This window comes from Rhyacophila brunnea, unplaced genomic scaffold (assembly GCF_057557595.1).
Source record: "Rhyacophila brunnea isolate RB1 unplaced genomic scaffold, BYU_Rbru_1.0 scaffold_18, whole genome shotgun sequence".
Lineage (NCBI taxonomy): Eukaryota > Metazoa > Arthropoda > Insecta > Trichoptera > Rhyacophilidae > Rhyacophila > Rhyacophila brunnea.
Window position 1 is genome coordinate 30,300,715 of NW_028232837.1, and position 72,089 is coordinate 30,372,803.

At 31.1% G+C, this 72,089-nt stretch overlaps 1 protein-coding gene across 1 annotated transcript; it reads left to right on the forward strand.

Moving 5' to 3' along the window:
* The first annotated feature begins 4,543 nt into the window (after positions 1–4,543).
* Positions 4,544–15,108, forward strand: Mlc1 (Myosin light chain alkali). The gene is made up of 7 exons (XM_085945056.1): positions 4,544–4,607; positions 5,018–5,045; positions 8,542–8,699; positions 9,545–9,695; positions 11,163–11,249; positions 12,477–12,540; positions 14,537–15,108. The coding sequence occupies exons 1-6, from the start codon at positions 4,605–4,607 to the stop codon at positions 12,500–12,502; spliced, it is 453 nt and encodes a 150-aa protein (XP_085801182.1). The 5' UTR covers positions 4,544–4,604; the 3' UTR covers positions 12,503–12,540; positions 14,537–15,108.
* The last annotated feature ends 56,981 nt before the right edge of the window (positions 15,109–72,089 follow it).

Consider the following 72,089-nt stretch of genomic DNA (forward strand, 5'->3'; position numbering starts at 1 on the left):
CTACTGAGAAGATAGAAGCATATTAAACTGACTTGCTTACTAACTCCAACAAATCGTAACGTACGTCTATTCCTTTGCGCATTTAATTCAACTATGCGGCGTCCAATCCTCCCGGAGGCAAATTGGGTCGGCGTCGAATTGGGTCGGCGTCCAATTGGGCCGGCGTCCGATTGTACCGGCGGCCAATTACCGGAGGCCAATCGGCGGAGGCCAGTTCGCGGTGTCAAATCGTCCCATTCCCTACCTATACGATACAATTTAAATGTAGGTACAGTAATGATAAACCTATCGTAAATATGACACGCCATTATGCCCCCCACATCCTGAAGCGCCCCCCCCCCAACCTATCGCTAAGGTTAAGGGCAGTGTAATGTTCTACATTAGTGTTCCCCAATTGGTATTCCGTGGAATTTTTGGTATTTTTTAATAAATACACTTGAATTGTCGGCAATCATATTATTATGACGCACAGATCGCGACTCCCTGTCAAGATAGTCAAGAAACATGGTTACATGTAAATTGTCCGTAAAACATTTCACCGTGGCACAGTTTTTCGTGAGCTTTCTATTGAAAAGAGATGACCGTATACTATACGGTCTCCAATTTTATTAGATTCACTATGAAAATTGAATTAATTCAATTTTTATAGCCGATTTTGGCAAAATTCACGAATTCAAGAATGAAAACCTAACCTACCTTAACCAAACCAAACCTAACCTAAAAAATAATCCAGTATATCGGCTATTTTCAAAATTTCTTTTTTCCTGTAAATCAACAATAACCGTGTTTTATTTAGACATGAATTTTATCTCAGTACTATACGACCATATATATCCGATACATTTCACGGTGAAGTGTGATACAGCGAACTGCATACGTATAAATTTCCGACTCTTATTGGATAAAAAATAGTAATTTTTATTAGTCAGAAAACCCACAAAAATAATTATAAAATAAAATTCTACTCGTCAAATAATAGCAACTTTTTTTACTATTAAACCAAATTTGTTGTGTGTTTTCTCACTTAACTGGTCGACCTGCCACGCCGGGTCTCCGACTAGACCCCTGTCAATGCACCCCGTATACGAGTATTTTCTCTATTTATTGTATCAGAGTTGACGAAATATAAGGATTGTGTCATATTATACCACTCCACTTCAACTATTAATTCAATATGATAGACGTATATTTTAATAAGTCCATTGTCATCGCATTAACCCATTTGTATCAAGTTTATGGACATGCAGCAAGCAGATGCAAAATAATTACAAGATAAAAAGAACTTTTTATATACCTCGTTTTTAAATTTTCTGTTGAATCATATAAACTTGACAATTCTATGTATTAATAAAAACTTTTTATTGTACTTGATAGAAATACTGAATAAATATTACAGAATACAGAAATGTCATTTTGACATTCATATTGATTTCCATAGTAACGCACGTATATATTAATAATTTAGTTGCTAGGACCCACTTAGCAACCAATAATAGTGAGTAGTAAATATTACTTTTGATTTTTTTCCGAAACATACAAAACAGAATTAACTGAAAATGAATTCAATTCTGCTTAAAGATGGCTAAAAGTAATAAAAGAATGCATTGTCGCCGTGTTCTGATATATTCTAAAAGTTTCAAATGTCTAGCTAGTCGGGAAGTTAGTTAAAAATCTTGGACAAACAAGAAAAAGTTTGTAATGCACAAGAAAAAATCTGTATCGAACAAACAAGAATACGAGCTAATAAAAACGTGGTAAAATGCTAGCAGTTATTTTATATTATAGAGTAGCTAAATGTGAAATTAACTTTATTAAGCAACTGCATGTTATTTGAAAATTTTTCGTGTTATCAATCGAAATGACATATTTATATGAACGATGGGTCGTTTCAAATATTTGAAGAATCTTCAATGAGTCACAAAGTAATAATTAGATAGGCATGTGTTTTGAAATAAATTATTGTCTCTCTTGATCTAATGCCGTAGCTTTCTGTGAAAATTGCGAAAATAGTATTTTTTTGTTTGTATTTATGTCGACGTTGAGACAGTTTTAAATAATTCTCTATGTACCTATGTATTTATCTAAGGTATGAGCTAGCTATCAAAATATGGATAGGTATGTACAGTGAACTGTTGACTACTGGTTGAATTTTGAGCTATCATCGTTACCTATATAATAAATTTAATATCACTTGCGAATACTGAAGGTTTTGGATATCGTACCAATAAAATTACAAGTTTTAATGGCGATTTAATAATTGAATATTTCAAGCTCAATGAGAATATTTTGATTTTAAATTATTTCACTGAAAGTAATATATCTACTGACATAATGAGGTGAAACTTATGGATACGTGATATATAATTCAACCATTATTTTTAAAATTTAAGTATGTAGTACATTGTTGTAGGACTGTAGGTACTAAAATTAACAATACCCATTTACAGTCTCCTGACGTATTCATTAAAATTAAATATAATATAATAAGCATACCACATTAATACAGACCAAGAATTTCTTCAATAGAACATTGACTTAAAAGTTTATTCAAATACAGAATAATACATAGGTATTTCACTACCAATCAGCTACATTAGCTGATCCAACACGACAAGTAGCTCTAAGCAGACATTTTTTTAGATATGATTGTAAATGATTTTTTTTTTTTTTTTTTTTTTTTTTTCGACCATGTCCGATCCTGATAGGATCATATGGGCCTCCACAGAGTGGAGGTTTGTATTGACAGATTTTTGTTTTTTACGAGAAATGGATGTCAGCCACTTGCTCAACCTATTAGGTCCATACCCTGACACACACAAATTGAAAAACAATTTTTGTACTTGCCAGACCCAGGATTCGAACCTGGGACCCACGGCTTTGTAGTCCAACGCTTATGCCGCGCGGCCACCGTGGGGGTAAATGATTAGTATCATATTATTACAAAATATTATACATAAGGCCTATATTCTCTTCAGATCTCAAATGGATATAAAATCAACCATGAAGTCATTGGACGCTAAAGACGCACATAGCGCGTAACGATCAGGCTGCCATTCGATATAATTAGCATGCTATTTAAATGTGGTAATTAAAAAGTAATTATCTAGTCAGCACTCAATGTGAAACCTACATTTTACCACGTTTTTCTTAGATCGTATTCTTATTTGTCCGGTGGTTGTTTATCCAGTACAAATATTGCAATAGATTTTTAACTGACTTCCCGACTAGCTAGACATTTGAAACTTTTAGAATATATCAGAACACGATGCCAATGCATTCTTTTAATACTTTTAGCCATCTTTAAGTAGAATTGAATTCATTTTCAGTTAATTCTGTTTTGTATGAAAAGTTATTTCGGAAGAAATCCGTAATCCAATCCACTATTATTGGTTGCTAGGGGTCTGGGGTCCTAGCAACTAAATTAATAATATATACGTGCGTTACTATGGAAATCGATATGAATGTCAAAATGATATTTCAGTATTATTTCTATCAAGTACAATTTTTTTTGATCGTTTAAGCTAGTCAAGTTAAGTTTATATGATTCAACAGAAAATTTTAAAACGTTGTATATAAAAAGTTCTTTTTATCTTGTAATTATTTATACTTATTTAGAACAATAAATTGGAAAATCATAATTACAATAAATAAAAATAATATCAAATATCAGCCTTTATAATCAACCATTATTTTTCATAAATAATATATTAAGTATCTTAAAACATTCAAACGAAAGAAAACAAAATGATTTGCAAAATTTACACAAATTTATTTAGTACCTATCTTTTATTTATCACAACATATTTTCGTTTTATGAAGCAATTTGTCATTACGAAATACAACCAGTCGATTGCATTACGACAACTTTGAGCTTTTTAGAGCTTTTTAGTGCTTATGAGCTTTTTAGTTGTTTTGTAGACTGATAGTAATTTATCACAAATTGATGAATAATATTAATTGATTGTGGATTTGCAGTTAAATATAAAATGTCTAGTCATTAGTGTTTATAAGGATTCGAATTCTTTCGTATACGTAAGTATTTTATAATTGTGTAGTTATTGTGTTTCAGATGTGATGTATTATTATGTTATAGAAGCTTATGATGACAAACCGACGATAGAGTGGTTCAGAAGATGCAAGACTCTATCATAGATTCAACGATAGGTAAAGCTTGATTGTTTACGTTTTTTACAATATATGGTGACACAGCAAACTGTCAGATTGGTTAAAGTCCTAATAAACCCGGTCATTTTTGCGGGGTTAAGACTTCTCGCAGGATTAGATTGAAATAGCTTAACATAAAAGTAGTGTTGCTTTTGAAACAATCGCACATTCGCGCCGACACGATCGGCCCTCAAAAAACCAAGACTAATATATTTGCATCTCTTATTGAAGTATTGCGAGCAGGGAGGGTTAGAGGGAGAGGAGATGGTAGAAGAGGCGTCTCAAAATAGAAGTGAGGCAGATTCCTGGGCCAAATCTCAAATATCCAATACCCGAGCGCCATCTAAGTCTGATAAAACCGACCGACGGAAAGAGTCTGGGCCCCACTTGTAGTCTGTGTTTCTTCGAGTGAACTAGAAGAGGGATACCGCCCGTAAGCCATGGTGAGTTTGCGAAATACTCACCGACTTCGATCCTTTTCACCATGGCACCCAAAGCAAAGAGTGCCGTGACAAATTGGAGCGATCAAGTTAAATCAGAGTGTTGTCCGGCCCTGGAGCCGACCTATGTGACCGCGTTCAGGTTCTGGAAGAGAATGCTAAAGAGAGGCCTTATTGTAATTCGACCCTGTTCAAGTTTTTTTCTTTTTTGACAAAATTTTAAAACATAATGATGTGTGAACAAAATTTAAACTGTGCTTCCTTGTGTCGATTCCCGTCGACAGTTTTCCATGCTTACGGTGATTATAAAACGAGCTTCTTGACGCCCGACTGTGACAATACTATGAAATGAAGGAGACCCTTGTGTCTACTTTCTTTGACCAATCTAATGGATGGTTTTTTTGTAATTTCAGGCCGATCTTAGCGCAAAGGACGTTGAAAGTAAGTAATTTTTGATTCATTTATGTTATTATTAATTGTGTGGTTGACGTTAATTGAAACAATTGTAAGATTAAAAAAAAACATAATTCTTTAATTGATTACGATCTAAACAATATTACTTAATTGCAATTAACTAGTTGAATTGAATATTGGAAATGTATTAATTAAAACAATATTTAATTTTTTTACAAAGGTTAGTTATTATTAAATGATAGAATTTTATATTAATTTCAATTGATATTCGTAGTAAACTTTAAAAGCTTTCCTTGTTTTAAATCTTTAAAAAGCTATGATTATATTACACGCATTGTCGAAAAACAGCGTGCTTTTAAAGTTATATTATTTTTATAAATACTCAGCAAAAGTCAACTTCTTCTAACAATTAGATAAATATTTTCTTTAGAATTATGATTAACCACTGAATTAAAGAATTTATTGATTTTATTTCATTGTTTGACCTTTGACATAAATTCGATCGATAACACATGGATTATTTTTTTATTTAAATATATAATTGATTGACAATAAATAAGATTCATCAATAGTAGTGAATTCAAATTATATAATTCAATTGAATTTTTATTGAGTAGAATAATATAATGAACTCAATGACAGTATATAAAAGTTTGACGCATAAGCTTTGCTATAAAATTATAAATAATATAAAATAAAAAAACGGATTATTCAATTGAATACAAAAAGCTTTCAAACCCAATATCTAAAAAAAATGGTTTAAAGTCTTGAAATAGTGTATAATTTGAAGTTTATAATGATATCAAAATAAACTTGTAAAGCATGGGTGTAAACATTATTATCCTAAATTCAATATACATACTTATTTACTTAACCTTTTGTTATAAAATATAATTTTCTTTTAATTTTACTTTGAAAGAAAATTGATTGACATTTGAAGTTATTGAGTGAACGGATGACTTCTTGTAGGTACTTAAACTGTTTTCAAAGCACGTGACTTAAAGTTAGATTCGATTACATTAATTTATGAATGACTTATGTATCTGTTGTATGTATTGCTATATTGTTTTTGCACATAATTTTGAAATAATATTTGATCAAAATAAAATGATAATTTTGGAAATTTCGTGCCGCGTGAATACACGTGAGGTATGTCCAATTGCAAGTCGAAAAAAAAACATGCATCTTATTTGGGGGGCGTATTATTAAAACAATCGAGTCACAGCCACCTGGTCTCGCGAAACGGGGCGGTGAGGGGGGAGTTAGGAACAGGAGATGAGGCCAGGCTAAGATTAGACCACGGTCTTATAAGGAGTGATGACGATGCGGACGTCTCACGGAGGGACGTCGGGACGCCAGCGGGGACGCCTAAATATAGCGCCGCACAGCGCTCGCTTTTCGATTTTTCCGCGCACCAATTTTTACCGGATACGATACGTCGGCGATTTTTGGTTTGAATAAATGTCAACCACTTCGCGTAGGTTGAAATAAATCGAATGCCATCCATAGCCACGTAGGTTAATTTTCACCTGGCGGCAAATTCAATGCCTGGCGATGTAGTTTTTTTATGTTTTTTATAAATGCGTGTTTACATTGACCATGAAATAAATAAGCATCACGTCTTAAAACTGTGATTAGTAGACACATAAATTAAATAAAAAATATCGATTTCATAATTAAATAATACGTCAACAATAAAAAATATATAAACCTATTAGTCTATATTGAATCAACTTAGGTAATAAATAAACTATTTGACAATAACTGAATAAACATGACTTTCAATATAGTTAAAGTATATAGTAAAACTTTAAATTGATAGATCATCAATAAGTAGATATATTATATTTGTTTGGTATACAAAGTAAATATAATAATAAAGCATTGTAGTAAACGCAATACCAATAATAATTTAAGCATTATGCATCAATAATCAATATAAACAGTAGTTAAATGAATATTATTATCAAATTAAACCATTTTTATCGAGATTTTGTAATGGAGCATTTTTTATTGAATATACATAATTTGGAAAATCTCAGCGGCTTAAGTGTCAACACCCACGATGTCTGAGCGGCTTAAGCGTCGGCATATAACTTCGTGGGTACCAGGTTCGAATCCTGGGTCAAGAAAATACACATATTGTTTTTCAATTTGTGTTTGAGTCAGAGTATGGACCTAATAGGTTGGGCAAGTGGCTAACATCCATTTCTCGTAAAAACAATTTTTTTTAAAACAAACCTCCACTCCGTGGAGTCCCATATGATCTTATTAGGATCGGACATGGCCAATCATCATAAAGTACCATAATTTTTCTGTTTATGTATGAATCTATTGTCTTAAAATTATTGGAATGGTTATTATGAATAATTAATTGTCAAACATAGCTATCTCTATTTAAATAGTACGTATATAATATTTTGATATATTTAATTCAGCATATGGAAGAGTAGCCAAATAGATATGCGCGATAGATAGAATAATGCAAATAAATAGTTTGTATTATTATACGTAATAAAAAACACGTAGTTCAGCATTTTAAGAATGTCTTTGATAATAATAATATGGTATCTCAACTATCATTAAAACGTTATTTTGTTATTGGAAAAGCGCCAAGTGGTGACTATGTAACGGTACTATATCTTGATCTCTGTTGGAAGGTAGGTATATGACATATGTATAAATCGATCGGCAACCCAATACGTTTCACATTTACCTATTCTTATATTATGTATGTAGTTCAGTTGAGATCAACTGGCGAATGTCCAGCGTTTTAAATAAATGAATTCCGGTATTTCACAATGTTATTGTCAGAATAGGTACTATGATCTCGTATCTGCACTTGAGCGTTGAAATCTTGATTGACGTAAATATGACATATAGCGAGGATACATACCTAGTATTTTATTACTAATAATAGAAACATCGCATAGGTATCGACTAGTCGTAGAACCTACACTTCTATTCATTATTCCTACATAGGAGTTTTCGAAAGTTTAGGTATATTTATTTGACACTACGTATAGTTATCAATTCTTTGTAATTCTAATTAATACAATTATTTCACTATTGAAGTTACTTAATAACATTAAAACGTTATTGACAAGTTAAATTGATTAGAATTAACGTATATGTATAGATTTGAAAAATCTTTCTAGCGTTAAAAATTTCTAAAATAATACGCTATGAAAACAATCTTTTTCAGAATAACAATACCTACATTCATATTGTATATTAAAACAATGATTGGATTTGCAAAATGATAAGCAATTGTTTATTGCATTGATGATTTTCTTAAATTTTATTTTTCAGTTGTCATTGAAATAATTGTCGTTTTGCATACATAAACCAGATTTATGGTAGCGAAATTTCTTATTTTTTCAATGGGCTAATTATATCCCCCAAAGAATGGAAGATAGACATTATAAAACTATCGTTTAATTAAACTTAAATATATAATGTATAATTTTGTAAATACATAAAATAAACCCTTTATTGATGAATCCCGTTTTCTTTTTGACAGAGGCGAACTTCGCTTTCTCCATCTACGATTTCGAAGGAGTAGGTCAAATCGATGCCTTCAATCTCGGTGATGTGCTTCGCGCGCTGAACACCAACCCCACCCTCGCAACCATCGAGAAGCTTGGAGGCACCAAGAAGAAGGGAGAGAAGAAGATGAAGGTACACTATTATTACTTATATCAACAAAGTTCCTGTAAAACATTCCAAAATCCAATACAGTCCTGAATTAACTAAATTACGATAGATTACGCCTGGAAAGTTTTCTCAATTGTATAGTCAATAAATTTTAAAAGATACCTTGACCCAATATTGAGTAGTTTAGATTCATTAGTTTCTGTAGGACTAAAACTTATCCATCGAAGCAAGCATTTTTGGTTAATAATAATATTTGGTTAATAATATAAATTAACTATTGGTATATAAAAAAATCGGTGTGTGTGTACTTATGTACGCGCGTTATAAGTTATACTTCTTTGGCGTAACAAAACAAAAACAAAACTTGTGATAAACTAGATTCTTTGACTAGCTCTTAATTATCTTGTTAAATTACACACTCAAGAAAAAGGGCCGCTTAGTGGAGCGCCGTTGGTTTATTTCTATACACTTTAACTTATATACTTAATTATTTCTCGTTGTTTTTATTTTTAAAGTAACAACTGTCACTCTGACAAAACAATTCTACTATCAAACTTGCGTTTGTATACAGCTGATTGATTCGCAGCTAACTTCATACCGTCGCGCACTTTCGTAACGGTGTGCGCGCGCAGCTCTCAAGTTCACTCTCTACCAAACGCCCCAAACAAAAATATAACTTCAAAAAAATAATTGTATGAAACAGCAAAAATTTTACTTTATTTAGGTTTGGATTTGTTTCAGGTAGTTTCAAATGATGTACCTACATACTAACATACACTCTACTAAATGCTAAATTTTCTTCATGTATTTTTAAATAATAATAATTATGAAAATACCGTGAATAATATGTATTTTTTAATGTTGTGCAGGTTGATGAATTCCTCCCCATCTTCAGCCAGATCAAGAAGGACAAGGACCAGGGATGCTACGAGGACTTCCTCGAGTGCTTGAAACTCTACGACAAGGCTGAGAACGGTCAAATGCTTGCCGCTGAGCTCACCCACACCCTCCTTTCCCTCGGTAAGCTATTATACCTCATTACTTATTTGTAAAAGTGATAAAATAATTTGGGTAATAGGTATTATCTTACGTATCGTATAACAAAGAAAATTTAAAAAATACATGTTATTATTATTATACAGTTTTTAACTGTCAGTTCTTGGTAGAAATTCATTGTATTAATTAAAATAAAACAATAGTGTCCAGTTGACAATGTCTCTTCAAAGCAAGTGAAGCCGGTCCTGATTATTATTAAACAAGTGAAATTTGTACTACATATCGTCGTTAATTTTCTACAAACACGTATCTCAATTTTAGTCAGTTTTGAGTTGTTTGATGTAATGAACTCAGAATTTTAATACGAACATATTCCAGTAACACGTATCTCAAAACATACTTTACAACATAATATATTTAAGCAATAACAAAAACTCTATCACAATAAAAGACTTTTATAAATATTACAAACTCGTATCTTGAGTTACGTGTTTGTAAGTATACAGAATACTGAACTCCGACAGATGATTGTACTGAAGCTCTTTCTCGTAAGTCAAGATACGTTTTTGCTGTAGTAATATTCACAGTAAAGTTGCAACGCATTCTCGTATCTCCGACAATATGACTGATCGATCGAAAGTATAGTGCGATAAATTGAAGAAACATTACATTTTTTTCATGAAAATAGGTGTTACTCTAAATGGATATTTCATAGAAGAAAATTTATTTCTTAATTAAAAACTGAGAGAATAAAGTTGTTATTTGCCTCTCCTGAAAAGTTGTGTTTTTTGAGATACGTGTTTGTAGAAAATTACAGACGATATTTGATTAATCCTCAATTTCTTTAAATTTTCAATTACTTTTTTCAGTTAACGACGCATATTATTATTAGGTTCACATTTTGGTAAATTATTATATATATGGGAGTATATAAGAAACAACTTTACTGTTTGTACCTGGCATACGATCGGGTTTGAGATGAATTCACTTAATTCTGGAGTAGTTAGTTTCTGGTGACATAATAGACGCCTAGATAATTTATAAAATGATTCGATAACTCGGTATTCACTACTTACATAATATAAAAACTTATATTTTACGATATGTGTTTTTTGCTGACGTACCTAGATATGTCAAGTTTCAGTAGGTGTCTAAATTTATGTAATTTTTACCAAGTGATATGACATTATGATAATAACCAATATAGGTATAAAGCATAATGAATTACTACCAAGTAAACACTGAATACCTGAGATTAATATTAATTAGTACTTTAGGAAAGTTAGGTCTTCAATAATTGTTTACATGAAATTTTGAAATTGAGATTTGTACTTTTGAATTTTCATCAAGCATTCTTCTTACCTACACATTATTAATTTAGTAATAAAGTTATAAGTTTTAAGAATATATTCATTTGGATTTAGTTGGTTTATATGTCAAATGTTACTGATTATCTTGAATTCTAAATTAATGCATTAAATAATATTTCAGGTGAGAGGCTTGAAGACGCACAGGTCGATGAAGTTATCAAGGACTGCATGGACGCTGAAGATGATGATGGTATGATCCCTTATGCACGTAAGTACCGCCTTCAAAATTTTAAGTTACCTTTCAGCATATTGCTACCCTCTGATAATAAATACTATGTATGCACAATAATGTAAAGTCTCCATTCAATTATTATGTCAACGACAACATCCCATAAATAGTAATAAATATTTTAACCAATTGTATGAATACATAATATTATAGAATCTAGGTTATTTTGCACATAGATAATATGTATTAATTATAGAATGATTTAAAACAGCACAATTTGAGACATGATAAAGCTAATGTTTTTAGTTACATAAGAGTAATGATTTAATGTTATCAATTGCATGATTTGTTTAAATAGTAAAGTTATGTGTAGCATAATATCATTAGATATAAGAATTTCTGATAATTCTTGATTATATAATAGTAGATTTACTTTAAAGATAAGCATATTCCTTAGATATTATTTCCTAGCCCTTGTAGTTTTTATCCTTTGTGGTCTCTTACTGTTGGATATAACTAAATAAGTAGAAAACTTACTTTTAATAATTAATATTTATTTCATAATTCGAAATTTGTGACAGCAAACTCTGGTTAATTTAACTATGGGGTATTTAAAAAGTATATAACATTTTTATTAAGTCATATAGTTATTTAATACCTATATATTAATATTAAATGCATATATAGGTATTCAATTTTATTTAAAAGAAACATTGCAAGTTACAGTTTCAATATTTATAGACTTTATATAAATACATCGTTGTTTAGTGTTTATTTGATATAATTCCAATTTAAAAAATGTAGGTAAATATTTTCGATTAATTTTGACAAATTTTATTTTTATATCGATAGAAATTTCAGTAATATGATGGTGTAAAAACCGAACCAGCCAACGGTTAATTCGTAGAATCTTTAACTTTTTTGTCAACTTGATAACCTAATTTTATATATTTTTTAAATTGACATCAATGTGTATCATAATTATTGTCTTTAACTTTAGTATCTTTGTAGCATTTGTAGACATAGCCATATATTTTAATTCGATCTTAAAACTAGATTAACTAAAAGCTATAAATACCACTTAAAATAAATTAGAGATGTTAATTTTAATGGAAAATATCCAACAGTAAGTTTTCATTGTACGTATTGTTCCAAGTAGTAGAGTGTCCCCTGTCACTTGATGTGTGAATATGCACTGTCCTGTAAATGTCCTGTAGATTTACACATCGCATTGACCGCACGTTGTGGCCCCTCTTATTTTTTCAGCTTTCCTCAAGAAAGTCATGGCATAAGATGTCAACTCCACATCACTCCTCTAGTCATTAAGATCGTAAGTACTCGTCATCACGCTCCAAGGATTTCGCTGGACTATCTTTTAACATCGGCTATTTGTTGTTGTCTGCTACAATTGTTTTCTTTCTATTCTTTTTCTTTTATAATTATTTTTCTCTCTACAGGTTCTTCAAGAGTTTTCTCATTTACTATTGCTGGCTGCACTTCAATAAATATGCTTTATAAAACTGCTTTCTATTGTTTCATGTTATTGTCGATATTGGCCAAATATTCGAATTTTTCATTATACACATTGTTGATTGTAGAGTAATAAAAAAATCAGGGTTCAGAGATCTTTGCTTATCGGATTCATATAGACGATTAAGATCTCAAAATAAGTAAAAACAAGGTTAAAATAAATTCTAAATGTTAAACTACGATCATAATTATTATTATTAATATATAATATATGATAATAATAAATATTTACATTAATTTCTCAATGCATTAGTTTTAACTAAATATTTTAAATGTTTGTGGCATTTATATTTAAATCTATTTATTTTCATTCATTGAAAATAAAACATAAAGCAATGGTTAATATCACCCTCGCTTTCTAATCAGTGGTTCGCGGTTTCCAATCCCGTAACTAGTTGTTTTCTAATGTATGTGTTTAACGAGAATTAAACTTATATAATCAATAAAGATACCTAAATGCTTTAAGACTCCATATTATGCTATATACTAAGTTGTAAATAGCAATTTATCTAACACCTCTCTTATAATTTTGCTATAATACCGAGTTTTTGGTTGAATAACCATGATGAAACAATATTATATTCTGACCAATATCGACTGTAATTACTCCATATTTTTTTTTATAGATAATAGACTACTTCCAATTTTCTATATTTATTATGAATTTAATATTTTATAATTATATCGTAAAGTTAAATTATCGCCATAAAGATATTTTTTATAAACTCGGTGATGTTTTGGCATAACTGCAAAATGTTGAATTTACAGGAGAGCAATTTTAAGATTTGAATTGCCCACATATATCTCGGTTCATTTTTTTTAAATCTAACATTGAGAAAACATTTTAAAATAAATAACTGAAGAAGAATATGACAATAATTAGATTGTCAATTATTTCACTAATTATGAAAATTTGGACACTTATCAGTGATCAAACTATGGTATTAAGGTATTTGGTCATGTTTTGACCAAACTAACCGCTGTATTTGTTCACAATTATTATCATCATATTACCATAGCATTTTGACCATTTCAAAATGAAATATAGATATCAGGTTATTACCAAATGGAAGATAATACTTTAGTGACCCAATTTTTACACTTGACTTAAAATCACCAAAAAAGCAATTATCAGGTTATGCCCAAACAAAACCAAATTTTAATTTCGATTTCATTGTGTTGCACGATTACTAAACAGATACAAACCAATCTGAAACTTCTCTTCAAAATTAAAATCTACAGAATCAATACTTTTCGAAAACTATTTTATTCTTCTTTCATTACATTTTTTAAAAAGTTTCTACATAAAAATATTGTCATACCACTTATTTTTTCTATTCTAACAATATTTTTTCAATGTCGTATTTTCAGTGTTTTATTAACAAATTACATGGTAAAGTTACCTTAACAAAAATCTCAAATAATTATTCTTATTTATTATTTAATAATATATTAAAGAATTAGACAAAATAAAAGATGGTTATTCTTTACATAATATGTCGAAAATAAAAATATTTATCTATAACTCATAAACTTAAGTACGCCAAATAAGCCAAAGTCTAGCTAGAGTCTACTAACTATTGCAGTGGATTCCAAAATAATATTATATTGATTGAATATTAAATTTTCTTTGAATTTTACACAAATTTAATTACTTATCACCTCACCTGTGACTGCTGTGAGTTGGGTTCACAGTACATAGTAATGGCGTATCTATGAAAAGTCTCCATTAATCATGCCCACTAATATTATAATATTGTTTTATTTGGTTTTAATATTGGTGTTTTATGGTACAGCTTTCCTCCGGAAGATGTGTGACGGTTGGGGGACAAAGCCAGAAGGCGAGGGCGAAGAGCAGCCAGCGGAGGCCTAATGCTCCACCCAATCATGAAAAGTCTTCGCTGGACCGACTGCATCATGTCCAGCTGATCAACAGTCGCCATCTTGTTGATGCCTCCATTGCCGCCACTGCCATCTAGTGCAGCCAGACTCAACCATTTATACATTTTTATAACAACTCGACGGGGCCCCAGTGTTCTCTTTTCAAAAGGAAAATCAAATGAAAAATTGACAGCAGAGAACCGAACCATATCATCATTTCAGTTAAATAATAATAATAAACTCTCATGTATTGCAATACAATCATTGGAACATCTTTGTGTACATAATAATAGTTATGTAAATTTTATTCTGTATGACATTTTTGTTATTAATTTGTAATGTAATTTATTGTATTATATATATATCATCATTGCCCCAATGCCACTCGGGGTGCTTTTAATTTTTTTTGTTATTTATTTATTTATCGTTTATTTGAATAATGCCAACAAAAAATAAAACATATTATTTTATAAATAAATCTTTCCAATCTGATGTTTTAATAATATTATATTTTGTGCGATGGATAAATGGTTAAGAAATCATTCCTGTTTTTTGAAAGTTCTTTGATTTATTATAAGTAAATAGTATGGACTGAAGGTGACTGATACTTAATGTTTAAATAAATTATTTAACAAAAAGGCATTTTGAACAATTTCACATTATTTTAAAATTAAGCTAACACCTGTGCTAATTGAATAAAGCTGTGGCATTGTGCAAAATATCTCTCTGTTTTATAATATTTTGGTATTAGTTGCTTTTAATTTTTATATCAGAAAAAATTATTCCTTAAATCTTTATACATAAGCACAATATCCCCATATTATTAAATATTATACCAAACTAACACTGCACAAATATACACACACCCTATCAGCAAAACGCACAAAAATAAATTGATCAATAACTTCGATTAGTGAAGATCGGAAAGGTAAGTAGTTAAGTACATCACTATTTATTATGTAGGTATTGATAGAAAAAAGGGTTATTAATTAGTATTATAAAACATGCGCCCGTAACTGAGTAATGGTAGAAAACTCATCTTCAAAGGTCACCAATCGTAGGTTCGAATCCTGCGGCTGACTTTGTGTTTGATGCAGAGCCCAATGGGTTATTAAGCAAATGAGTGAAAATGCGTTTAGTTTTTTTTAGTGAAGTAGATGAACTCAGCCGTTTATCAGAAAGTATGAAAATTGTTTCACAATCTAAATGTTAAAAAAATACTCTAAAACATACAACAATCAATGATTTGTTAAATTGTTGTAAGTATTTATATAACTGAATGATGGCGTATCGCATGGTAAATATATTCGCTAGGAGGGCTCTAAGCCTGCCAGTGCCATGGTTCTATACGTGCTACCTAAAACCGTACTAGTAACAAACATTGGTTATAAAAAATGAATAGATACTCTCCAACAAGAAGATTTAGGTAAAAGCTTGTTAGTGCACAGTTTTAACACGTAGCCAAGAAAATGTTGTTCGACTATAAACTCCACCTCGCTGCGAATATGGTAGTTCACCTTTTCCATATAGATAAGTATTAAAGTAGGTATTTAGTTACCTAGTGAGTAGGTACTGGGTAAAGGATAAAAAATCACCAGTCCAGCTAATATAACTAGTCGGAAAACTACAGTAGTTGATATTCATATAAATAGGCAGGACTTTAAAAAACAAACAAAAGTGCCGGAACTCACTAATTGCTAAACTTCTTACCTACTAAAGAAAATTATATTCAAATATCATTTAAAGCTACTTTTCCTATGTCACGAAGCGCATAAAAAAAATAAATAAACAAATATAAATAAAAAATTAAAGTTGTAAAAAACAAAATTGTAAAAACATCATATATTTGAATAAAAGTATATAGTGATTTCCATGGCCCCCATATCCTGAAGCAGGCCCCTAGTCCAGGATCTTTGGTGGGCTCCCTACCTATCACTAATGTTAAAGACAGTGTGACGCTATATAGTAGCGTTTTACAAATGGTGTTCGAGGTATTCAGTGTATCAACAAACATTAACCAAAACATGCAATTACACAACCACATATTTTAAAATGTTAATACGTCTAAAAAAATTAGCGCTGCAGGCGATTTTTTTTACAATTAGAGCAAATTTGTGATGTGTCTCGATTCATTTTCTTAGTGTTAGAGTCCATGGCCGAATGTCTTCCACTGAGTAACCACCAATCAACGTATTTTGAAGGATCGAAAAGTATCATGGGTGTTCGACGAGTTTGATGAATAAAAGTGCCGAAACTGTTTTGGTCTTCAACGAATCTCTTATTGGGGTAATAATTAGATTCATTTTTGAAAATTCGCGTTCAAGTTCACTTGAAGAAGTGATAATAGAATTCAATGCATTTATATTAAACGCGATAGATTTTCATGATATGTCTTTTCATATGAGATGATTCATGAAAGTTAACTTGTATTGTGTAAGCCCGAACATTGTTTTGTCTAACTGTTTTTAAAACATTAAAAATACCGTGAAAAGGGTACCGGAACGCCGTTCCACCGCGTTACATGTCAAAAAAAGCCCTGTATAATAGGGTAAAAAGATAAACTACGTACAACCATTTCAGCTCCAAGATGCACAGTTGTTATCATAGAACAGATAATAAATAGAATACAGATAGGCTATATTAAATACGCCGCATCTTGATGCAGGGTTTTGAATGTGTGAGTGTCCTACGAAAATGAAGCACGCATTATGCACGTGCAATATTGTGTATAATACACCAACATTAAATGAGCGTAAATGCATAAACCGATAGCAGTTTTCTGTATCCGACGTAAAACGTATTCTTGACACGTGTGTAAGTTTAACCCGGATTCTTCCTTACTCGAGTCGGTTACCTGCTTTCACCTTACCCGTTATGTATTTCAGTTCCCATTATTTCTAAGTTCCATGGGTATTATAATACGAGTAAAAAGATAAACAACGTACAATTATTTCAGCTCCACGATGCACGGTTGTTATCTTTAATACATATTTACGAGAATTTATTGGTCATATTTTGTCGTATGTAGGTACTGGATAAAAAATACGTTGTATTGAATAAAAATGATTAAATCCCATCGTGGCAGTCGAAATTGTGACTTTTAAAGCAGTCGTTATAGTCTTTGGTCCTCGAAGGGCGCATTTTATTTAGTAGCGGGTAATATAGGTAAATAAATATTTACATTCGACGTTAAATGCATGCATCACGAATTGAAATCTGTTTATCTGGTGATTTCATAAATCGTAGTCTTTTGGTATGTGTTTGATGCAGAGAATGACTAGAAGAAATAGTTAAGAACCATCGCATAATAAACTTATAATACTTAATTAAAACACGTCTTAGGACCTACAGTATGATAACAAAAACTTTTTTTTAACGGTCCACGTGCGCCACGTAGGTCAAAATGGAGCTTTTATGGTATTTTCAGAGCATAAAACTGGACATTCCTTAAACGTTGTAGATAATCTATTTATATAATTTTGAAGCCTAATTATATTTATTTTCAACATTTGATAACATCATAAAGTATTTTTATTACATAAAATAGTATTCTTTTAAACCTCTCGGTCTAATGTTTTAGAATATAGTAATATTTCAGTACATCCATGTGCAGTGGTATTAAGATTTTTTAGATTTATGAATTTTTAAACCCATTTATAAAACCATTAGTAAAATTAATGTTAACATTATATAGTGAAATATTTAAGATAAAAAATTATATTTATAATCTCTGTGATCCAAAATTTTACAAGAATTAGGCATTTTATTATTCAAAAAATGGGCACGATTGACACATTTGCAGATAATTCTAAGGATACTGATTATAAGCTATGTCTTTGACCATTCAAATGTGATAAGACATCCTACGAATAATGATTGTTTTATAATAATAATTATTGACCTAAGAATAAGGTAGTATTTTTTTGAAATACGCCATTTCTATTGGCATTTCCCAGTGGTTAAGCTACAACATACGGCCGTAGCCACAAATTGACAAACGATAACTGAAGTAGAGAGTAATATCATGTTAACGCGCGTGTTTGAACATGTACTGAACCGGAAAAAATAGTTTTTCTGTGTGATCATGACCATGTCCGATCCTAATAAGATCATATGGGCCTCCACAGAGATAGAATTGAAAAACAATATGTGTATTCGCCAGACCCAGGATTCGAACCTGGGATCCACGACGCTATAGGCCGAATATTAGAGAAGGTTTTTCTTCAATATCTTTTGAATTTTTGCATTTATTTAAAACAAAATAATTATTAGGTAGATCTGATTAAGGCGAATACTCCACCGACCAGAGGCACCTACCGAAAAAAAACGAAGCTTGCAATTTGAAAAATTCCTTCTTATTTATATCAAATCTAATTTTGATCACAGTATTGAAGCTTGGTTTGATATAAATAGAGAGGATTTCATGTTTTGTAGAAAATCAAATCAAATATCAAAAATCTTTTCTGTAAGTTAGAAAAAACTAAATGATCTAAATTTCTATAATAAAGATGATCACTAAATAATATGTACCTAATAATAAGATGGGATCCTTTAACGATTTTACAGTATTTCTTTCACTTTAAATAAAATTAGATATCGACGCATTCTGCAAAAAATGTCGCAAATTGCAAGCTTCATATTTTCCGCCAGGTGCCTCTGGCAGGTGGATTCGCCTTAATAACTAAATTTCTGTATGCTTTACTAAAACGATTATAATATCTCAGATTTGCTATAAAATACTGATTCAGCATCAGCTTCTATTAGTGGCGAAGGGTGAAGGTAGGCTGTAAAGATTCGACAAAAATAAAACACGCCTTTTCTGTCATATTTTGAACAAATGAAGAATACAAATTAGAGATGATTATTAAAATTCGATTAAGTCCTGATTTGCCTAAACCAAACGATAATAGATAAAAAATATTATTCTATCTGTAAAATATATTATGTTATGTATTATTGAAATGCATAATTTTAGATATTTTATAGATAAAAGAATATTTTTTAACTAATATCGTCTGTAATTTTCTACAAAAACGTATCTCAAAAATCACAACTTTTCAGGAGAGGCAAATAACAACTTTATTCTCTCAGTTTTTAATTTAGAAATAAAATTTCTTCTATGAAATATCTATTTAGTATAGTTACACATATTTTTATAAAAAAAATGTTATGTTTCTTCAATTTATCGCACTATACTTTCGACCGATAAGTAATATTGTCGGAGATACGAGAATCCGTTGCAACTTTACTGTGAATATTACCGCATCAAATACGTATCTTGACTTACGAGAAAGAGCTTCAGTACAATTATCTGTCGGAGCTCAGTATTCTGTATACTTACAAACACGTAACTCAAGATACGAGTTTCTAATATTTATAAAAGTCTTTAATTGTGATATGGGTTTTTGTTAATGCTTAAATCTATTATGTTGTAAAGTATGTTTTGAGATACGTATTAGTGGATTATGTGCGTATTCAAATTCTGAATTCATTACATCAAACAACTCAAAACTGACAAAAATAATTTTTAATAATAATTAATTAATAAAATAATAATTATCTCAATTATTGAGATACGTGTTTGTAGAAAATTACCGATGATATTCAATAAGGTTTGTTTGAGGCAGAGTTTAATTGAATTTTAAAAACTAATCAATAACTATCTGCAATTTGTATACTTAGTTCAATGAAAAGAAAATAATATGACTGACATACCTAGTTTTATTGTGCACTATTTATGTAGGATCTCCAAAACTAACCTCCACCCTTCGTCACTGGCTTCTATATGTAGGTTTTCAATATCTTAGAGTGTGTTACGAAATATAGATATCTAATACTTAAATACTAATGATAATGATAAACAGCAACTTCCGGTTGTTTTATTTTCCGGGACAGAGACATCTGTGTTAGAAAATACGACTTATTTTATCGCGCCAAAGTATAGTTTTCCCGCGCGAGCTGTTATCTGGGCGCGAAAAGGTTCGCACAATTCCGCGGGCGTTCGGGAACCGTCGCCGTGGTCCGCCAATCGAACGCAGCCTCTGCTGTCACTGCGCATGTCGGGAGATTTTTGAAACGCGCGCAAAACAAATTTGTTTCCAGTTCAAAAGAACGTGTGGTCGCGAACGATACCCTATCTCGCCATAGTTATTCGAGTGTTCGTTTGCTAATATATTATATACATACGGTAAATAAGGGACGCAGTGATAAATTATTACGCAAATACTATGCTAAAATAAATAAACCTACATATTTAATTTTCAACCACCAAAGTTTTCCAAAACTATTCAGTAAATTTGTTAATAATATTTATTATGGTAATCACTAATCATATTCGGCAAAAATAGGCGTGAAAACAAATATTTTTTCGTATAAAATTGAATAAACAATAGTTTATATTTATATATTAAAAAAATCATTGGTAGGTACAACATAACAAACACAGTTGATGTCACAAAAGAATAGAGAAAAAAATATATACATATTATCAGTTTTCTTGAGTTATAACAACATAATTTATATAAATAATTGAGGAACTGAGGGTTAAAGAAATCGAAGTGCATAAGTGATCCACTTCAATGTTTTCAGGCAAGAGACAAGAGTGCAGTTTTTTTTTATATTACTGTGATAGTAACAAATGTGTTAGATATGTGAATCTTTTCTCGCACTTAAATATGTGTACGGTGAGGTGAACCCTATCTTTTTTTTACTTGTATGTCACTTGTGCACTTTGACCACCAGTACCTCAATTATTCTTCTTGAAAGTACTTTTACAGCCTTATCGTTAAAATATCCTACAAAAAATGAATGCTTGGGAAACAGTAAATTATGACAAATTAATATACTTAGAATTTACTATAGATATTTACAGCATATACCTAGACATTAATAATATTACTTAGTTAAACATTATGAGAGTACTTAACACATAAATACTTAAGCTTTCGTAAATTTAAAAATGAAAATATTGGCTTCAAACGCATAATATTTTATTATTGTGTATAATTGTTTTAGTTTTTAAATTTAACTATTTACCACCAAAACAACTGAATAGAAGTTATTATATTTATTTTTAGGTTTTAGACAAAATATAATTTTATTTTTATATATTAGAATATTGGTCTGGTAAATATAGTGTATATTTTGAATTTAATCAATGATATTAGTGAATTTTTTAATAAAACATTATGTTAGTAGTTGTTGTAGTTGTATGAATAATAAATTCACAGCGGATTATGTCATACAAACAAGTTTTTCTGCGGTAAAGGTAAAAAGTTGAAAATAATTTAAATGCAGGTGAATAAATATTATGAACTCAACATAATCCACGATGACGTACCAGAGTATTTCATAAGCGTTTCTAATTTTAAATTCACAGACTAAACATTTGCAATAAGTACCTACCTGGATAAAAATGGCCGCGAATCTATATTATATTATGTTTGTATTTATTTTAAAAATCTGCATACAGCAGGAAACTATACAACATACTGGAAAACAATTCATAGAAATAATATCATATACATACAATTAAACCATTTAGTAAATCGGCACATACTTAATACCTATACTTGAACAAATATTTTGTACGCCAAAAAAACGCAAATTAAGATCACTCAGCGCCGCTTGATGTACATGAGCTTTCAGCTTTTCGGTATTTAGAAATTTTAGGTTTCTGTTATGAATATAGATACTCAAAATTACGTTTGAAAGGTATGACATTGTACTTAATTTCGTTTTCTGCAAAACACACACACATATATATATATAATACACTGGTCTGAAGTATAGATATTATAATTTCCAAATTTTTCGCATTGAATATTAAATCACTTTGCGGTGATACATTTTTTATACATTTTATTCGATGTGACTAAAAGAATGTGTTAGTTGCAACCCCCATTATTTTATTATTGATATTTTGTCATTCTGTATATAACTAAACTCTAAGAGAAGTGTCATCACAATTATTATTGATGCATGTATGTAGTTTTGGTAACTCTTCGATAGGCATTGTTATATTATTTTATTAACTGACTTTAAGTCTTTTCTGCTACTCTAAATTATATTCAGACGTATATACTAACATCGCATATATTTAAGTAGAATCAATTTTTAAACGCAATACACTGACAACTAACAAATCTCATTTACAAAATCAGGTGCGAAGATTTTTAATGAGTTGTTGTCTTTATGTATTTTTATTACTTAATTACATTTAACTTTCAAATCCAGCTACTCTTGCTGACAATATTGGGGCTAAAATCCATAATATCCATCATACAATATCAATACTAATATTATATTTTTTTTATTATTAATATTCACTAACTGCGTTTCTATAGTTTGTATTAATAATAGATACGCCAAAGCAAATGTAATACTTTGTAGTCATTGATATTTTAATGTAACAAGCAGTTTTTTGTGACTATCATGGAATAAAGGTTTAATAAGGTATCTAATTGAAATTGCAATCATTACCTACCCTAAAATATTAGATATGTTCCTAATTTAAATGTAATTATTAAATTTAGTGATTGTATTATTCTGTTTACGGCAACTAACTGAAGGTGTCTGATTTTTTGTTATCTTAAAAACCTAGTTAATCCAAAATAATGATAAAAAACTGTTTAATTTACGATTAAAATGAAATTTATAATAAGAACAACCTCTTTATACCAAAAAACAACGTTTTCTGATATTTATGAAATTTAAAATATTATTTGATTTACGACGTTTTTATGGATTGATTTATAAAATGGGTAATGGTACTATAGATACTAGAATCTTACACAGATGATATTATGATAATATTCCATAACACCTACTAGCTTATTCAATAAAATTTTATTTTTTGACCAACAAAGGATTAACGAGTATAAAATAGACGCGACGTGTGGTCGGCCATATTAGCGATAAATAGGAATTTTAATATTTTTAATAAATCTGAAAATGATCTGAAGAAAATAATATAATATAGTTACTTATTTACTTTAATTTTATTTTTTATACTTATGTCGTTGAACTTCATCCAGTTATTGACTTCCAAAAATGTTATCTGTATAACACACTATATAAGTCTGATAATATTGATAACATGATAACTTTAGCCACGCATAAGATAAGCTGATTACATAATGATTTTTATCCATAAAAGATTTTATCTTCCACTTACAAATTAAATTATTCCAGTACTAAATAAAATACATAACATTTACTACATAGGACAACTCCACCTTTTTCGTGTTATTTTGATACAGCCAAGATAACGGTAATTCTAGTGGGTCACAAATCGCTAATATTGTTGTCGTAGGGTTTCTGCTTGTATAGTGATCGTTTGGAAGTATCCCAATATGCCAATGGCGAGGGGTAGAGGTAGGCCCGTTTCAGACGGGACACCGGTGTCGCGCTCGTATATAATATAGCTACGAAGCCTTTGTTTTCAAATAAAAGGGCCTTTGTATTATGTTTATGAACGCCCCAGAGCTAATGAGTCAACGCATAATTTCACGTTATAAATTAGAACATAAAACTGGCTGCGGTAATAAACACAAGTGTATCGGCGGCTTGAGAATGTAGCGGCCGACGGAAAAGTGTACCGGGTACGCATTGACTCTTTAGCTCTGGGGCGTTTATAAACATAATACAAATGCCCCTTTATTCAAATACAAAGGCCTCCTATATTATATCGAGCGCGACACCGGTGTCCCGACTTAAAGGGGCCGTAGTCTGTTAAGGTTCATAGTTTATTGACTATTGACTATTGAAAAACTAACAAACAACGTCTACATTCTACATATTGTAGTATTAGTTCAGTGAAAACAATTACGTTTAACTGACAAAGTTTTGTCCGCACTATTTATGTCAGATCTTAACAGCCTACTTCCACCCTTCGCCACTGCAAGATATTGACTATATGGGCCTTAAAAAATGATGGAATTTTATTAGGTACTTAATTAAATTTAAACACGTCATAATTTGGTGAATCATTATGAGGAATAAACTTTAAATGATATCACACCATTTTAAACTATAAAACAATGGAAAATAAACTTTTAATGATAAATATAGTAGTTGGCCATGTCAATTTCTATGGACGAAATTTATTCGGAGCGCAAACATTAAGCAAAGGTCACTCGGCGTTTCCTCTTGGCATTCTCTAGTTCGCGGTAGAGCGTACACTGGAAGTCATGTAAATTGTTTAATTAAATTTCTTCTTTTAAAAGTCTCGTAATATTCTTGCTTTGAAGAAATAAATAGTACCCATACAAAAGAACATCTTAATTATCTGAATCATCAAGTTTATAAAAATACATATTTAATTTGTGGAATTCTATTATTTAAAAAACATGTATAATTAGTTATTAGGTAGACGATTACATGGAATATATTGTTTTAATGTTTTATTTTATATTGAGACATCATTATTAACAACATTGAAATATAACAGTATAATATTAAATTTTACGAAATCTAGTTAAAATAATATTACAAGATAAAAAGCACTTTTTATATACAACGTTTTAAAATTTTCTGTTGAATCATATAAACTTGACTTGACTAGCTTAAATGATCAAAAAAATTTGTACTTGACAATATTGACATATGATCATATTGACATTCATATTGATTTCCATAGTAACGCACGTATATATTAATAATTTAGTTGCTAGGACCCCAGACCCCTTGCAACCAATAATAGTGGATTGGATTACGGATTTCTTCCGAAATAACTTTTTATACAAAACAGAATTAACTGAAAATGAATTCAATTCTACTTAAAGATGGCTAAAAATGCATTGGCATCATGATCTGATATATTCTAAAAGTTTCAAATATATAGCTAGTATTTGATAGCTAGATTTGTAGCGGATAAACAACTACCGGACAAATAAGAATACGACATAATAAAAACGTTGTAATGAATAATATATTACTTACATAAAGATAAAACGCAATATATACGGAATACTTGGATTAGTGAAGATTTAGGGCTATTTCTGGGTAAAAGTGCGTAAGTTAGTTTGGTTTTGGCATGAGATAACCACATTTGAAATAAACCACAGTTTTCAAAATACTTTATTGATCTTTATTTATTTTTTATTTCTTTTATATTCGTGATATTGTGAAATTTTTCAAACTTTTAAATAAATAATTTTACTCAGGGTAAAAAATGATTTTCTCAATAACCCACTCGTATTTCTCTATATTCAAATATCTTTTTTTTGCTACGATGTGACAAAATCTGTGATATCCAAAGAAACCATCATTCTTTATACGCAGTGACATTGAAATCTCAATTTTGTAAAAAAAAAAATGGCTCAAGCACTTTCACCCCACTGACACAAAAGGAATATAATGTATTATAAAACAGAGAACCCGTCCTGATCCTTGTTAAATTATACGCTATAAGTTTAGTATTATCGTATATTGTGTATTACTTACTTCGTTCAATAATATTATACTGTTTAAAATAAAATTTTACAAAGTAACTGCTATTTCAATAACGTTACAGTTATTTAAAAAATAAGAACGTGCAAAAAATATATTCAAAATATTTTTTTATTCAATAATACAAAATAATTAAGAATGAAGCATTTGTTAACGTGTGTAATTTGGGACACCTCAGAAAATATACGTATTTGAAAAATATATTTTTGGAAAATATGTATAAGTAGGTATTGAGTGGGACTCGAACCTGCACCCATCAGGTTCCAGCCAATGTGCTTTACCAATTAAGCAATCTGTACTATAACTATACGTCCGAGGTGTACACTATACGACTATCCTTTAGTGATTTGAGATATAATTTTATTACGTATTACCATTCTTTACGTTTTTTATAATATTTTTTCTATGTGGACGGTTTTGATGACGTATTAGTTGATTTTATTTATTTATAATAAGCACTCACTGAATTTAAAAAATCAAACTTAAATAATTATAAAAAGTTTTCCACTATTCGCTGTTCGAAATACAAACATAGTATTTTTTGTTGATATGTATATAGCTATTACATCATAATATATTTTGGATACCCATGTATTACACGAACACAAATTGGTTCAGTAGGTATGTACTTACCTCGTTCGAAGTTCCCGCTTTGTTTGCATGCTAAATGCCGGTAATTGAGTTTGGCTGACATTTGCATCGCTCTGGAGATCACGTGTTCAATTTATTTTCCTCGCAATATCAAAAAGGTATCGCTTTCATTTGCTACTGAAATATTTTCAGCATAATGGACACACATAGTTTCTGCCCTCGAGGCTTATAACGAAAAAATCGAGCTAACATCGTCTCCCACTGAATAAAACATTGAAATAATAACATAGGTATTATGTAATTAAGTAATGGTGAAATAATCAGTACTTAGTCATATTGAGACATAGTAGTTAGATTTTATTATTTTTCTTCTTCGGCCATATTCGCCCCTTAGTTGACACCACGAGGCACCTCCAAGAATCTCTGTCGCTCGCCAGTCTTCTTGCATCGTTCCATGTCAAACCATCATCCCGTAGCTCCGCCGTATACACTATAGATAGTATTTAGCGGCCTTCCAGGACGCCGGAATCCGGTTGGCTTGAAGAACAGGCAAGGCAGGTTTAAATTCTATTCTGGCACCCGCAGCACGTGGCCGAGCCAGGTCCAACGTCGCCTCTTCACTCTCAGCATGATGAGAGGCTGCTTGGTGCGCTCTGTTATCTCCTTGTTGCTCTTAAAGTCATCACTCATCACACACCCAATAACCATTGCAAACATCTGTCTTCGAAGCTCAGTATACGGTTTCTATCAGCTTTCGTAAGGTCCCATGATTCGCCACCGTAAAATAGTACCTATTAAAACTATACCTAAGTACTGACTGTTATTAAGAGTGGTGTCATATATTTAGTATCCCGTCAAAATGCATATAACATATTATTGACCTGTGATGTTTCTAGACAAAGTGCTGCTCTTAAAGCAGCAGAATGTCGTCCGCCTTATTTACCACGATGTTATTAGCTCGTATTCTTGTTTGTCCAGTACTAATTTTTTCTTGTGTGTCCAGCACATTTTTTTTCTTGATATGTCCAAGATTTGTATTGGACGATTGAAGATTTTTAACTAACTTCCCGACTAGCTAGACATTTGAAACTTTTAGAATATACCAGAACACGACGACAATGCATTCTTTTAATACTTTTAGCCATTTTTCAGCAGAATTGAATTCGTTTTTAGTTAATTCTGTTTTGTATGCAAAGTTATTATTGTTGGTTGCTAAGGAGGACCTAGCAACAAAATTATTAATATATAAGTGCGTTACTATGGAAATCAATATGAAATGTCAAAATGACATTTCAGTATTCTATATTTATTCAGTATTTCTATCAAGTACGATAAAAAGTTTTTATTAATGCATAGAATTGTCAAGTTTATATGATTCAACAAAAAATCTAAAAACGTGGTATATAAAAAGTTCTTTTTATCTTAGCTTCAAATTGAATAAAAATTCGTTAAGTACCAGGTAGGTACTTATTTACACATTTTATTATTTATTTTCGAAATATATTTAAAATGAAATACATACACACCATCTAGTGAGAATTAGAGCATTTCCACGAAACCTACTCTCAAACATAGTTAGTTTTAGGTACGTGGAGGTCAGTGATGCTGACAGATTTGGAGGCACCATTGTAAAAAATGTCTGCGATAAGCCGCTAGTAAAATAACATATTATATTACAATGGGTATTACAATAGAATAATAGTTATGTTATAAATATCGATAAGGACTTTACAATGAAGCGCCAGCATCGTTTACTTCATGGAAAACTGCCACTACAAAAGTTGTAATATTTGTATTGGTTCCTTCATTAACCGCCCTTTATACTGTGCCGCCCCTGTGCAACGCTTGACCTGCCAACCCCCACTGGACGTCACTGTAACCAACGCCCCAAAGTTAACTTTTCACATATTCAGAAAAAAAATGTCGATGAGTTTATAGCCCGAAATAGCAGCCAAAATTAATAAGTTTTTTTGAGCACATAATATTACTTAATATACCTATTGTTTGTTTGGATTCTGATATAGATAAGTAAGTACATTAAAATGTAAGTATATTACTTATATAGTTGTTTAAATATATTTGTGTTTTTTTTATTTCTTTTCCATTTTTTTTTGCCTTGTTTTCTTGTCTCTACCTTATTTTTTCTTTAGTTGATTTATTTGTACTTTTTATTCTAAATGTCATATTGTGAACGTCTTAATTAATAATTTGTTATGAGCTCAACGTGTCTTTTTTTAAAATAAATAAATAAAATAAATAAATAAATATCAATAAAATTTACTGAGTTATATAAAATAATGTTACATGAACATTGATCTAAACAAGTTCAGAATGAACAAAAATGTCGTAACCTCAAACGGTGACCTCATGAACTTACAGTTAGAATAAAATTTATCTGAGACAGCTCATAATCCATCCCACGTTCCCTTGATTAAGTGTTACCCCAATATATCTCAAACGTTTCGCCGTCCCACAAAATTGGTCATTTAGAGACACTCTAATGTCCTGTGACAAAACCCACGATCTAGAATCAAATATAAAACACATTACAGTGCCAACTCACAGAGTTTTGACCTGTCTAACTTTTATAACTCACGCCCAAGCTATTTTTATTTCGAATCTTCATTACATATTATTATACAAAACGTGTATCTTGCAATATTTTCAGTATACCTATATGTATTTTAGCGACAAGGTGTGTTTATTTATTTCGATTCATATATATTATCATGAACTTGAAATAGTTTATTTCACCCATTACTTAAGTGTATTATCATTATCATATTCAGAATAAATGAAAGATTATTTCTCCATAGGCTCGACAACATTAAAAACGAGCTATTGTGTAAAGCAAAGTGTTCTTGATTTTAAAGTGATATGAATGATAAAAACGAATAACAATAACATTAGTAATAAATGGATACGTTATATTAAATTAGGTACAAAATCGATCTATCAAAACATATTATTACTAGATTACGATGATGAAATTAAGCTTTTTGAAAGATTCGTTTTCTCCCTTTAATTTAAAATCTAAAATAAAACACAATAATAATATAATTATTGTACTTTTTATTTATTCCAAATTATCTAAGATATCAGCAACGGGTTCATTCGGTGTAATCAAACACTGTCAACTGTCGATATATTGAAAAGGAAGCCGTTCTTAGGCCCGTTTCAGACGGGACACCGGTGTCGCTCTCGATATAATATAGGAGGCCTTTGTATTTGAATAAAGGGGCCTTTGTATTATGTTTATGAACGCCCCAGAGCTAATGATTCAACGCACAATTTTGCATTATAAATTAGAACATAAAACTGGCTGCGGTAATAAAAACAAGTGTATCGGCGGCTTGATAATGTAGCGGCCGACGGAAAAGTGTACCGGATACGCGTTGACTCATTAGCTCTGGGGCGTTCATAAACATAATATTACATTAAATAATAAATAAAAATACATATCATTATCTCCCCAAATTGGCAATATTTCCAAGCAATTCTATTTCGAAATAATATATAAACAAATAGTTTTAATACTCCTTCGAGGCTGATATGGTGATATGATAACTGAATGATAAAGCTTGGTTAATCGTTAGATCATTGATAAAAATATGAACTGTCTTATTAATTTATTATAATATTACCTCTACTTAATCCAACCATACTTAATTTTTTGATTGAAAATATGTCAAATAAATTTTAGTCTAGGTATGTATTATTTTAAATGACACATACTACATGTCAAGGCTGACTATAGACAGAACGGGGCACTGAACTACGAGTTAAGATGGTAGTGCTAGTTATTGACTATTTTCAAATGCAACGAAATAACCTGTACGCATTAAATATATATTTTTTAAATTGTATATTTCGTTCAAATCAATTAACGTATTACCATGTATTTCAATCATCATTTTCCACAGTTTACCAATAATTGCACTTAAAATATGAGCAATAACTAGCATTACGGTCGAAATTTACAATATCGTGTCATGGCTGACTATATTGGACCTTAGCTACGTGCTATTATGTGGGTACATGATATGGTTATAAACGATTTTAAACGAATATCGATTCATAATAATAGTAACAGAAATATTAACAAATTGCAAAACTTTTTAGTGTTATTTAAAACAAGGATTATATTTATTTCTATATAATATTCAGTCAAACTATTTTATATTCACAGATATTATCAGTTTGTTTACAATGATTATTCATTTATCGAATATTATGTGTGTTTTATGAATTAGCAATTCGCCCAAATATAAATATTTTTATAAAATGACATCATTTATATGTACCGCTCACATTTAATATTGATAAATGAGAAGATACGATTTAGTATGTAGTCGGTGATACATAATCGATTAAAATTATTGACGAAACAGCTGTGATGTAAGAAATTATAATTTATTTTAATGAGGTTACTTCACATTAATACTGCAGTGCATTTACATAAAAAAAACATATGTGGCTATATGCTAATTAAGTTTTTCTAATTATTCTTAAATACATGGATGAAAATATTGATATACTATATGTATATCGTCAACGTATTTTTACAATAAAATTGAGTAAACACGTGAATAAGAATATTTTACTCAATAATTCTTAAATAAATAGATTTTAATTCTCATAGTGTTTGCCGTATTGAATAACTACGTGTTGATTTTATAATAATACTTAACTAATAAGACTTTTGTTTTCTTTCATTGTATTTTGTTATGGAAATTAAACTTTTAGAGTAATGACAGAAATAGTTTTTGTATTCTGTCCTAATTGTGAAAGTCAAGAAACATTCAAATAACGATGTGTTCTGCAAATAAATCATTAAAAATAATTAATATTTTTTAAATTTCTAGGTAAAAATCTGTTAACCAATAAATAGGTAAACAAATCGTCTTATCGCATAGGTATTGCAAAGTGATTGATTTTACTTATCAATAGTGTTTGTTATATAAGTGGGTTTGTGGCCAGAAGTGCCAAAGTTGTGGCAATAAAAAAGTTTTTGAAAATCATATTCCCAAAGGATTACAATGGCAACTGTTCAGGAGTCTGGCGCAGTGGCTGCCAATGGGCATTCACCAACTCTAAATAATACAGGTATGTACCTAATCAAGTTCTATTACTCAATCATTATACTGTTGTATTATATAATGTAATGTAATAATAGTATAAGGATTTAAATGATTCACAAACTGTCAACCATCATAATAAGTAGGTACTGATTTATTCTGTAATTGTGAATATTTCCAAACCATTTGGAAATATGTAAACAGTTTTTTTCACACACCTTCGAAACTGATAAGGTATCTATTTGATAATACGATAGCACTGATAACCGATAAGGATACAGGTTAAATTATCATTTGATCATCAATAAAATATATACTAACTTGATATCACTTATCTATGGCCAAAACGTTTTCCAGTATTTTTTTTGATTAAAATTAAAAGTTAAAAAGTTATTACTTAAACATAGATAAAAATCTTTTCGAAAAAATACGACACCTAGCGGGTCCTACCTGGATTCGGGCCAATGTCCTCTACCAACTAAACTATGTGCATCATATCAAATTACGACGAAGTTAATTAGCAGTTTTTACATTTTTGAAGCACTTCATAAAGTGCGTTAATTTTGGCAGACAGCTTCAATTTTATTATTGCCTTAATAATTACTAACCTATGTTAGAATCTCTCCTACTTTTAGTTATAACGTACTTGCACTTGATAATAATGTAATAAACTATTTTTAATTATTGGTTGAGCTTTTTCAGTGGACTGTAATTATTTTGAGGGTGATGAGGAGGTCGAATCTAGGGGTGGAGGCGATGCAACAGAATGCCAGACACTGACCTTTGTGATGATGTATGATGGCTCCGTGGTCTGGTTTCAACTCTCACTCACGCGGTATTGTTGTTTTGTGTCACCCGGTTCGTACACTCACGCACTTTGACACAGTTTTATGGATTATATGTGAGGGTGTATGAATGATGATGAGAGATTCTGAATGAGTCTGTATCTATTGAGTCAATCAGCGACGGAAAGATATTAGAAGCCCGCTCACGCCCGCTATCGAGATGCAACTCAATGTTCTTTGTAACACCGTCTCTCATGACCCGTAATTGCTTATTGATTGTCTGGTGACAATAACACTGGGGATTAAGAGGTGGGTGAGAAAATAAGGAGTGGAATGGGAACATAAATGGTCCAACCAATTATTATATTCTATTATTTATTAAATAAATTAGGAATTACTCGTTGAATAAAAAATAGTATATTAAAAAGTAATTAAATTTGAATCTTCTTCTTCGATGGGATCTCACGACTAATGATCCTGACTCGGATGATTTACCGTCATACAGGGTTCTTCACGTGGATAATCCTTGTTATTATTGATTTGATCGGTACGTTTGGAAATAACTCTTGCTCGTCGTCTCCAACTGTCTACCTAACTAAATAGGTACCATGATTTTTATCCAGGTTATCAATTTTATAAAAGTAAACCACATGTGAGTCTGACAACGGCACACAGAAATCTGCCTATAATCTATAACTCGCTGATTATGGAATCATTGCTTTATTTTAGTATCCATGAGACTCTCAGCATCCACCTCCAGTACGACATTTAAAAATGCGTATAGCCTCTGTCTTTCTCTTGTATTTAAGAGGAATATAAATTTTTAAAAATGTGAAGACATTGGGCTTTTTAGTCGATTTCATAATGTTTGAGCTCTTACAAAATGGTTGCATTTTGCCACTACTATTCCATTTATCATATCAGCCTCGCATCCAAATTTGTCAATGATTTTCGACCCAAGATAAAGGTATTTGTTGCCCACCTCTACGTCTTTCGGCAGCAGACATGATTGCAGTCTAATATATTATTAATACGATCTATTACCATCAGTTTGGTCTTGGATATATTTGTCTGTAGGTCTATCGATTAATTTTATTTTTCAATCTAGTGAAGCAAGAAAGGCATCTCTTTACGTGATTTTTCAATGAAGAGTGAGAAAAATCGCTACTTTCAAATTCTAAGTATCTAGATAATTGTTATCTCATTTCGTATAATAATACCCCAAGCATGACCCCACATCCTGAAGCGGGCTAGGTCAGAGGTCGGAAAACTGCGGCTCGCGAGCCGCATGTGGCTCTTTGGGCATTGGCGTGCGGCTCTTTGCCAAATTCCCAATTTCCAATTTTTATAAAAACTTTTGCAAAATTCACATTTTTTTTCATTGATTTGAACACTTATTATAATATTATATAATGACATTATCGCGAGCCTATTTTTCTTCCATGATGGTTGATGCAAAAATGCATGATTGTTGTTGTTTTAAATCCACCCATTGAAAAAGTCGACAAATTAAATTTTTCTCCATTTGATAATGACACGAGCGCTTTTAAAATACAATTTTTCTCAAAGGAGCTCAAAATTTGTAGGTCTTGCCACCAAAATTGAGAATTTGGAGAGAGAAAAATGCAATTTAATTTCACAACACAAGTGGAGCGCTTTAAAAGATCTACATAAGGTAGATACTACGAGTTTTAATACATGGAATAGCTTTCCGAACTCATATTCGAGTCTACATAATAATATGTATGTGAACAATCATTTTCAAACATGAACCAATATAAATAGCATTTAGAGAAGCCAAATAACCGATGAGAATTTGGAGTCGCGCCTGAAATTAAAAACTACAAGTTACATACCAAACATACAGAAACTCTCCAAAGAAATGCAAGGGAAGTCATTGTTCACATAAGTTTTAAGGAATGTGTGAAAATTTATAATTTCTACAATAAAAAACATATATTTACATTAATTTTATTTGGGAAATCTTCATGACTTAATAAATAAACAATTATAGAATGTAATTAATTCATTTAAATAAATCATATTTATGAAAATATACGTAATAGTATGGCTCTCGAATTTTTTAATTTTTTAACCGTTGTACCACTCATATTTGGCTCCTTTGGTCCAAGAGATTGCCGACCCCTGCGCTAGGTTAAGCTTAAAAGCAATGTGACGCACTACATTAACGTTTTTCAAATAGTGCTTCAAGTCAAACTAAGGGTACGTATTCAATGTATTATTAGCGATTTTTCTACTTTTAAACCACTATTTTAATCACGGAGTTGTCGAGTATTGACACACAATAATAAAAAAAAATTACATCGCACAATCATATAATTTAAATGTTAATGGCCAAGAAGTATAATAGCGCCGCTGGCGACTTTTTTTTTAACTATTAAAGCAAATTTGTGATGTGTGTATACCTCACTTATCTGGTCAATCCGCCACGCCGGGCCCCCAGGCAAGAAGACTAGAGCCCTCTTGTGCCCATGACCCCAAGGTAAGAGATATAGGAACAAAAACACGTTATATGTACCTAATGTTATCATTAAGAAAATAAGCTATCCTAAATGTATACTTACTAAAATACATATCGTTATTCATAAACAGTCTGAAATGTTACCTATTAATAATTTATTGGCTTTCCTGAAACATAACAAAATTAGACAATATTACGTTCTATTACAATTCAAATAACGATATAGATATGGAACTAATGTTATATGATAGGTACCTAAACGATTTATTCTGTTGTATGTTTATTTTATTTCACTATTATTTCCATCATTGAATAAAAATTTATTGATCAGAACGATACATAATGAAACAAACATAAATAATAATGAAATCCAATAGGAAATGAAAATGAGATTTTTATAGATATAGCGAAAATTAATACTTTTTTATAGTCCATATGATTTAAGTAGGTAAGATAAAAACTGTAAAAAAATATACGACTCTAGATTCTAGAACATAAGGCTATGGAAAAAGCGATAGGCTAGGAATGGATATTTTACATGTATTTTTTTCTCGGATGAATTTATTAGTTTCTCCCGAATGTCAGACCCTCGTTTTTAGGTTGGTCGGAAAGTTACAACATCCTAAATGGCTTTCGGGAGTAACATCGTGTATTTTCCCTAAAGTTTTCCTTTTAGGAGATTTCGGATAAGCTATTCCCACAGAAGCCTGTTCAAGATATTTTAAAATCAGTCCTTAGAATTTTTTGGTTTAAACAAGGGAACGAGTTGATTGAAGTGTTCCCACAAAGGAATTAGATAAAATGATACGACGATGGTGACAAAATACTACATGAAGACATTCCCAATTAATTTATTATATAATATATATACATATATACTATGTTCGATCATAACAAGATCATAATATGGACCTCCACAGAGTGGAAGTTGTATTAACAGATTTTTGTTTTTTTACGAGAAATAGATTTTGGCCACTTGCTCAATCTATCTATTTGGTCCATATTCTGAGTCCAAACATACATTGAAAAATAACACGTGAATCTTGACATACTCGGCAGTCAGCACCCTCGACATTACAAGTCGACGCTGTAACCGCTTAGCCATCGTGGGCGCCAAACCCCAATTCATATTTGCAATATTTTAATTTTCAAAAAAACCTTTTCCCAAATTTCAAAGACTTCATAAAAAAATCGGTGTTATTATAATATCGACCGATGAAGATGGATTGTCAGTAGTGAAATCAGTATTTGTATAAAGCAACAATAATGTGCCCAAATTGAACGTAGAATGGTGTCAGATTGAGTCAGTGCAGGCGACTCGTTTAGGTGTTGGTATCGTTACTTTCAAATGAAATTAATACCGATCCAAAGTGACTTCGTGATGGTAGCAATGCCAGAAGGATCTGTCCTTCCTCTACTAGTAGTTTCTAAAGCTATTTTGTACTATTTCTTATAAAATTATTATAATTTATTCGCTGTTATTTCTTGGTGTATAAGTACATATAATATATTCTATATTAACCTTTTGCACTCGAATATTTTTAGGTATGCATTACTGGCAACTCAGAAGCAATTTCCTACAAAAATTGCTTTACAGGTGTGACACATTCAAAATTCAATAAAAAAATTATATTATATTGTTTTAAAAAAATGGTCCATATATTATTATATTGAATGAAATTTACATGAAAAATTACTATTTGAAGCTATTTCTCAAAGCATTCTCCAAGATATACCCACAGATTGTATTATTAGTAAGGTAGGGGTTTTATAAAAACACTTCAACTATTCATAATTATTTGTTTGTTAAATTTTTTTATTTGATCCTTGACTTAATTTACCATTATTATGCATCTACTAAATGATATGCATCTCTTAATATTGTATGCTATTATTTTAGGTACAAAATTAAAAGGAAAATCTGGAACAATACCAGCTGTCTACTTAATTATAGTTAAGTTGATTTAATAATAGTCATGTGGAAAATGTTAGCTATTTTCCACTAAGTATTATTTATTTTGAGCCACCGACCGGATTTGAACTCGCGACTGCTCTACTTTCCAAGCGACAATACTCGCTTGTGAGTTTTAATAGTGTTGATGTATTATGTCACATGAGATTATACCGCTATATAGTTCATATTGATACATAGTTTTCATGTATTTTCATATTAGTTAAATGCACAGTTAACTGCAATCTGATACATAGCATAATACATAAGTATACCTTAACCGTAATAAGGAAGCCAAGGAATAAGTAGACATTTTTAAAAACAGTAGGTATATACGTACTAAGGATAGATATCTTGGTAGGTATTGGGTATAGCTATATAAAAAATAATATTGCAAAAATATTAATGTATGAACTCTATAAAGATCAAACGTACCTTTAGCATATTTAGTTAGGTAGGTAATGGAAGTTTCGGACAAATGAGTATAGCCACCGCCATCTTTAGATTAATAAAGCCTGAGCATAACTTTTTGCACAAGCAACGAGTGGTCCACTTTTCAGCTGTCAAAATCAGATCCCAGATTGCTTGACATATTGATTCGCCCTTTCTCGTTTCAAATTGAATTATAAAAAATTCGCAAATCAAATATATTAACTATCAGTGTTATTTATAAATAATATACATTCCTGTTACTCATCAGCTGTCAAAGTCAGACTAGTCCTTCACACAAAAATCGGTGGTAATATCGATTTCCAAAAAATATGGAGCATTGATCTATGCATTACATTTGTAGAAGGTGTGTTAATGCTAGTGTATTATTTATCATGTAATTCATCTATCTAAATCAAACCATTCCCTATGTGAAGACGACAGACGCATCAGTATGAGCACTCTATAGAACAATGAGAGGCAATGACAGTTCATACATAGTCAACAAAAGGAGAGGCGGAAAAAATAGGACCAGTCGTTGTGAATGTATCGGCTTTCTACTTGAGTCGGCAATGGTATAGCACATAAGGTATGCGTAGTGGGTCAGTAAATTAATTGTAACATTATGTTATATGTATTAATTATACATCATCATCATCAACCGGAGTCGATCCACTGCTGGATAAAGGTCTCCCCTAACTCCCTTCTTTCTTATCGGTCCCTAGTTCTTTGCTACCACGTACATCCACCGAACTTTATGAGTAGGTCTATCAAGCGGGTTTTACGGCGTCTCGGTGGGAGTTTAGTACCCCTTCGAAACCATTGTATGACGGCATTTGTCCAGCGGTTGTCCACTCGCCGAGAAACATGTCCAGCCCATTGGTATTTTATCTGCTTACTGACTTATATTACTTATTTTTGTCTGCTTCCTTATCGATTGGTTTCTTTTGTGATCTTTCCTCGTTACGCCCAACACGCACTTTTCCATGCCACGTTGCGCTACGCTCTCTTACATTAAGAGTCCATGTTTCACATTCATACGTGAGCGTTGGTAGCACACATTGGTTGAACACTTTACTCTTAAGACACAATGGGAGGTCACTTTTGAAAATACTATTCAGGCGCTCAACAGCACTTCATCCTAATTAGGTTCTGGTAGCAATCTCGTCACATAGTATATCAAATATGAATTATTAATATGTATGCATCATTTTCATTAGGCTATAAATAAGTAGTAAATGATATATTTATGTTATTTCAATTGTTTGTTTATATATCTGATGATAAAGTTTACAAAACTGGTATTTTTGATACTGATAATAAAATAATTAGTTAATAATATATATATTATACTAAAATTAATTATGTATTTTATGAAACAATCTAAATACTAAATTACATTTAGATTATGTAAGTATATTTAGTAAGTATAATAACAAGTCGTATCAATCAATAATTAAGTACGATACGTATCTAACAATTTACTTGCTATTGTACCTATATAAGTTTTCACATCAATAATATCAATAAAAGATATAAGTATCCCATATGGTGTGAAGCTGAGTAGATAATATATAGTTATTGACTTGCGCCCACATATATATCTATTAAAGAATAAATAATGTCAATAAAAAGTTGTCTTGTCACTTAGAGAGAAAAATATATTTTCTCTTACTTGATTGTACTGAGAGAGTTGTTTCCTTATATGGGAAGCAATTCAACTGTACTCTTAGAAAGATGATTCTCACTTTTTAATTCAATTACTTATATTCATATTTAAAATAGGGTCACCTACTAAGGCAGCTCTTTAAAATAAATCTGAAATATCCACCAATTGTGAAATATCATCAGGTCGGTGTATGAATAACTAATAGATGAAGGTTTTCATAACTCCTCTCAAAGTATGAGCAATTATTTATTCTTTACTAGCTGAAGTACCCGGCTTCGCACAGGGTCGCTTCGTGGTTATATTTATCTTAGATATTTGAAAAATAATAAGAGGTAATTATTTTTTTTATTATTAAAATATCTGTGTAATACAATATGGCGATATGAAAATAATTCTAATAGGAGTAAAGGTCAAACATAAGAACACTAAATTAAAATCGAATCCAAAATATGAAAACGTTATTAATGTTATTAATATGTAGTAAAAAAAAAATCAAAATTGGATGGGACAAACAAACTACAAACTTTGTATGTTATATAATAATAATTTAGAAACCTTCGTAGGTGTGCGCACACAACTGACAAAAGTTTCATCGCAATCGGATGAATGGTATAGGAACGCATACGAATAGTAGAAGATGATTTTCTAATTCAGAAATCTTCGTGGGCATGCGCATGACAACTCACCAAAGTTTCATTGCAATCGGATTAATGGTATAGGAACGCATACGAATAGAAAAAGAAGAAGACGGTTGTACTAATTCAAAAACCTTCGCGGGCGTGCGCACAACAACTGGTCAAAATTTCATCACAATCGGATGAATGGCATAAGAACGCATACAAATAGAAGAAGAAAAAGATGGTTGTACTAATTCAGAAACCTTTGCAGGCGTGTGCACAACAACTGGTCAAAATTTCATCACAATCGGATGAATGGCATAAGAATGCATACAAATAGAAGAAGAAAAAGATGATTGTACTAATTCAGAAACCTTTGCAGGCAAGGGCACAACACTTGATCAAAATGTCATTGCAATCGGATGAATGGTATAGGAACGCATACGAATAGAAGTAGAAGATGATTTTCTATTTCAGAAATCTTCGTGGGCATACGCACGACAACTCACCAAAGTTTCATTGCAATCGGATGAATGGTGTAGGTAGGCATTCGAATAGAAGAAGAAGATGATGGTTGTACTAATTCAGAAACCTTCGCAGGCGTGCGCACGACAACTCACTAAAGTTTCATTGCAATCGGATCAATGGTATAGGAACGCATACGAATAGAAGAAGAAGAAGACGGTTGTACTAATTCAGAAACCTTCGCGGGCTTGCGCACAACAACTGGTCAAAATTTCATCGCAATTGGATGAATGGTATAAGAACGCATACGAATAGAAGAAGATAGAATAGAAGAAAAAGAAGATGAAAATGGTTGTATCAATTCAGAAACCTTTGCGGGCGTGAACACAACACATAATCAAATTTTCATTGCAATCGGATGAATGGTATAGGAACGCATACGAATAGAAGATAGAATAGAAGAAGAAGATGGTTGTACTAATTCAGAAACCTTCGCGGGTGTTGGCACAATTACTGACGAAAACTTTATTGCAATCGGATGAATGGAATAGAAACGCATACGAATAGAAGAAGAAGAAGATAGTTGTACTAATTCAAAAACCATTGCGGGTGTTACCACAACAACTGACGAAGGTTTCATCGCAATCGGATGAATGGTATAAGGACCATACGAATAAAAGAAGATAGAATGAAGAAGAAGAAGAAGAAGAAGAAGATGGTTGTACTAATTCAGAAACCTTCGCGGGTGTTGGCACAATTACTGACGAAAATTTTATTGCAATCGGATGAATGGAATAGGAACGCATACGAATAGAAGAATATAGAATAGAAGAAGAAGAAGGTGGTTGTACTAATTCAAAAACCATTGCGGGTGTTACCACAACAACTGACGAAGGTTTCATTGCAATCGGATGAATGGTATAGGAACCATACGAATAAAAGAAGATAGAATGAAGAAGAAGGAGAAGATGATAATTTTTCTAATTCAGAAACCTTCATGGCTGTGCATACAACCACTTACCAAAATTTCATTGCAATCGGATGAATGGTATAGGAACCATACGAATAAAAGAAAATATAATAAAGAAGAAGAAGAAGATGATGATTTTTCTAATTCAGAAACCTTCATGGGTGTGCATGCAACCACTTACCAAAATTTCATTGCAATCGGATGAATGGTATAGGAACGCATGCGGGACAGATACACAGACAGACAGACATACAGACAGACAGATATTCATTTTTATATATTAGTATAGCCTATACTCTTCCCGCAAGTGCAAGCAATAAGTTTACAAAGTTTTATCGCAATCGGATGAACGGTATGGCTGCGCATTAAATACGAACAAACAAACACACAAATATTAATTTTTATATATTAGATTACCGCCTTCAATTACAAGTGGGTGCTGTGCGAAATTTGTTTTTTGATCACATTTGGATTAATTGTATATGTTTAACTGTTGCGATCAAAATATAGTGCATAGATTAGACCATGTGGCTAGTGATCCATGGATCTGGATTTATTAATTATTTATATTTTGTGAGATATTATTGAAGTGGGTGTTGTGCGAAATTTGTTTTTTGATCACATTTGGATTAATTGTATATGTTTAACTGTTGCGATCAAAATATAGTGCATAGATTAGACCATGTGGCTAGTGATCCATGGATCTGGATTTATTAATTATTTATATTTTGTGAGATATTATTGAAATCTTGGTCACAATATTGTGGTAAAAATAAGGCGTCTCTCGTGACGCGGTGCGTAAGGCGCTGGCCTTCCACCCGAGAGTTCTGGGTTCGATCCCGGTGAGGACACAATATTTATGTGATTTTCTCAAAGCCTGGGTGTTTGTGATTTTTCAAAATTACTAACCCTTGTACGAAAAAGCAAGGACATGGTTAAAAAAATGTGAAATAAATAACTAACAACATATCTTCGTAGAGTGTATTTTAAAAGTAACTACGTTTACATGCTCTCAATATTAAAGTGATTTCTGATTATGCTGACTAATCTATGTATCCAAGATGAAAAACATTTTTTTGTTATATGCTATTGTATGTAAGTATAATACTATCAACACGTTTTTAGTACGATTTAACCGATGACATTTATTAATGGACGAAGCATCTGGAAAAAAATGACACTAACTTTTTTGTCAGGTCTGCCGAATGGCATAATTAATATTTTAATATCAATATCGCTCGCTCAAATGAACATTGACACTAAAACACTGTTATAATGCCATTACAATAAAGGTGATATTGATATAAACTCCTGATGCGTAATATTGCATAGTGGAAATTGCAAAATTTGTCACGTGACGTCTACCTATACATGTGCGAATGTCGCTGTGCGCGAATTTACTTGCTAGCTACTGTACTGAGTGCGTTGTCCATTAATAATGTCATTGGATTTAGTAGACACTTATGAAAAGAGTACATAATATTTTTATTTGTACAAATTAAACTAAATGGTAGTGATTGCTTAATTATATACCTCACCCATAATCTTTTAAGCTCTTTATGCTAAGCAAAGCTCGATGCAGTCCAAAAATTACATCTATGAGCACAAGCTTCAAATCAACAATGAGATGTGACTTTCAGCTAATATTTCAATCATTTAAATTTTCTTGCATTCCTTTTTATATAAATTCATCTGAATAGAAAAACCTTTCCTTCAATATTTCTATAAGTAAGTATTCTTCTTAATCACCCTAATAATTAAAATTATTTAAAAAAAAGTATATTGCACTATTTTACCGCAACCCTACACGTTGAAGAAATTCTATGCAGAGAAAATATTAACTCAGTTATGTTTAATGTATCTAATTGAATTTTATGGTGAAGACAGAACGGGTTAAAGCGAATATTAATAGTTGGTAGGGAAGTCGAAGTTCCATGGTATAATATTACAATAGCTTTATTCTACATTCATGCTGGTACGTATTAATCATGAATTGTTGTGTTTACTATCGCAGCATCCAAAATTCTATGAAGTACACAAGCATATAATATGTTTACTTTGAAAACAAAGAAGACATTTAACTAGAAATGCACTATTAGTGATTTCGAAAATGGATGCCATCGTAATTATGGTAGGTATTAAACTACGTAAAGCGGTAAAGGGGCGCTGTGAGCAAATGATATATATGGGTACCTATGTTAATATTATTCAAGCTCGGTTCAATATAAATAAAAATGATTTAAACTTACACATTTTCCGAACCTACAAACACCACAGCCTCAGTAATATTTACATATTCGTGTAATCACCCTTACTGTGTACACAACATCTGATAGGTACCGTCAGATTCTGCCATATTAAGCTTTAAGGAATAAAAAAATACACATAATAACATATAATAATATATAATAATATACACCTTCCAGAGGTGTGCTCCTTATAGCTACTGTATATGTAGAGCACCTCCACAAATAATTGATAAAATACAAGAATGCAATACCACACACCAAATTACTTCATCGGCTACTATATGTTTCAATTACATAAATACGAAATCCAATGATAGGTATAATATAGCAAAATAAGGTATATGTTGTTTTAACAGCATCCCTACATGAAAAAGATACCGCATGCTATTGGTACCTACGTATTCTTCTTTTTCCATTTTCATGTGCGTATTAGTAGTTGTATATGGAAACTATATTACTAATTTAATAAGCATAGAGATACAAGTTTTTTTGAAGTTATACTTCTTTAGGGGCGTTTGGAAAATCAGATCAGAGTGTATTTTTGGCGTGTCACATGTAACACATAATTTATTTTTTCACACAAAAAAACACACTCGATTGGATTCGAACCAACGATTGTTCGGTTATCAGCCGAACGCACAACCATTACGCTACAGAATGGTACTGCAATCGTGACGATTATACAGTATAATATTGTAGTTTAGAATTGTTCCGTTGCTAGGCAGCGAATTTATTATTGTCGGTCATTTGCAATTCTTTATGTAAATAAACTATTAAACGTCATAGTGGCAGTTGTTACTTTAAAAATAAAAGCAACGATAAATAATTATATAATTTAGTAATATAAGTTAAAGTGTGTAGAAATAAACCAACGGCGTTCAAATAAGCGGTCCTTTTTCTTGAGTGTGTAATTTAACAAGATAATTAAGAGCTAGTCGAAGAATCTAGTTTATCATAAGTTTTTTTTTTGTTTTATTACGCCAAAGAAGTATAACAACTAACGCGCGTACACACCGATTTATTTAATGTATCTATGGTTTTAAAGTTTTCTAATACTTTCAAACACAAAATTAATACATTTCCCATTAACTTTTGACTTACTTGATTGTATCATTTTGTAGAGAAGAAAATGTATAATCATATTTAATAGCTATCTCAAAAACAGTGAAAATCAAGTAGTTATCTAGTGACGAAATAAATACTTGGACTGGTATAGGTAAATCATTCTACAGTAGCACCATAGGCGATTCGCGCGAGCATTAAATTGCATGCGTCAATGCCTGTTTCAATGCTAGCAAACAATACCACTACAACTGCAAGCCGCATTTGCCGTACCCATGGTGCCACTGTAAAACGATTTACCTATACGCTCCTAAGTAATTAAGCCGTCACAAACCCCCGTCGAGTTTATTCTATTAGCAATGCATTTTGCAATATAATAATTTATTCATGCATAATAAATATAAAATGCTAATTTGTTGGTGTTTCGATTATAACCGTATCTATTTTTATGTATTGCAAACAATATAATATAGCGTGTTAAAATAATGCCGTAAGATCACCGCAATGTAATGAAATGATGACCTTTATCATTAAAAACGTTACGTTATCTTTTTTTATTCTTATAACCTGACGTCAACTTTGTAAATAGACATTGTTTAAAGAATTTCGCAAAGAAACAGTCTCGAGATGCATACAAACAGGAATCTGTAGACAGCTTTTACTTTTCATTGATATACTATGGTAATATTTTTATTCAACAATTTAATGAGCATAGTCTATCTATAATAAAATTAGTTTTATTTCTTTTACTATTTAATTTTCCTGGAAGTGCATAATAACTCCGGCGTTGATCTCTTTGTATTTCCAGTTTAATTATTTTTCATGTCTTCATTAAAAATTCTGCTTTCCTTGTTGATATCAATGTGTACGTCCCGGAATATTGATTGAAATTGGATAGTATAAATATAATAAATTGGAAGCAAAAGTTACAGCTATGAATCTACCTACTGTTTTTACTAATATGTACGAAATAACTGTATATAATAATTGTATATAAATTCAATATATTCTATCCACGTGATGGTGAATTTAGACGGGCGTTTTTCTATCGTTTCTTAAAATAGGAACAGTTTAATTAAATCATTTACTCATTCTTTATGTCCTCACTGCTCAGTGCATTATTATAAGTATCATGTTTATATTATTTACTTTTTCTATTTATTTTTTAAATTTAAATATGGTATGAGAGTTTACGAAATAATGGTAATATAAGTCAAGTGAATTGAATCATAAACAGCTAGTTCTACTCATCCTGCGCCAATTGACCTGCACGGTAAGTTTTTGATCCCTGACATTCGCATTCGATGTATATGATCATCACACATCAGTTAAAATTCCAATTTTATTAAGTCTTGTCATGCTATTTCTCAGAGTGTTTATATAATATATTGTTTTTCTCCTCCCATCGTTCTCTTTAGCACTCTTTTTCTTTATATACTACGAAATGTAAACGTATTTGCTATATTATATGCCACCAAGGGCGAAACTAAACGATGCACTAAATGGAGAATTAAGATGGTAATCCTAGTTATTGATGATCTTCGAATGCAATAACGTAACCCGTTCGCAATAAATGAAGATTTTTTGAATGCATAATTCGTACTAATTACTACCATTTATTAGAATATGCAACAGTCATAATTATTTTCAACAAAAAATTTACCATATTGCATTCAAAATATAACCTATAATTAGCACTACCATCGAATATTACAGTTTCGAATCAGGACCTGACTATGGTGGGCATGGCCCCCACATCCTGAAATGGAGGATCTTTGACGGTCCCCCTACCTATCGCTAAAGATAAAGACAGTGTGACGCTCTACAGTAGCGTTTTCCAAATGGTGTACGCGATAAAATTACTGTGTACCTATCTATATTTAGTGTTTTTTTTTTGTATATTTGAATTCATCAATTTGAATTATGAAGTTGTCGAGTATCGGATATACAATCAAAAATTGTATCGTACAACCACATAATTATATAAAATGATGGTGGGTCATGACAAAGTAAAACCATCAGGGATGATACAGCTGAATCATGCAGTGATACTTTATGATACCCACTCTTCATTTTGTGAGGAGAATGAGGGAATGAATCGCGGATTTTTAGAATAAACTCTGGTGTTCCTCAAGGTTCAAATCTTGGCCCAATTTTGTTTTTAATATTTTTTGATGATATTGTCAAAGTTATAACCAATTCTTCTTGATTGCTCTTCGCAGATGATCTTACACTTTTTCGAACTATTGAAACCCCATTATGCTGTGCCATGATGCAGTATGATCTAGATGCTATCTCGCAATGGCCTATCTTGAATAAACTTGAATTCGCTACCAAATGTAATATTATTTCACTCAGTCGTGCAAGGCACACCTTATTGTTCCCATACACATTGTCTGGTATAATATTGAGTAGGTTAACGGAGATAAAAGATTTGGGTGTATTGTATGATGCAAAGTTCACTTTCAATCAGCATATTCTTAACATAGCAAAATGCTTGGTTTTGTTATGAGGGTTTCAAAATCATTCGAAACGTCCTAGTGCTACGTACATTATACGTATTATTTGTGTTGAGTATTCTTGAATATGCCAGCATTATTTGGAGTCCTAATAGGTCCATCCACACAATTAAGTTGGATCGAGTCCATAATAGATTTCTTTACTTAAGAACATATGGGTTCTTTCCTTATGATAATAATAATAAAATGAATTTCCCGACTCGTTTTCTTCTGGGTATGCTATCAATGCAATCCCTGTCCATCCGAATAGTGATTGCTCTTTTAAAGCATTTCTTTTTACTTCTTCGTGGGTTCATTTACAATCCGTATATACTGGCAAATATTAATTTTCATGTTCCCACCAATATCACTCGTAACTCTACGGTCTTCAAGATACCTAGTCGCAGGACAGATTTTATGTTTCATGATGCTGTGTATCGTGCGACTAACTTATTTGACGGCACCATAAAGGTTAATTTATTTTTTATTAACTATATAATGTTTGTGGACGTATTAAATAGGTTAAATTTATAAAATTATATATTATCATATTTATTTAATATTTACATAAACACATGCTGTCTTTTCTACTTTCTTGTTATATTAATTGTTAATTGTAATTAAGATATTTTTATAATGTTGTATTTATTGTGTATTATGGCGCATTGGCCAATCGCTGTAATGCCGTAATACTCATTTTATAAATAAATAAAAATAGTCGTTTATACTTAATACTGTATATGAAGCACTCCAATAGTCCATAATATCAGCTGTTAAAATGCATACATGTTCATTTGAGGTAAACAAACGCTTATTTAGTATAGCATGTTGTTCCCATTTACCTTGTAATTTATTCGCCTCTTATCGTGTGATAAAAATGTCCAGATAAACGCGACATGACATTTGACGGAGATAGAAAATATACAAAGGTACCCACTAGAGATAGTAATAAACTCATAACAAGTGTACCTATTTATTTTCGCAACACACATTCTCGGGAAAAAAATTTAAATGTATGCTTTTTTAATATTCTACTCTAAAATAATATACAATATGGATACAAAGTTAGCTTAATACAAGCAATGCTAAATGTACGATACTTATGTATCTAGAATACTTATAATATTATGTTTTAGTAATCAATTCAAAAGAAAATATATACAAATATGAATTTTATTTAGGAGAGGTTTGATATTTAATAATTATAATTATTTTATTTCAAATAATTATGATATATAGTGGAAGGAGTTAAGGGTGGTATAGATTGACTCCAGCTGATGATAATGAATATTGAAAGCTGGAAAAATACTTTGCTCTTCATAATGATACTTGAGCTATAAAATGGATTCAAATTTATGTCAGAAACCAATTAGTACCTATTGATTGTAATAGATTTTTGGGTTTCCACCGTGTGTAATTAATTCTTCCTTCTTTCCTCTACTTTTTTTGTTATGCCATGTAGTGACTGTTTTACATTAGCAATTTGCCATGTTCACCATATTATAATGTAAAATAAATAAATTTGAAATATTTCTAAAAAAATACACAACAGTTTAATATGTATATAATTATCTTTATAAACGTAATATAATATTTACACTTATTAATTTATTCTGATGATTCAAGTAACATGTTATGATGCATACGTCCTAATGAATGATAATGTTGTAAATAATCACCTATAAATAGAAAATACAGTATAATAAATTAGCATTACTGAATATTATATGTGCCATAGGTAACTAACTACCACATGTTGTCATACATATTATATAAGTATCGATTGGAGTTGACACAAGTGTTCGAAAAGCCATACAAAACATTGTAAAATATGTAACGCAGGCTTCAAGCAGATAACATAGCCGGCTTGCTATAGATAATACTACGATTTTTTCATGAATATGAAACAAACTGAAATAAAAGTATATATTGATATTTTGAGCCAGTGTTGCCATCTTTTTCTATGCTGATTATAGTACAAAGGCGTAAAAATTATAATATTTATAAAAAAATCAGATTCAAAAAAGACCCAGATTATAAACCCAATTGACTGAGCAAGTGGCTAACATCCATTTCTTGGGGAAAAAGGATTGTATTATGATCAATAATATGGTTAAAAGAAAAGAAGAAAAAAAATGAACTGAGCATAATTTCGCTTGTGACCTCTGCTCATCTATTCTATTGACAAGGCTGTTATCGGCGGCTATCGAGCGTAGTTTATCATATTTATGTGTTGAGGTATTATAATTGTTACAATAAGTTAGCCGTCTAAAGTGTCAAAACTGTTTATCTCGTTCTTAAAGTTAACACAGACAAGAGAGGTGCTGTTAAAACATAGCACTTTTTGACAGTTCAGACGGTTAACTTATTGTAACAATTAACCGCCTCAATACATAAATATGGTAAACTACCCTGTATAGCCGCCGATAGCAGCCTTGTGTATAGAATAGATGCGCTGATATAAGAAAAAGTTTTTCTTAGGAAATTTTCAAAATTACTTAACGAGACGTTAAAAGAAAACAAAAAAGAAACTGATGCAATTTTTCAATTAAGTATTTATTTACTACGATAATCTTTAACAATGTACCATTGTTTCTTTTATTATTGCGGGAAAAATGAAATTGGAATGATAAACTAGGCACATAGGTAAACTTATACATAAATTACTATACGGCTATCGACCTCGATGTTACGTGGTACTATTATGTACATTTCATTCAATAATATTCAGACGATCATTTCTGTTGAAAACAAGTTACGTTGATTTGGTATGTATGTTTGTAGGTACTTTTACTTATGTAAGCCTAATTTAAAATTCCCAGGTAGGTACCTATTTAGTCTTCACCTCTACGTAAATAAGATCGTTTTCGCAAGTCGTGTAATAGATACATACACTGTAAGATTTCGTCCAATAAACATACGTAATATGCTAATAACATTATTATGTTGAAATATTACTGGAATATTGTATTGGAATGTATGTAAAGATGAAGGTAAATTGTATTATCAATATTGCTGTGTAGTATTTGATCTATATCTATCACATGGTTCAGGTTATAGATATACCATCATAAATCGTCAGGTGTTTGAATTTAGAACTAAGCTCATCACAGTATAAAAAGTATGAAATGATATGTCGAATGTTAGCATGTGGCGCCCTCACTCAGCGGACAACTTATACTAATTGATCTATAACTTGAGAAATTATCTACAAGGACTAGTTATGAAAATTAAATCTATTACCTCCGCCTGCATTAAAAAAACCCAAATCACTGTAAGAGTTTCTGTTATCCACTAAGCTGATAAGAAATTCGCATGCATGGATTGAGGTTCTGCCGGTACCTCTGTGGTAACCACTAGTATTTGGTGAACTATTGCAATGTTTAGTAAGTAATTATGTTTATAAAGAATGCACCCAATGTTAGTTAGGTCGATGGGTTAATGTGACCTAACTATATTTTGTATTAAGTATATAAGTATTTTGACTATAATTGACTTTGCATAAATTCGATCTTGTAGGCAGAGTTACAGTAAAGCTTGCCAAGTATTGTTTAAAAATAAAATTGGTTATGCAGATTCGTTCGAAATTTAAAAATGCAATCCGCTATCGTGGGAGCGTTCTAAATTTGAATATTGGATTTAACAGATAGAAAAACAATAAAATTTTATAGATAGACAAACATTATCACAAAAAAATGAAAGTAATTTGTTGTTAACACACACAAATAACGGCGAATTTTATTGTTCGGATTCTCAAATCTGGACTATGCTTATGAAACTTAGTATTTTTACTGAATGTAGATTGATATGATCTTTTGCATTGTTCAGAAATCAATGATTGAAATAATTTATTATACTTTTTTTATTTCCTTGGAGCTTCATTGTCAATGTAATGAAATGTTAGAACGGAAAACCAAACCGGAAAGAGAGCGGGTCGTCACAGGAAATTCAATACAATTTCATTAAAAATAATGTTACTTCGAACTGTACGTACCATATAAAATTTTCTACGAAAAGAATTTCATTACTTTTTATATTTTTTGGTCATAAAAAATCACAAAGATTAAATTATTATAGGAAAAGAAAATGATAGGTATTCATCCAATAAGTATCGTACTCGTTCATGTTATTCAAAAAAAAAAGAAATACATATATTATCGTAATAATATGTATAATATATATGAAATGATGTACCTAATACAACATTAAATACTCTTCCAATACCTAGCAGTGTTTACCGAATCTAATTGAAATTGATTGGAAGGACTAAGGTGGATTATATTGTCATATAAATCGACTACGTTGGACAGGAACATCAATTATTAGTAAAACAATTATATTATATTTATCAGCCTGGTATTGTATGATGAAAATAATAATAATTCCAATATATACAGATTTATGTGATTAATTATTTCAACTAACTTTTTCGTATTTTAGTAGAACATTAATAATTCAATTATAAGAATATCTACAATAGTAGATTACTGAAAAATTAATTTTTAATATTGCTTTTCTAAGTAACCATCTACGACCATACAAGTCTCGGGGTCAAGTGTTTTTCAATATGTATTTGATGCAGTGCAAGGACAAAATGGGTTGAACGAATGGCCAACAACTATGCATTTTAAAAAGGTCTATTGATACAACTACGTGTGGACACCCACATTATCATTTAAAAGTAAATACTTTATAATACTAATGATAGTAATGATTAATGACAAACGCTTTGTTTAGCGGTACGTATGATGACACTAGCAAGGTCAAAACTGTTAAAAATAGAATTGTATAAATAATTTAACTATCATCGTAATAATAATGTATGTATATCTAATATATTCTTTTTAACAATACCTACAACATCCTATGAGATAGTAATAGAACTGAAACAATCACAAATACCCAGACTATGAGAAAATCAAATAATTGTCTTGTGACCACAGTGCAAATCAAACCAGAGCCCTTGGATGACAAGTTAATGCCTTACGCACTGAACTACGACGTTCGCCATGAATTTATAATAGGTGTCACACCTAAAACCCATGAACCAGAAACATTTATAAACAATCATTTTAATATAATGTAAGCAATACCTACCTGGATTATAATAATTAGATCGAGTGTAGAGTTCCACCAAAATACTACACATCATTTCGTTAATTCACAATCTAAGTTTTCTGTATTGTTTTTTAATAATAATTAAGTATTATGTATACATTGAAATCATATAAACAAACGTATAATTTAGCTTGACAGGTTGTCGAATTTTTTGTATTTTTTATTTTAAGTGTGTTTTATTGAATACTTAATAATATACTAACACATAAGCCTTGCGGCTAATACCATCACCTTAAATTATGTATGTTTATGATGTTTATTTTGACTTTCTATTCTTTCCCTTGCAATTTCTCACGGAAAAGAGAAAAACATCATATGATTAAATTTGAAATCGCTGACTCGCGCGCTGTCAATCGCATAATAATATTCTTTTTATTCAATACTGAATATCTAAGGTATATAAGGTATACATAAGGTTTCAGAATATTAGATTCTTTATTATAGAATATACCTACATACACAATTTTGGAAGACATCATATATAATATACATATTAGAGTAAATTCAAGAAAAAAGCGTTGTAGGTACCGAGTTGCATTCGAACTCACGTCTTTAATTTTATTATTATCATTATACTAGAAAATAACACAGTTAAAACGTAGTTATTAAATATAATTAGAATGAGTCATAGATGGATTGGTAGCTTAGATGCGAAAGCACTCATCCAGAACCCGAAAGACGTGAGGTAGAGTTCTACACCGTCCAATTTTTTTCCTACATATTTTTCTAATATGGGTTTAGTATGTTTCTGAGGTTTTTCAAAATTATGTTTTTTTTTTTAAATATTTTTGAATGTTTAATATAAACCAGCGCTCGAAATGAACCGGAACGCACCGGAGTTCAGCTTCTGTTCCTAACATACCCGTCATTATCGCTCCGTATTATAATAAGTCATAAAATAATGTATCTTTTTTTAATTTATACATTTTTTTCGGAATCGTTATTAATAAGTCATAAAATAATGTATTTTTTTTTTTAAATTTATACATTTTTTTCGGAATCGTAGTAAAAATATATTTATGACATGACGTAGGTAAACCTCGATTTTTTTGCAGCAACGACAACAGTTAGGTACTACAATTTACCATCTGACCTTAGCAAGTATATTTCCATATACCTAATATATACAACTATTATATAAATATTTTCGTAAAATTTTCGATTTCAAACGCTGCTATAAACATACCACATAAGCTTGAATTTTGATAATTTTGACATAGAATATGACGTAATAGAGATAAAACGACACAATAAGAGAAACCAAGAAATAATAACGGTAACGATAATTAAAATTACCCTATGTAATTCGTGCACAGTAGAAGAAATCGCAATCTGCGAAAGTTTAAGGTTAAGTTGTTCCATTGTAGAAGTCTGTGTCACGAATGCTGATAATTATAACCAAACTATAGAGCTAGACATAAACAGAACTAGGAATTTCAATACCGGTATTTCAAACTCGGTATTCCAGTATTTATCAATACCGAAATATAGGTTTTAAAAATCCAAAATACCGGAATTTTCGATATTAAGAAAGCACACTCGTTTACGTTTTTGAAAATGAATTATAAGTAATGTGCTGCTAAAATGCAAATATATTGAGTGAATCCAACAGAGGTGAAAAAATAATAAAACAAATTTCATCAAATATATTTATATAAATAATTGTCGCGATGAATTATCATAATATTATTTCGAAATGGAAAACATCCGTGACAAAAATGTTCAATTATTCTATAATTATTGATTACCGTACAAGCGTTGAATTTAAGAAGCTTTTCCTACAGCCCGACTTATTTCCACTTCATGAACTTTTGAGGGCTTTTGTTAAAACTATCAATATATTCAAATTATTTGTAAAAAATTACTAGTTCTACAATACATATTTTAAATTTCAACATAATAAATGTAGGTGTAGGTATGTAGGTTTTTGCTATAAAATAATATTTTTAAAAGATTTTAATAGCTATATTTTTATTGATAAGCACCTTCTGTTTTTTTAATGTTTAAGAAATACCGGTATTCAGTAAGAAATACCGAAAAACCGGTATTTACATTTTCATTCGGTATTGCAATCCCTATACAGAACATCATATTTCTGTTTTAACCATTACAACGTTACTATTAATGTTTCGTTTTATTTCTGCCCTGTGCCTTATTTTTGTCATGAGGGTTAAAATCGTAATTGCAATGTAAAATAAAAACAAAATTTTAAATTAAAAAATATAGCATACGTACTACCTAAAATCTGACCCAGCTGGGAAATTAATTTGAATTTTATGAAAGATTTTTTGTTGTTGTAAATCTTCGTTGTGATACGTTTTTGAAACCGTGTTTCACTTTCAATTATCCGGGACACAGGGATTACACAAAACGTGGAAAAGAAGCGCCAAACAAATTTGGCTGTCAAAACGCAGATTCAAAATAAACGACGCACCTTTTTCACTAGCACACACCGAAGAGTGGGGGGTATGATTTCGCCTCACAGCTGGGAATAGTAAGTGAGTATAGGGTGACTATAAATAGGCAGCTCGAAGCCGAAATAATAAGTTGGCTCATACTAGTTACTAGATCGACTCTCGGCCAAATGTTGGGATGACATGTGGAGTGCTTTCACGGTACATACTTTGCTGTGAGCGGCATGAAATCTGATGGAATCAGAGACTTTACTGATCTACTAGAACTAGACCAAAGGTCGGAGAACTGGAGTAAATTATCTCAAATGGGGTAAACAATGAAGGTCCTAAATAATAATCAAATAAAAGTATCTATAATAATAATTATCGTAATTTCAGCATGCATAGAAGAAGACATTTATAATTTTTGGATGTCAATTTTTTTTTTAATTTGGAAGCATTTGGAAGCAACAAGAATGCTGCTGATTTTTCTCTATATTTATGAACATAGATTTTTCAACTTTATTTAAAAACAAACACCAGTTTTTGTTTACTTTAAAGTTTGGGAAGAGATGGTAATTATCATTTATTAAATATCAGCCCAATACTAATAATTAAAAGATAAAAATAAACTTTTTATATACAACGTTTTTAAATTTGACTTGACTAGCTTAAAAGATCAAAGAAATTTAAGAAATACAGAATAAATATATAATACTTACTTACTGAAGTGTCATTTTGACATTTCATATTGATTTCTATAGTAACGCACGTATATATTAATAATTTAGTTGCTAGCAACCAATAACAGTGTTTTACTTTTTACGGATTTCTTCCGAAATAACTTTTCATACAAAACAGAATTAACTGAAAATGAATTCAATTCTACTTAAATATGGCTAAAAGTATTAAAAGAATGCATTGGCATCGTGTTCTGATATATTCTAAAAGTTTCAAATGTCGAGCTAGTCGGGAAGTTAGTTAAAAATCGATTGCAATACTGGATAAACAACCACCGGACAAACAAGAATAAGACCTAATAAAAACTTTGTAAAAAATAAATGATAAGCTGTCAGAGGTCTATCCAGACAACACAATTGAGGTGGTCAGAGTAAAAATTGCGTAACCCACAAACATGTCCAAACGGAGTTAACCATTGGAAGAGGTTCCCTATTACCTCTGGAACCTCTTCCAGTGGTTAACTCCGTTTAGACATTTTTGTGGGTTATGCCACTTCTACTCTGGCTGCCTCAATTACAAATTTGACTTCCAAAAGCTTCACGAAATAATAAACAACAAAATAACACAAGAATACTAAACAAAAATAATTCTAGTTAAAATTATAGAAATAAATAGAGAAACATAACAATGAGAGGGAACTCAAGACAGACTCTATCTCAAATTTATATGTAATAACATGACCACCTTGTACGAAAAGCGAGGATATGGTTCATAAGCAATGGTTCATAATACATACACCTATTTATATTATAGGTATAGTACGTATTTGTTAGATAATTATTGGCAATAATTAATAATTCAAAATACAAATTAAAATTAAAAATAAAAATTTCAATACAGATAAATAATATACCTATTCTCCACATGAAGCCTGGTCTACGACATGTCGGTGCATTTGATCAAATTGACCCAAATTAAGATCACCCATACATTATTATCAACTAAACATGTCTACTCATTATAACATGTCATGTCCCCTCTGTTCTATGGAAAGTTCCATGACTTGCATTTGCATCATTCTAAATTTGAATACAACTAGAAATTTATTTCACAATTGAACTTAATCACAATAATTAACATTAATAAAGAAATGCTCATTTGATTTTAAAGTATAAGGACCTATGATGCTTGAATTTACAATATCGATTATTATCAGTTTTATCATATACGTTGACGAAATGTAAGAGACTTATAAATAAAACCAAATAATGGAAAGTAAACAGAAAAAGAGTAGGTATCTACCATGACTAATAATTAAATTTATCTATAAGTTATTTCCCATTGTAGTCCGCGTCCGGAAACTTGTACGTATGCTGTTCACCGTATCACACTTCACCGTGAAATGTTGTGTCGGAAATATATGGCCGTATATTAAAGACCGTCCAACCTCTTTCGGTCGCATAGTATCTACTTACGGACATAAAATTCATGTCTAAATAAAACACGATACTTGTTGGTTTACACTTTACAGGAAGCAAGCAGCAAACAAATTTTGAAAATAGCCGATATACTGGATTATTTTGTTAGGTTACGTTAGGTTTTTTTGCCAAAATCAGCTATGGAAATCGAATTAATATTCATATTGAATCTAATGAAATTGAAGACACATTTGTACATATTTAAAATGGTGACATTTTAATCGATTGAGACCTGTATGTCACCTGTCCTTTATTTTGACAGGTGCACAAGAAATTCGGCCAATCATTTACAAGAAATGTAGATATGTATTTACTACTGATAAATATACGTGTATTCAAATGTAATTTCCGAATTCTAATATCGAATTTAAGTAAAAAAAATAATAAATAATTGTTTCAAATATAGGTATATTAGAACTACTTGTAGATGCAAATTATTTGTTAACTAATTTAATATCATAATAAGAAATACTTAAAGTCGTTATGGTAAATACGTCAGTATCCGGTCATGACTATTTATTTCACTATATGTACAACAAGAATTTGGTAACAAAATTATTTTTAAGGTGTGCACAATGAACCAATGTATCAAAGCAAAGACGTTTATGGATAGAAAATATTCAAATCTAAATATGTATTAATAACCAAAATCGATATTTAATTCGTAAATCGTAATAAAATACTCGGGTAACACGGGGCACAACATGATACAAAAATGCAATACGCTCATGCACCAATATATACATAGTTAATACGTCAGTGTGTTCAGTGTTGTGATTGGAGCTTTTACATTAAATACCGCCGAAGTCTGTTTTGAAAGCTTCCTAATTCAGATACGCTTGTTTAAACATGATAAATGCACGTCTATAAATACGATCCTTTCAAATGAGAAATAATAAGGGGAACCAAAAATAATATGCAAGTCATTTACAACTAACAACGTGTGATTTTTTCACGTGGATTTTTGCTATTTTAAATGGGTCACTCTACTAATGACTTTCGACCGTTTTTTGGCATCTTAGCTAATAACTTGTTTTGGCACTCTATATCTACGACTAAGTATGTGGGTATTTATTCCGCGTGGTGTTGTTTTGAATGAAGAAAAATTTCTATAGATATCTTATTTTTTTCATGTGTGGATATTTGTTTCTTGAATATCGAGAGAAATACACGACAATGTATATGCGAAAGACCCCTCTAACAACTTCATACTAATTATAAAAAGTAGGTATGTAGGAAATTAGTAGATAGTTAATATTATGCAGTTCAATATTGATATTGTAGTAAAAGTTTTCAAAATATTTTCCTTAGGTAGGTACCTACTCCTTAGGACCAGTGGGTCGCTGTGGGAAAAGAGTCATCACTTAGCAGTATCATTGCAACCTTATATTTAGTTATATACCTATATATATTTTAAATAAAACATGTGACCGCACTGTATCCCTACTTACATTAGCCCCATGTTAAATACTGATTAAATACCTAGTGTTAATAATATACCTAAATACACCTATGGGAAGAACGATGACAATATATTAAAATATCTTTATTTTAGATATATAAAAGTATTTGTTCTTCCTTCAATAATTAACATCGTTATCTACCTATTTACGCAATATGATGTAATAAAATGTAGTTAGTTCTAAGAATTGAGATACATTAGCCACAAAACAAAATGAAAATTGGATAGTTAAGATATATGCCAACTGTTTTCCGAAACGATTTCCGGAAGCTTAGAGCTTAAAAAGCTCACACACGTCTTTCTGTAGATATTAGTGAAAGCTCGACGTACAAATATTATTATTATTGATTACCGCTCACGGATTGAACAATAAATGTTCAGGTTTTGGTGTTGACAATATGTTGGAACATTAACACAGTATGACTGTTATTTATGTAATAGGCGTATACAATGCCTGAATGCATGCGGCGGTAGTTTTTCAATAACAGAAAATCCAAAAACAAATGGTAGTGAAAACAATAGGTTCCTTACGTCTTATAATAATATCACATCAGTGAAAGCTGATGGAATCGTTTGTTTATAAGATGCATATTAAAATCGTACGGTTTATTCAAACTTAGGACATCAAATTCATTAAACATCGTGGGTGTCATTACTTGACAACATATATTTTAAATTGTCCGAATAATCAGTAAATGACTTCATATTATTGTACTACAATAAAATCCGAAAAATATTCTACTGTATTTGGAACAATACTCTTTTAAAGTTAGACATAACAGCGGGTCTAATCTATACTTATCGACCACTAAAGTGATAAATACGACGGCTAACTAGGGTAGGTTTGTATCAAAGTATTCGCACTTATTGTAACAATTACAATAAGTTGGTTGTAATTGTTGCAGTAAGTGCTATATTTTAACAGCACCTCTCTTGGCTGTGATAAAATTTAGAGCGAGATAGTCAGTTTTGACGGCTAACTTATTGTAACAATTATACTACCTCAATACAAATATTATGTAATAAATACTATCACTTTATCACTTTAGCGGTCGATAGTCGCCTTGTGTATAGAATAGACCCGCTGATCAAGCAGTGACACATGTTGATGTCAGACGGATAAGTGTATAAAACTCATATACATAAAAGTAAAGAAAAAATTAGGTGTCTACCTACTTAAGTAGATATTTTTCACTGTTACATAATAGGCATTCATTTTATTTCAGCAAATATATTCCGTTTCATACCTACCGTTGTTGATCATGATGATACAATAGCTAAGAATAATAATATAATATCCCTAGTGACACGAACAAAAACGCCGACCTTCAGTTAGTGTTTGTGGCAGAGTATGGTTTAACGACATAACTATACAAATCTAGCCTTGTAGTCAATTCTACTTCTCAATAGCCATGCGACAACCTCACGACACGGTTCAGACAGGATATATAAGTCCCATGGTTCTAAACTATGGAAGAATCAAGAATGAAATGGTCAAAAAGACCATGAACAGGTAACCACTAGCGTAATCGTTTAGTATTAGGAAGTAAAATGTATGTTGTTAACCTTTTCTTTGTAAATGTAATAAAATTTTACGTAAAAAATCTTCGCCTCCGAAAATCAAGAGTGCTCCAGTGTAATTGGAACGCTGTGACCACAGACCTCGAAATGTCACGTCGTGAAATATCAGCGCGATGTATTTTTTAATATAAATTTCCGGGAAATCTCCATTAAACTTAGGAAATAAGTTATGGGAGAGATTGTTTACGTAAAATTTAGCAAGTACATGCTTCAATAACTTTTATAGCAATAATGGAAGTGTATGAAAATTGGAAAAGAAAATTGAATATTTATAAATTTATATACTGTATAATTGTGAATAAAGAATTTTAATACTAATTTTATCAATACAAGATAGAAGCAAACTATCGTTATAAAAATACTGTAAACGCGTACCTATATTTATAGACGCGTAATTATAATTATAGATTTTGTTAATGCTATAACTTACTGACTATAACGAATATTGTAAAAGTAACAATTGGGAAAACTTAAGATTCTGGCATAGATGGGTTTCTACCCATAAATAATAATAAATCTTAATCGCATCTTGGGTAAATAAAAGAATTAAATACTGCAACTAAAAATACAAATTTACGTGTGACCTTGAACTTTAACTGAATTCTGTCCGACTAGAATTTACGGCCCAGCTGTGCTGGCTCGCGAGGTAAAAATAGATTCAAGGTTACATCCATATTACTATATAAAAGTCACTATGCAAGATTAAATAAGTTAGTAACTGCTCGTGTATAACATCTTGTTAGGATTAAGCATTTATATATTTAAGTTGAAATGTTAAGTATAATATTATAGTATTTTCTCGTAATAATATTCGTCCGAAAAGTAAATATCGAATGAGAAAGTTTCTGCGGCTCCAAACAGTTTTATTAAAACTTAGTAAAATTCTATTGGCCTAAAAAAGCCAAGAGTGGTGGAAAGGACTAGTACGTGGGTGTCAACCTTTCATTTTGACATTTTAAATTTAAAGACTGCCATTCCCTTATTTAGTACCCGAATACTTATTCCGATACCTCGATGGAAAGCTAGAAACTTTCCCCTTCGTTTGAACACGAAAAATCATATAAAATCAACTATTTTGCTTACGTCATCCTAACTGCGCATTTAAGGGACATGTTCTGGAGGGTGCTTGAAACACCCCTACTGAGTCTTAATTTTGCGAAAATAAAGTAGAGTAAATTTAACCCGACTAAAGTAGAAGATATCTCTATTAGAAAGTTGCCAGGAACGGGAGATATACGTAAATTTATCCCGTGAGAGAAAGATATACATCTGCTATCCCTTACGGACTGTTTCCTGTTAAACCTCTATCCGAAGGGTATAAAAGGCGACCACTTTTCCCGTAAAATCATTAGTTTCTACACTCTTCACCAGCGATCTTCAGCAAGCAGCAGTCCTCACTGCAAAGTTGTGAGACATGGTTCTCAGTACATTCGCGATTCATACGTACCAGTAAGTCCCCTTCGACGGGCAAAACGTAGCGCGAATAACACGTATCTGTCGGTAGTGACGTCGGCCGCTAAAACGTAGCACGAATACCACGTATCTGTCGATAGTGACGCGTTCGCGGAGTAATTTTATTTTTCATTACTCATCATACGAGGTGACGTAATCGGGATAAATTACGCGATCGGATTTGTTTTATAAAAACAAATTAATAAACTCAGTCTGTAATAATAAATTTTACAAATCTTTTCGGGATTATAAAATAAATTTTTGAAACTTTATTAAGTAAACATAATTATAAAACAAGTTTTGGTAAATAAATTTGTAAACATAAAAACAAATTTTAGTAAATAAATTTGTAAACATTAAGCAAACCTTTTGTAAACAAGTTTGTAAACACAAATAAATATTTGTAAACGTGCTGTGAACATAAATAAACTTTATAAACAACAATAAAATAAATTCTATTCTTTTTATAAACCTAATACTGTGTGACCAAAGAATAAATTATATTTTCTTTCTTATGGGAAAATATTTCATGAATTAAAAAAATATCCAAAGAATATCTGCGTATACATTCTCTGAATTATGTGTGACTTTTTGGGAATTTGTGAAAAATTTCACACTTTAATGAGATTTAATTACGGGAACAATGACAGTTAACCTTATTGTGTGACCGTGAACTCTAGAACCTGAATAAATTCGGCACCACACCAGCTGAGAGTTTTATTCGGGAATTCAAAAGTTGTGATACTACAAGGGAGATCCACCTCTCCTAGTTCATCACTAGTCTCCTTAGTGACGGCCCGGTAGCATTACTGAGCTAGCCGTGAGCCGGGTCATGTCACTAGTTTAAAACTCTTGATAGGTACGTAGTATGTAACTAAAGTAGTTACTCAAAGAAGATATAATTTACTTGGAAAATGAAACTTTAACATGGTATATATTGTCGAGTAGAATTTCAGAAAGATGGGCGAAGTTACAGTTTTTTATCCTTCATACTCGCGTATGATTAATTTGATGTTTAATTCAATAGAATGTATTTGGTACGAGTATTAACATACACCAATATCTTCCCATATTATTGATAATAAATGGTACATACTAACTTCATCTTACCATATCACGCTCCAGCATCGGAGCATACCTCAAGCACACGCTCGCACCATTCCATACGGTCCAGCACCATACATATTAGATCTATAGTCCTTAGCTCTTACTTATAGCTTCACGTATTACCTATATGGGATGATCGAAATGACGGAGGAAACCTTATGGTAGTGCCAAAAGGGCGTGAAGTGTCGTATTCACACTGATCGGCCTCTAGAGAAAACAGTTAAATATCTTAAGATTAAAAAAATCTTCTTCTACCCATAAAATCTCATGTTCATGATGGATTTCATACAGCTTTAAATTGGCTGAAAGTAGACCTCGCTACGCCCATATGGTTGCCATTTTACTAAGTTTCACTGAATAGACTTTTGGAATAAAACGTAAACTTTAATTATTTAATAAATGTACCAATAAAAATATTGTGTAACATGAAAGTGTTCTCACGTAGGTAATGTTTTAATTAAGTACTTACTCATTTACTAAAGATATTAATAATATTTTTTTTTCATTTGTTTATGCTAATTTTGCTACTTTAAAGAATATAACGATCCAACCTTATTCATGGAATAGAGATTTATTTATAATATACTTCCACATAAATAACTACTTCTAACTGGATACATACTTACTAGAGTATAATATAATTTCTCAAGTTGCCACTGAAGAAAGCAGTTTTCTGTTAAAGTGGCCATAAAGCTTATGCATAACAACCGAAGCTTCTTTCAAATGGTACACCAAAGTCTTTTATTGGTTTTTTACGTCCAGTGCCGTAAGTTAAACGTTTGAAAAGTAATATCGTTGTGAAGTTATTAAAAACATGCATACATAAAAGAATATAATATATACGAGTATTATACTATACTCACGGTGGCCGCGTGGCTTAAGCGTTGGACTATCACGCCGTGGGTCTCAGGTTCGAATCCTGGGTCTGGCTAGTACACATATTGTTTTTCAATTTGTGTGTGAGTCAGTGTATGGACATAATAGGTTGAGCAAGTAGCTGACATCCATTTCTCGTAAAAAACAAAATCTGTTAATACAAACCTCTACTCTGTGGAGGGCCATAATTATGATGCTATTATGATCGGACATGGTCGCAAAAAAAATGATATACATATTTTAAGATTGAAACTAAATTCATTTGTCTTCTTTTTGGTAAATCCCTCATTAAGAATTTTCTGCGCGATCAAAACTCTCAAACTCTACTCTACCAACTCTCAGCGTATAGAAAAAGCTGTCTCAGTAAAAAGCTCATGCAATAGTAAATTATTATTTGTTCCATCGTTTTCCATGAAACCTACCCAATACCTACATTCTCTTCAGATTATCCGGTCCATGGCGAGAAATATGTTCGAAAAACTACAGAATGGTGATTAGACATAATTTTGAAAACCAATTCTTAACTTTCATAGTCTTTGAATGATTGATTGATACGTTGTGTTATCTTTCAGAAGAATTCGAAGCTTTTGGCGCCATCACTACAATATTTTAAAGATATCAATAATTAAATGAGTACTTCATAATGTGGGCTTCATCATTAAGAAATACTACGTCACAAAAAAATAATAATATAAATAATAGTATAGTAAATATAACCGTCATTTTCTGTAAATTAGAGTTTATTTTCGTACCTATATAACAGTACATTAATTCTTATCAGCTATATGTTTACTCTTATTATATTATTCGAAGGTAAAATTTAGTACATAACATGTTTTAAGTAAGTATACGCATTTGGGCTTAATATTCCCAAGTTTGTCAAGTAATTTTCGTCGGTAGCAAAATATTTGATAATATATAATATACCAACTCTATGTTTTAACCAGTTTATTCCATAAGCAATAACTCTAATATAATGAAATTGTAATTAATACATAATATTACGTAAAAATATGAAAGTTTAATCAATAAATAAAAACAATTATACATGACAATGACAATTATTATTAATCATAGAATTTAAATTAACGTGGTAGAATTTCGTTTTACAGATAGTATAGGAAACAAAAACGAATGGCTGAATCTTTATAATAATATGTCTCCAAAGAGTTCTGTAGTTCTTTGGTGACATAGCCAGAAAGGAAAAAAAACGATTATTTGGTTGGGCCATTTATGTTCCCATTCCACTCCTTATCTCCTGACCCACCTCCTAATCCCCAGTGTTATTGTCACCAGATAATAAATAAGTAATTACGTGTCATGAGAGACGGTGTTACAAAGAACATTCAGTTGCATCTCGATAGCGGGCGTGAGCGGCTTCTAATAGCTTTCCATCGCTTAAGTGATTGACTCAATAGATACAGACTCATTCAGAATCTATCATCATCATTCATACGCCCTCACATATAATCCATAAAACTACCACGCGAATACACAATTCACCACGCGAATGAAAGTTGAAAGCAGACCACGGAGCCATCATACATCATCACAAAGGTCAGTGTCTGGCATTCTGTTCCATCGCCCCCACCCCTAGATCCGACCTTCTCATATTCCTTCAAAATAATTACAGTCCATTTAAAAAGCTCAACCAACTCATTATCATCTGAAACATCGACGCTCGACGCGACGGAAAGAGATCATGCACTCGATGATCCGACAGAGTGACACATATCTGAAATTTTTTTTAGCTACGCGGACGCCGAAATGTAAGGATCGCTGAAGAAATGTAAATTTTGCGAATTATACGCGATGTGTATGCGAGCTATGTCATTCTTGATAGTATCGTGTATCCACATCGAAGCATCATGAAATTATTATTAATGCTAATTGGAAGGCAATAACTGTGGTAAACCAAATCGCTTATGAGTAAATGTGGGTAGATACTGTTTCATAAATTATTAAAATAGTGTTTACTTAGCTCCCTTTGTGTACTTCCACGTACATTTAATAATTTTAGCATGGAATCTCTATATTATGCTGATTTTTTGTTTGAATAGTGTTAACGCCTACTGCCATTTATCTTGTTATTCTTGTTTTGAATGTCTTAATTTATAATTTGTAAAATAAATATATTTAAGTTTGAATTTGATATACTGACATACTCTTTGACTTCCCGTCTTTAATGGGGAGCCGGAATAAAGTTTCGTAGGCTTAAACGTGCAGCTTGGTCACATAGTCAATTAACAGAATATGAAAGACTTATGACGTATCACTTGGCTATCTGGATGAAAACGGAAAATGTTAGATTTAGAATACTAATATGTACCTAGATATAAAAAATTCAAACTAACAGCTTTAAGTATTATATTAAGGATTCATAGTATTAAAATTGTAATTAATTTAGTAATAGGAATAGTTTGTAAATCTATGTAAGATTTTGTTTCATGAATTTAAAAGAGATGGATATAAGAGATGTAAGCGTTGAAGAGAGTTAGCATGTTAGTTCTTTTGTAGCGACTGTACCTACTCGCTAAATTGTCACGCGAGAGTTTTTAAATATTTAAAGTAAGTCGGAGGAAACATGAGTTGCGAACGGACGCAGAGTGTAATTCGCGTACTCCCGCGCTAAACATAAAACTAATGTGTTAATTATTAGAATATAAATGTGTAAAAAAGAAAATCATTAAAAATATAAAGCCTCGTGCTTACAGAAAAAAAGGCAAAGACTTTTTATTTAATCAAATTTTTTGTGAATCCTGAGTTCGACATATACCCTGAGCTAGCCCAGAACTCGGGACATCTCAATACATACAAATATACTACATTATAGATATATTTAAAAGAAGCCACGGTCCTCAACAGTGAGAAACACGAAAATGAATAACTAAGTAATGTTATTGTATGTCATAATTATGTATTTAAAAATATACTACCTATAATACACATAATCTGATTTTAGACGCTTCTTCTAATTTAATATTCTAGTATAAATAATATCCTCACCATTATACTTTTGCCGCATTTAAAAAAAATCAAAAGTCGGTACTTTTGCTACAAGCTTTACATTCAAAAGAGAATATCTCATCACTCGTAATCTCCAGTGTTCACAAACAGAATAAATGACGGTTAAAAGGATAGCGAGATTTTTTTTTCATAACCACAACAAAGGCCTATGATAATTTCACTTTATTTTGAAAAAGAGTGTTTATTCTCACTTTTATCGACTATGTCAAGTATCTGTTTGATATTATTTTTAATGAGAAATGAAGTTATTATTTAATTTAATCTCTGTAATAGGGTTAACTTTTATGTGGAAAAACATTTTATTAATTAAAACAAAAACATATTACAGTAGGTAGGTATTTAATGTACTCTTAAGTGTTGCGAAAGGGGTCTGTTTTAGCTGAGAGTGAACGTTGCTTTAAGTTAAAAAGGGGGTAATACTGTACTGTTCCTTGGATTCCTACAAATAAATATATAGGCATAACTTTAGATGAAAATATAACATTTGATAACCATTTTCAACACAAAAAGCACCAAGCTCTAGTCACAAACGCCAGACTAGACCCTAAGATAAGTAGAAAAAAGCAAGCTCGCCATTAGAAGATTAGTAAAAATCAAAGAAGTAAACGTATCTGCATAGAGATGAAGTCTAAGCCTATGAAAGTGATGGTAAATAAAGTAGGTACTACTGGTAGATGGTTTATTGTTTCATTCTTCCATACAAAAATTACACTAGCGTCAAATTGAAATTGCCTTATAATTTTATATATCGGCGCCTATTGATGGTAGTTTATCGTATTTATGTATTGAGGTATTATAATTATTACAATAAGTTACCCGCCTAAACTGTCGAAACTGTCTATCTCGCTCTACAAGTTAACACAGCCAAGAGAGGTGCTATTAAAACATAGAATTTTCAGACAGTTCAGATGGTTAACTTATTGTAACAATTAACCGCCTCAATACATAACTATGATAAACTACCCTCGATAGCCGTCGATAACCACCGATAGCAGACTTATGTATAGAATAGATGCGCTAAAAGACAATTCAACATCTTTGATAAATATGCATTTGTAGCAGTGCATTTACCAATTTATCGCAAGGTGGGAAAGGCCACTACTCCGTTGAATTGATGGAGTGGATGTGAATGCCAGAGAGCTTCTGGGATTAGCAAAACTGTGAAGCAAAGAAGTAACACAACATCGAGTACCTATATTATTATTCTTGACACCGATTTGTACTGAAGTGTCATTAACGTTAGAGACTATCAGGATATGTTCTATTATAGTCACAATATAATATAAACAAGTATTTACATTATTTTTTACTACTTACCTATTTACAAATATGGTGTTGTATTCTTGTATTCATATTTTTTTATGTTTACGCCTGTCTTCACAGAAAAGCGGTATTTATATATAGGTAGTACGTAGGTACTAAGCTGTAATGCTTCTTGAGGCAAAGAACGACGAATGATTAATAGTTAGATAGTCGGCTCGTGGGAAATGAGCTGAAAGAAATGCTTTGTAAGCACTTTTTGCCGAAATGGATGAGAATAAAATGTAACATAACATTTTATATTATATGCCAGTAACTGAGCTTTGAACTCAAACTCTTGTAGTAATTTGTCACTCTGTATATATCAAAAATATAGAGTAGAATCCAATAACATAGATAGAAAATTGAGCTGAATTCACAACACATAAATAATACTTCCATGGGTTTTTTCAAACGAAAGTTTTTTCTAACCTAAGAAGTTTATCGGTGACAATTTAATGTTATAACACTATCCTAAAAAATACATTGCAATAAATATTAATATATATTACATACATACCTACTACTATTATATAGCGTGTTCGGAAATCTGTACGTATGCATTTCGCCATATCACACTTCAGCGTGTAATGTTGTATCAGAAATATAATTATGGTCGTATATTAAAGACCGTCCAACCTCTATGGGTCGTATAGTACCTAGTGATATTAAATTCATGTCTAAATAAAACACGGTTGTTGTCGGTTTACACTTTACAGGAAGCCAGCAGCAAACAAATTTTGAAAATAGCCGATACACTGGATTATTTTTTAGGTTAGGTTTTCATTCTTGAATTCATGAATTTTGCCAAAACCAGCTATGAAAATTGAATTAATGTTTATATTGAATCTAATAAAATTGGAGATCATCTCTTTCCGATAAGAAAACTCACGGTGAACTGTGCCAATGTGAAATGTTTTACGTACAATTTACATGTACCCACTATATAGTATTTGAAGGCAGTGGGATTTTCAGCGATAAATTATGTACCTACTATCTACCAATAGAAATAAAACCACTAGAGTTTGGAGTTTTAAGTGTTTAATTAGTATTTCATTTTACCCACAAATATTTCTTCATAAATGAAAAATATAATCACGTCAATCTCTTTGTCACCTGTCCGTGTAGTGTGGTACATTATCGCCCGAGGTGTCAAAAAGGTTTGGTCAGTCAATGGTTGTTAAAATTATACATTTTTAGACTATTACAAATATATTTTTTAGAAAGTCATTAATTTAGATAAGAAACAGCACCTAATTTTGATTGAATATTAAAAATATAACGATACAAAATAAAGATAATTAATTATTATCCATAATTCATAGGAAAAATGGACAGTTTTAGGATTTTGATTAATTATTAGGTTCTGTATCTAGTGTGTTGTTTTTTTTTTTATAAAATAACTTTTTCATTAATTAATTACTTTTTTTAATAAATCAAAAAGTTGTTCAATAATATTATTGACTCATAAGAAGAAGAAAAATTCCATCAATCAATTTATAAAGGTTGCATAAATACCTACAATCGAAAATATATGATTATTAATATATTTACTTACATATTACAAAATTAATAAATATTTTAGTGTAATGAAAAATTTCGAGTATTATTTTGCTCTTTTCCATAAAAACAAATAATTTTAGTTATTCGATCATCCCTGTAATGGAATATAATAAAGTCAACTATTCCAAGAATATATATGTACCTATCTGGATACTTACTGTTACATACACAATAATGCATCATCAAAGCATACTTATGATGCGATGTATCTTTGTGTTTGGAACTAATTTGCCATAAACAAGCTTGGTTATTTTTTTTATAATTTTCATATTTCCCACCATTCGCACGACATAATGAAACAGTACGACGAACAGAACGACCAGAGAAACTCTTGCTAACCAATTATCATAGAACGAATGCCATAATTCATACATAAGTCGTATTTATTTTGTAAAAACATAAGATTTTTTAATGTAAACCCTTCCATATTATTTGTTTTATATTCTAGGAGGAATTAGTAAACGCCCGAGTACACCCCCTCTGTAATTAAGTGCCTATTTAATTTAAAACATTCGAAATTATTACTTCCTTCTCGTGAGATCTCAACCGTTTGGGTATTATGAATCGTTACCGCATTATTAATTAAAATCAAACCCCAATTTATAGTGCACAATAGAATAATATGTCGTGCATTGGAATTTAACCTAGCTAAAGAACACGTCATGTTTACACTACCTACACAATATACTTTATACTTAAGTATTGATTTGTGTACATACTTTTTACATAAAATAACATTATAACATTGTATTGATAATGTTATTTTGTGTACTAAAATACGCATTAGAAACGCGTTTGGGATTCTAAGTATTTAAAGCTTTTAGCTATCGATTTGTCCAACACTGATAAACCACAATTATAAAATACTTTGTGCCTCGATCACAGAAACCATAAGTAGATATTCTTATGTAACTTTTAGTATTTCAGTAAAAACACTTAATCGTATCTATCATCGTAAATGCAATAACCGCTATGCCGTGTCTGTTTTTATACAATAAAATGTTTGAAATATTTATTACAAACTAAAACCTAAAAAAAAACATATACATATTACTGTCGTTGCAAATATACTATCATGAAGCGATTAATAATGTCAACGTTATTTGTATTGAATTGTGGTAGGAATAATATGTAAATCATATTAACTCAAGTGAAAGTTACAGTTGAACTCCACGGTGTATAGGTATCGTAATTTAAAAAAAGGATTGTGTGTTTGCTATTTGCTCAGTCCAATTAGCTAATACTCGAATTCAGTAGGTACACATATTGATTCCAATCCGTGAGCCACGATACAATGAACGTATGTTTTAGTCTTGTTATTAAAATATATGCCGATAATCTGTGTGATAGTGGTGCATTGCATTAATACCTGTGTAGTAGAACAATTCAACAGTCAATCACCATCATCTTTAGCGGATATTGGCACCCTCCATGTCCATTCTGGACGTTTCAGCACTGATGCCTTCCAGTTGCTTTGACAAGCAATTTCAAATCTTCCGTGGCGCAGGTGCAGTCCAGCCATCTCTGTTTTATATGTCTAGGTCTTCTCTTGTAATCGTGGGTTACGTGCTTTTCTGGAAACTCTTCCGTCATACAGCACAGTTTTCACATTTTCATATGCTACGTGATCTTTTCTGTGTCCGGAAATTTGTACGAATGCAGTCCGCCGTATCACACAAATATATGGTCGTATATTAAAGACCGTCCAACCTCTTTAGGTCGTATAGTACTGATATAAAATTCATGTCTAAATAAAACACGGTTCTTGTCGGTTTACAGGAAGCCAGAGGCAAACCAATTTTGAAAATAGTCGATATACTGGTTTATTTGTTAGGTTAGGTTTTCATTCTTGAATTCATGAATTTTGCCAAAATCAGCTATGAAAATCGAATTAATGTTAATATTGAACCAAATAAAATTGGAGACCATATAGTATACGGTCATCTCTTTCCGATAAGAAAGCTTACGGCGAACTGTGCTACGGTGAAATGTTTTACGTACAATTTACATGTTTTACATGCAGCATACATACTGTTTTCATTGTTATAAACATGTTCACCTCATTCAAACGTGTTGTTTGTTAATCCAAATGGGGTGAAATTGAGCACGAAATCAATCGTCAATTAAGGGGTAACTACCCCTCTCGAAGGCGACTGCCGAAGGGTGTCATCGTATGAACAAGTCCCTGGTACCGCGATATTATTTTCAAATACACTGTCTGTCAAAATTCTAATGAAACGCCATCATTTGAAGCTTTCGTTGGCTTTATTATTATATCACGAGGCTAGAAATTTTACAAGGCTATTGGTTCGTCCGCGTTGAACTTTTGATTGAGTGTTTATTACTATATTGATATAAGGCAGTGGTTTCTGTTATTTTTGTGGGCATTATATAAATCGCTATTGGTTTTCTTCATATTTTTATCTGGTCAATGAGCATAATCAGTCACATTCTGTTTATATTTTTAATTTTGAGAGTTTCCTGAGAATTTTATTAACCTTAATAGTACATATGATTCTTATTTGTTATGATGTATTATACCTACTTACTAATTGAAAGGTATATAAGTGGCAAATCAGTCTATTTTTATATTGTATAATTTAATATAATATACTTTTCATTTCAACATTTCACGAAGACATAGTGGACTATCACTAGTACCTACCTACCTACTGAATAAATGATTAAGAATTATCCCAAAGTCTTGTAAGTATATATTTTCGAGAAAACTAGATTATAAAAATAAGTTATATATAACAAGCTGAAATCTTTCAACAACAGTGCTCAATTTAAAACAGTAATATAAGTAAGTAGGTACTTATATAAATTTTAACCAAACGTTTATTTTATTGTTATTTTTCTTCATAATGTTTTATATAATAATGTATTAATTAAAATACATATAAAGGTATTTTTCATTAAATTGTATGTTAATAATTCCGTCACTCGATGTCCCTAGTAGCACTAAACTCAATACCGATTTGCATTGAAAAAGCAACGTGAATACATTTTATGCGTAAAGCCCACCAAAAAAGCGCTCGGTGCGCTCACTACTGAGTAGGCCCCCTCCCACCCGCGCATTACCCTTCACCTATGTAATAAGGGGCCCAAGAAGCACAACATAATTATTATTT

Coding starts and splice junctions, on each gene's coding strand:
- Mlc1 (XM_085945056.1), top strand. Junction 8,700..9,544: donor AGGGAGAGAAGAAGATGAAG/GTACACTATTAT, acceptor AATGTTGTGCAG/GTTGATGAATTCCTCCCCAT. Junction 11,250..12,476: donor TGGTATGATCCCTTATGCAC/GTAAGTACCGCC, acceptor TTATTTTTTCAG/CTTTCCTCAAGAAAGTCATG.